General features: G+C 50.1%; 5 protein-coding genes and 3 pseudogenes across 5 annotated transcripts; 3 read left to right on the top strand and 5 right to left on the bottom strand.

The window, feature by feature from the left end:
- The first annotated feature begins 14,332 nt into the window (after window positions 1–14,332).
- LOC136453227 (pentatricopeptide repeat-containing protein At2g27800, mitochondrial-like) lies at window positions 14,333–15,915 on the top strand. The gene has a single exon (XM_066453812.1). It carries the CDS (start codon window positions 14,470–14,472, stop codon window positions 15,622–15,624), a length of 1,155 nt encoding a protein of 384 aa, XP_066309909.1. The 5' UTR covers window positions 14,333–14,469; the 3' UTR covers window positions 15,625–15,915.
- A 2,330-nt stretch (window positions 15,916–18,245) lies between these two features.
- Window positions 18,246–21,421, bottom strand: LOC136453226 (dihydroorotase, mitochondrial-like). The gene is made up of 7 exons (XM_066453811.1): window positions 21,066–21,421; window positions 20,802–20,983; window positions 20,259–20,395; window positions 19,911–20,076; window positions 19,722–19,838; window positions 19,227–19,387; window positions 18,246–19,001 (listed from the first exon to the last, which is right to left on the bottom strand). Exons 1-7 carry the CDS (start codon window positions 21,302–21,304, stop codon window positions 18,798–18,800), a joined length of 1,206 nt encoding a protein of 401 aa, XP_066309908.1. The 5' UTR covers window positions 21,305–21,421; the 3' UTR covers window positions 18,246–18,797.
- A 5,364-nt stretch (window positions 21,422–26,785) lies between these two features.
- On the top strand, window positions 26,786–30,255 carry LOC136453225 (serine/threonine/tyrosine-protein kinase HT1-like). Its single transcript, XM_066453809.1, has 3 exons — window positions 26,786–27,440; window positions 29,097–29,552; window positions 29,798–30,255. The coding sequence occupies exons 1-3, from the start codon at window positions 27,057–27,059 to the stop codon at window positions 30,251–30,253; spliced, it is 1,296 nt and encodes a 431-aa protein (XP_066309906.1). The 5' UTR covers window positions 26,786–27,056; the 3' UTR covers window positions 30,254–30,255.
- On the bottom strand, window positions 27,547–29,022 carry LOC136451200 (LEAF RUST 10 DISEASE-RESISTANCE LOCUS RECEPTOR-LIKE PROTEIN KINASE-like 1.5; annotated as a pseudogene).
- Window positions 30,256–30,367: 112 nt separating the features above from the next.
- Window positions 30,368–32,425, bottom strand: LOC136453224 (uncharacterized). The gene is made up of 3 exons (XM_066453808.1): window positions 32,175–32,425; window positions 31,812–32,040; window positions 30,368–31,192 (listed from the first exon to the last, which is right to left on the bottom strand). The coding sequence occupies exons 1-3, from the start codon at window positions 32,358–32,360 to the stop codon at window positions 30,729–30,731; spliced, it is 879 nt and encodes a 292-aa protein (XP_066309905.1). The 5' UTR covers window positions 32,361–32,425; the 3' UTR covers window positions 30,368–30,728.
- An 8,362-nt stretch (window positions 32,426–40,787) lies between these two features.
- LOC136453223 (mannan endo-1,4-beta-mannosidase 2-like) lies at window positions 40,788–43,602 on the top strand. The gene is made up of 5 exons (XM_066453807.1): window positions 40,788–41,446; window positions 41,554–41,751; window positions 42,074–42,196; window positions 42,308–42,525; window positions 42,624–43,602. The coding sequence occupies exons 1-5, from the start codon at window positions 41,024–41,026 to the stop codon at window positions 43,042–43,044; spliced, it is 1,383 nt and encodes a 460-aa protein (XP_066309904.1). The 5' UTR covers window positions 40,788–41,023; the 3' UTR covers window positions 43,045–43,602.
- Window positions 43,603–61,143: 17,541 nt separating this feature from the next.
- Window positions 61,144–62,163, bottom strand: LOC136453221 (uncharacterized; annotated as a pseudogene).
- Window positions 62,164–64,724: 2,561 nt separating this feature from the next.
- Window positions 64,725–65,338, bottom strand: LOC136455203 (dof zinc finger protein MNB1A-like; annotated as a pseudogene).
- Between the last annotated feature and the right edge of the window lie 4,092 nt (window positions 65,339–69,430).

Genomic DNA, 69,430 nt, shown 5'->3' with positions numbered 1-69,430 from the left:
AGCGATTCCAAAAGGTCTTATAGTTGTAACATGCAAATAGGCTATATCAATGTATCATACTTGGACATGGAATATATTTGCGTGATTGTAAAGCATCTGAGAATGGTAATAAGGCCCCGTTTAGATGCAAGCCAAAATCCAAAATTTTTCAAGATTCCCCGTCACATCAAATCTTGCGGTACATGCATGGAGCATTAAATATAGGTAAAAGGAATAACTAATTGCACAGTTTGCCCGTAATTGACGAGACGAATCTTTTAAGCCTAAATAGTCCATAATTGGACAATTTTTTCCAAATACAAACGAAAGTTGTCGGATACCATAAAAAGGGGTACCCTAAGCAGAAACCAAAAAACGGCTCAGATCCCAAACAAAAACTAGCAAGACAAACGGGGCCTCAGCCAGAATCTCCGATTCGCCCGAGGCCTCCTCGCCGAGGTCTGCAATTCTCCGACTCGCCCGAGGCCCCCTCGCCGCTGACCTCGGGCGACCGCCTACCAAAGGCCTCGGCCGAGCCCCTCTCTCGTCGCAGGCCTCGGCCGGGCCACCGATCCTCCGTCTCGCGCGAGGCGGGCACGGCTTCACTCCGCTGCCTCTTCCTCCTCCCGTTCCTCCGACAAAACGTCGTGTCGTATTAACTCAGCCAACTGCTGCCCCTGACATCAGCCGCATGCTCGGCACAGTACAGCAGAACGACTGACGGGACAGGAGGCAGGACTGGGCAGGGGTTACCCGCCACTGTGCTAACCACTATGCGCGTGGTTGCCGCCCATGCCTCACTGTGCTGCCAACTCCGGCTCCGAGGGCAACGCGGCATGGGGAGCCACGTCTGGGCTACTGTGGCCTCGGAATCAGTACCCAGGACCAATAACTCCCTTCCGAGCCTCGGCAGTTAGCCTCAGGGGCTCGGCAGCCTGAGGATCCATGCCCGTCGAAGCCCCACGATGGCTCGGCCTCGGCACTTGCAGAGCCACGGCCCCCCACGACGCCGTCACGCGATGACCAGCACGTCGCCCGCCATGCCCTGCGTTAAAACTGTACGGGAGTCCCACTATGCACAAAACCGAGCACGACCGGCGCGTCACTTCTGCACGACAAGGACGGGGGCACTCCATCGACCATGCCACGAACAGTGGCCGGCCACAGGGCTCGGACACGCCAACCCTGTTAATAAAGCACTAGGTAGTGATATGTGTACGGTCTGGTTTCTCCCTTAGAGTATAAAAGGGAGGGACTGGGACCATTTTTAGACAAACGGGCAGGAAGACGAACACACCGATAGAACCACGCACTTGCACGCTGCTAGAGAACAACGTCTCAAACAGCCCGCACCACCCTCGCCGAGACCTGGGGCTAACCCCCTCTCTCACCTAGCTTGTAACCCCCTACTACGAGCACTCCGGTGCAAGGAATACAAGATCGATCTCTCAGACTGGACGTAGGGCCTCGATTGCCCGAACCAGTATAAACCTTGTGTCTCTTTGCATCACCATCCGGGATTAGGGGCACGCAGCACAAATTCACTCGTTGGTTGAGGGACCCCCGGTTCCGAAACACCGACAGTTGGCGCGCCAGGTAGGGGAGTCTGCGTGTCAAGCTTCGTCATCCTAGCAAGTTCCGGATGGCAGACCACATACGACCATTGCGTCTCGGCACCATAGTTTGGTTCGGGAGCCTAGAGTTCATGTCCCTAGGGCATGAGTACGACATGGTGCTCCTCACTCCTCGAATCCCACCGTCCGACGACGAAGTCGGGCCCCGGCAGCCCAGGCGCAGGCGGCGCCCGGGCGGCCGCTCTCGCCACGCTCGCCAGGCACGGCGCGAGCAAGGCAACCCCGAAGCTACGCGAGCCCGGGGTGGCACGCCACTCCCCGCCGATATCCTACGACCAGCTGTTGGTACGGGGTCCCTGGCTGGGGACCTGTCTGACCTGAGCCTGGACAAAGGAAAATCGCCGGTGGCTTACGGCGATGCCCAGTCGTCTAACCCCGCTCCGCCACTCCCTGAAGAGCCGACCCCGGCGGGGCAGAATCTGGAGACGGCCCCGTCCCCATACCCCTTTGGGTTGAGAAATGCCGCCACCTCTTATGCCTACGCTTACGCTGCCGCTCATGAGCACCCCTCGGAACGCCGCCAGCGCTTCGCTCTCGACCTGAGCATCCACTCCGACTCCTCGGACGAGGAAGAGGCATGGCCCGGGGAGGATTTCTCCGAACTCCACAACCCCGAAGCCATGCGCCGTTTCATGACTGCAAGCGACTACTGCTTCGGCTACTCTGACTCCGACGAGGAAGGGACTTACGATCCATCTCGTGAGTGCTTCCACGTCGGGCTCGGGATGCCAGGGGCGGGCGGAGAGAGCGAGAGGACAGGCAACCATTCCCCGCCCCGGGCAGGGGCGGGCGACGCCACACCCCCGCGTCTCGAGGCCCCGGCAGCACAGAACGAGAATCCCGCCCGCGGGGGGCATCGACGCCCAGACCTGGAGCAGCTCCGCGAGCTTCAAGCCAAGGTCGAACAAGACCGACTCCTTCTGCAACAGCTTTGGGACACTCTCGAGCAGGAGCAGCAAGGGCGCGGTGAGGGCGGAGGGGCCCGAGGGAGGGCCCGCGACGTTCATCACCGCATCAACAACAACGAGGGTGGAGAGCCGCCCCCAATCTTTAACCGCGCTAGCCAGAACGTCGCAGCGGCTGCAATGCTGGTCCGAGCAATGCCCGAGCCCTCCACCACCGAGGGGCGACGGGTCCGCGGAGAGCTCCGCGACCTCCTCGAGACCGCAGCAGTGCAGCAGGCCGAAAGTTCCGCCTCCCGCCGGCGCGGGGGCACTTCGGAGCAACCCACGGCACGACCTCGCCAAGGCCAGGATGCCTCGGTCCGTCCCGAGCTCGCTCGCGCGCCGACGGTCAACAGGGCCCCCTCGGTGCGCGACCGACCTGGACACCAACGCGAGGTACAAGGCGACCACGAGGTAGTTGGCAGGCGACGGCGCCACGACGACGGAGCCGCCCGGGGATACCACCCACACCGAGGCGGTCGCTACGACAGTGAAGAGGACCGCAGTCCTTCTCCCGAGCCACCGGGCCCTCAGGTCTTTAGTAGGGCCATCCGCAACGCGCACTTCCCAGCCCGATTCAGGCAACCTGCCAACCTCACAAAGTATAGCGGCGAGACGAACCCCGAGCTATGGCTAGCCGATTATCGCCTGGCTTGTCAGCTAGGCGGTGCGGACGATGACCTGCTCATCATCCGCAACCTCCCTTTGTTCTTGTCAGACTCGGCGCGAGCCTGGCTCGAACACCTTCCCCCCGCACAAATCCACGACTGGCACGACTTAGTGAGGGTCTTCGTCGGGAATTTCCAGGGCACCTATGTGCGCCCCGGGAACTCCTGGGACCTCAAAGGTTGCCGCCAGAAGCCGGACGAGTCTCTCCGAGATTTCATCCGGCGCTTCTCCAAGAAATGCACCGAGTTGCCCCGCGTCGGTGACTCAGAGATCGTCCAAGCATTCCTCTCTGGCACCTCCTGCCGAGACCTGGTCCGAGAATTGGGCCGGAACGTACCAACCACAGCGGCCACACTTTTCGACATCGCCACCAACTTCGCCTCGGGCGAAGAGGCGGTTGGGGCCATCTTCCCCAACAACGACGCCAAGGGGAAGCAGAAGGACGAGGCCCCCCAGGCCTCGCCCACCCGCGTCCCCAAGAGAAAGAAGAAGGGTCGCCCAAGGAAGCAGGAGGTCCTCGAGGCCGTCCATGCCGCCGCAACAGATCGCAGGAATCCCCGAGGCCCCCGCGGCCCCGGGCTATTTGACGACATGCTGAAGAAGCCCTGCCCTTACCATCAAGGTCCGGTGAAGCATGCCCTCAAGGAGTGCACCATGCTCCGGCGTTACTACGCCAGGCTCGGGCTCCCCGACGACGACGCCAAGCAGAAGGACCCCGGCGGTCGGTACAAGGGCAAAGACGACGGGTTCCCCGAGGTACACAACGCTTTCATGATCTTTGGCGGACCCTCGGCGTGCCTCTCGGCGCGCCAGCGAAAGAGGGAACGCCGAGAGGTTTTCTCGGTCAAGGTGGCCACCCCCCGGTACCTCGACTGGTCTCGGGAGGCAATCACCTTCGATCGGGATGACCACCCCGATTATGTTCCAAACCCCGGGCAGTACCCGCTTGTCGTCGACCCGATCATTGGCAACACCCGGCTCACCAAAGTGCTCATGGACGGAGGCAGCGGCCTCAATATCCTCTACGTCAACACTCTGGAGCTCCTGGAGCTCGACCAGTCACGGCTTCGAGGCGGTTCCGCGCCCTTCCACGGCATCGTGCCAGGAAAACGCACACGACCCCTCGGGCGCATCGACTTACCCGTCTGCTTCGGCACTCCCTCCAACTACCGCAAGGAGGTCCTCACCTTCGAGGTGGTTGGATTCAAGGGGGCTTACCACGCCCTCGACCAACTGGAGGAAGCCCGAGACGTCGCGCTACTACACTCGGCCAGGTACCAGCAAGCCCTACGACGCTACCAAGCCCGGCGCGTCCGAAGCCGAGACCTGAAGGTGGGCGACCTGGTGCTGAGACTGAGGCAGAGCAACAAGGGCCGCCATAAGCTGACCCCACCCTGGGAGGGGCCGTACATCGTCGCTCAAGTGCTGAAGCCCGGGACCTACAAATTAGCCAACGAGAAGGGCGAAATCTTCACCAACGCTTGGAACATAGAACAGCTACGTCGTTTCTACCCTTAAAATTCCAAACGTTGTTTACATTGTTTCTCGAAATGCAATAAAGAAGCGTTCTTAGTTGTTATAATTTTTCGAGAAACCCCCCTTATAGACAAGCCGATTGTATAGAACCCAAGGACCGTACGATCGTCTCAAAGGTGAAAAGGCCGGCTGAGCCGTGAGAACGGCCTACGCCTCCGGGCTACGGCAACTCCCTCACCACCTTTTCACCCAAAGGACAGCGTAGGCTCCGAGGAAGTTCTGTACAGAGAGCTTGCCTATCAATAGGGGCTCGACGTCACAATAGCGCTATAAGGGAGACTCGGCTCTGCCTCTGCAAAGCCGGGCCTCCCTCGGGGGCTAGAAAAGGGGGAACCCCCTAAGTCCCGAACACCATTTGTTAATGGTCTTTCAAAAAATTTCTACGCCAAAACTCTCTCGCGCTCCGACGGGACCTTCACAAGAAACCCAAAGACCAAAAGTTTGTCTGAAGGCCAAAGGGCTGGTCGAGACGTGAGAACGGCCTACGCCTCTGGGCTACGGCAGCTCCCTCACCACCCTTCGCCGAAGGACGGCTTAGGTCCCGAGGGTTTTCTTTGCGGGTTCCCAAGATCGAGACAGAGGGCACAGGCTCGGAAGTAGAACAGAAAACGGTTAAGAAACGCACATACGCAAATACTTTAAAGGCCTCGACGGCCACAAAAACGTCACGATACGGCAACTAACTCAATCCGGTTACATAGCCCCTTTTGGCCCAGGTCAAAGCTCAAGGATCGGCGGCTGGCGCGGGAGGGACCACCTCTTCTTCGAACAGCTTGGCCAACGCAGTGCCAGGCGCCTCGGCTACCTCCAACAGCTTCATGGCCTCCGCATCCGCCTCCTCGTCATCTTCTGGCAACACGTAGCCGTCGCTGACAGCCTCGAGGTTGATGGCGTAGTGCGAGGAGACGACGGCCAGGGCGCGCTTGACACCCGTGTGCAACGCCCCTCGGAGTCTCTCGCGGACGTGGCCGCTCAACGCAATCAGGCGGCTCCCAAGGGAGCTAGCTGATTGGACCTCCTCGACGTCCAGAGCCTCGCAGGCGGTCCGGACAGCGCTGCGCAACGCCTCGTGCTCCCGGACCTCGACATCCAGCGCTGCTTGCGCCGCGACGGAGGCCTCAGCCGCCTGGGAGGCTTCTTTCTCCAGATCTACGTCGCAACAAGGGGTCAGGAGCCAAGCGCGAACCAGGACAAGAAGAGCAAATGGAGCGACGAACATGGTTCAGCGGAACTTACCCTCGGCCTTGCTCTTCCAGGCTGAGACATCGACCCGAGAGGCCTCGGCCGCCTTGGTAGCCTCTGCCAAGGCGACTTTCGTCGCCTGATGCTCGCTCTGCTCCGCACCCAGCTGCCCGGCTGTTTCCTTAGCAGAGGCCGTCGCTTCTTGGGCCCGAAGCCTGAAGGAGTCTCGCTCCTCCTCTAGTTCCTTGATCTTGGCCACCAGAGGGGCGGACTGCTCCTTAGCCGTGGCCAACTCGGCCTGAATGTCAGCACAACGAAGGCGGAGGTCCTCCACTTCCGCACTCCGCGCCGACAATAGTCCCTGGGCATCGGCAAGCAGGCCCTTTTGGCGCCGGAGCTGGTCCCAGATATCCCTCTCATTTCGCAGGAACACCGATTTCCCAAGGGATCGGGTCTCGAGCTCCTAAGGAGGCAAAACAAAAACACACGTCAAACACTGCGAGGGGGCTCGGAGAGAAAACAACGCGGCACGAGAGGGGAAAGTACTTACCCGCGTGACACCGGGCAAGTCCTGACCCATAATAGTCATCGCTGTCTGCAGCGACCGCACTGCCAGCTGGCGGTACTGCTCGAGGGTGCCCCAATGCCCCCCCTCTGCGGTATCTTCAAGGGCGAACACGGGCTCCCCCTCGGGGTCAGCCCGGTTCCGCCAGAAAACACGCGGGAAGTTCCACCCGCGAGGCTCGGGCCGTAGCCGGACAAGAGTCGAACTCCCCTCAGCGGGGTCTGGGACTGGTTGTTCCGCGGTACTGGCCGCCCCGACGTCCGCCGCCTCCTTCCCTCGGGAGGAATCATCAGACGAGATTGTCTGAACCAGGGGCGGCGCCAAAATTTGCCCCGTCTCCACCTCCATCGCCTCGGTCTCGACGGACCCGGGGGCACTGGCCTCCGCCACCTCTACCTCGCTGGCCTCGGCGTCCACCGCCCTGACGTCGGAGGTCTTGGGGGCTCCGGCCTCACCCTCGGTGGCCTCGGCAATAGCAGACGCCCCAGCCTCCTTTGCCCCAAGACCCACAACATCGCGAGGCATGGGCTCCTCCTCCTCCACTCGCTCCGCGGCCACCTCGGCCCCCTTTTCCTGGGCAGCCGCCTCCTCCGAAACGGCCTTGCCCGACGCCGCGCCGCGTCGCACGCCAGCCTGCGCCTCCGCTGACTGATGGGCGGAGGAGCTAACGTTCACCTTGAGCGCCTTACGGGGCGCCAAGGGAGGATCTTCCACCAGAAGCGTCTGGCTAGAAGAAAAGACACTCCTAAAGTCAGCATGCAACCAAGGGGCAAACAAGAAGTACTACGGACTCCACCAGAAAAGACGCTTACCGCGAACGGGGGTGCAACCGCTTCGACACCGCCTGCCTCCTCTGCAACGGCGGCGGTGGTGGCAGCAGCGCGGCCTCGGTGTCCACCAGCGCCAGCTGGCCTCCGTCCGACCCCGGCACCTCCTCGGCCCTTCGCGGAGATAATGGGGTCGCCCCCACCGTCACCCGCTCCACCTCCACCGTCGAACCCATCGGGCCGACGGCACGCTCCTCCGACGCCCGCGCCTCGGGTGTGTCGGCCTCGGCCCCAGGACAGGCCGCCACTGGCCCCGGGACGCCTCCTCCTCCTCCTAGGGGCGTCAGGCTCCTTGCCGGCGCCCCGGGAACCATCTCCCTGATGTCGGGGAGGTGGTCCAGGCAGGCCGTCCCCACCTCGCGCCCGCCGCCGTCGCTCGAAGAATCCGACACCGACGACGAGGGAGACGGCTCCAAAGGGAGACCGTCGAGCCTCTGGCGCCGGCGACGGGCGTCCAGCTTTTCGCGCGCAAGGATCTTCTTCGTGCGCTTCGCCTCCTGGGCATCTTTCTTCTTCTTCTCCTCCTCGGCACGCGCCCTGTTCACGGATCGCCGCCGGGCGTCCTCGGGAACGGGCGGCGGGGAGCCTCGCACGTCTCTTATCCCCTGTGAGAACGACGAAGTGAGACGACAGACCAAAAAGGCGGAAAACAAGGAGGCCGCGAAAGCCTCGACAACATCCAACTTACCAGCGAGACATACCCCCGCGACGGGCGCATCGGGAACGGCATCAAATCGTCGATCTTCGGCTTCCCGTCCACCGCTTCTCTCACCCGACGTAGGGTCTCGTCGTCGGTAAGAGCGAAGGCGGACATCTTGACACCGACGATCGAATCGCCCGGAGTCATCTCGAACAGCCGCCGCCGCCGGGCCATCAGCGGCAACACCCTCCGGCGGTGAAAAGCCGCCACGACCACGGCCGCCGAAAGGCCGTGGTCGCGCAGCTTCCCCAAGGCCCTCAAGAGCGGTTCCAACCTAGGCTGATCGACCTTGATGACACCGTACCCCCACTTCTCTGGTTGACTCTCTACAACCCGCCCGGTGTAAGGGGGAAGCCCTCCGCCGTCGTTGCGGAGGTAGAACCAGCCGTCATACCAATGACGGTTGGACGTTGACAGCTGGGCTGGGATGTAGAGGGACTGCCGGTCTTGGCGCACGTGAAGGGTGCAGCCGCCGGCCCTCTGCGCCTTCTGAGCCCCCCTCGTCCCCCCCGGCTTGGAGGTGAACGTCGCTCGGAACAAATGGAGCCACAACTCCCAGTGGGGAGCGATCCCCAGGTACCCCTCACAGACGGCGACGAAGATGGCCGCCTGCGCGATGGAGTTGGGGCTGAAATTGTGCAGCTCCACGCCATAGTAGTGCGGGAGTGCCCGCATGAAGCTATCCGCCGGCGACCCGAAGCCTCGCTCATGGAAGACGACGAAGCTCACCACGTAACCGTCGCGTGGCCTCGGCTCCGACTCGTCCCCCGGAGCAATCCACTCCGGCTCGTCGGGGTCGGTGATCGGGCGAAGAAGACCGGCCTCCACGAGCGACTACAGCTTCTCCTCGGTGACGTCGGACCGCTCCTGGGGATCCGCCGGGAGGATGACGGGACCACCAGCCATTGCGCGGCGGAGGACGCTGCTACGGCGGTAATCTCTCTCTCTCTCTCTCTCTCTCTCTCTCTCTCTCTCTCTCTCTCGATCTCTCGCCCTCGCCCTTCTCTTCCCCGGCGCTCTATGCTCTCAGCAACGGCACGGAGGCAGCAAAAGCGAACGCGGAAAAGGTAAGGAGGGAGAGGGCGAGGCTGTTTGCGTATTTATGCAGGGACGAGTCGAAACCGCCGGGCGACGAAATCGGGGAAGTTTCCCCCAGAAAATCCGGCGCGGTTATCCAGATCCGGTCTTACCGCCCACTCCCTCCTCATTAATTGCGCGCGCAGTTACGTCCCGTCGACTGACGCCACGTCGCGCCCAACCGCAGCAGCAGCAGGCGCCGTTTCACCTCCCCGAAAAAGCTGCCTCAAAAGGCGCGCCTGCCGTTGCTAACCGCAGGGAGAGAGGTAACCTCCACCCGATTCCTTTCAGGCAAAGGAACTGGGCACCAAGCCCGTTACGGTCCAGGGGTTCGAAGGCTGGGCCCCCAGGGGTTTCGACAGCCGCCCCAGGGCAAAAGAGTCAGGGACGACTACGGGCGAGCCTATACGAGGCCGAGGCCCAAGCAAGCGAAACGCTTGGGACGCCCTGTGTCGTGTCCGAGACCGGCGGGTAGGTCTCTGAATGGGATCCCACCGTAGGGAGGCACCGAGCCACCGAGGCCCAGCGAACGGCCTCGGCACCCACTAGAGAAACCCTCCGGTACTCTTGGAGCGCGTCTCCGGACCGCTAGCCGACCCCCAGCGAACGGGGTACGGGCCTCCACTCGGACTTACCCGATAACAGCTCACCGGAAATGCCGTCGCTCGCGCCCACCGAGGGTAGCGTGGCATCTTCCACCCCTCCTTCCGAGCGAAAAGGAAGCGCGAGGGTCGAACAAAAAGTCAGGAGAATCCCTGACGGCCCTCTTGCTCCGCGCAGAGGCTAAGGGACTCTTCCTGCAAAACATTGCCGAGGCCCAGCGACTTGGGCTCGCACACGAGGGGGCTCGGCAACACAAACCCTCCTTCCGAGCGAAAAGGAAGCGCGAGGGTCGTTCAAAAAGCCGGAAGAGCTCCTGACGGTCCTCTCGCTCCGTGCAGAGGATAGGGAGCTCCTTCCGCAAAAGACGCCGAGACCCCGCGACCTAGGATCGCACCCGAGGGGGCCTCGGCCGACAGACCCTCACGCGCGAGGGGCGAACCAAAAGCCAGGGGGACCTCTGACCGCTCTCTCGCTCCGTGCGAGAGACTCGGGGGCTCCTCCTGCAACTTTGCCGAGACCCAGCAGCTCAGGCTCGCACACGAATGGGCTCGGCAAACAGCCCCCGTCCGAACGAAAAGGACGTGAGGGAGACGGACAAAAAAGCCAGGAAGACCCCTGACCGCCCTCTCGCTCCGTGCGGAGGCTCGGGGGCTCTTCCTGCACCCGAGATAAAGACAAGCGACCCAAGCCCGTTACGGTCCAGGGGTTCGAAGGCTGGGCCCTTGGGGGTTTCGACAGCCGCCCCAGGGCAACAGAGTCAGGGGCAACTACGGGCGAGCCTTCACGAGGCCGAGGCCCAAGCAAGCGAAACGCTTGGGACGCCCTGTGTTGTGTCTGAGACCGGTAGGATGGTCTCCGAATGGGATCCCACCGTAGGGAGGCACCGAGCCACCGAGGCCCAGCGAACGGCCTCGGCACCCACTAGAGAAACCCTCCGGTACTCTTGGAGCGCGTCTCCGGACCGCTAGCCGACCCCCAGCGAACGGGGTACGGGCCTCCACTCGGACTTACCCGATAACAGCTCACCGGAAGAGCCATCGCTCGCGCCCACCGAGGGTAGCGTGGCACATTCCACCCCTCCTTCCGAGCGAAAAGGAAGCGCGAGGGTCGAATAAAAAGTCAGGAGAATCCCTGACGGCCCTCTTGCTCCGTGCAGAGGCTAAGGGACTCTTCCTGCAAAACGTTGCCGAGGCCCAGCGACTTGAGCTCGCACACGAGGGGTCTCGGCAAAACAAACCCTCCCTCCGAGCGAAAAGGAAGCGCGAGGGTCGTTCAAAAAGCCGGAAGAACTCCTGACGGTCCTCTCGCTCCGTGCGGAGACTAGGGAGCTCCTTTTGCAAAAGACGCCGAGACCCCGCGACCTAGGTTCGCACCCGAGGGGGCCTCGGCCGACAGACCCTCACGCGCGAGGGGCGAACCAAAAGCCAGGGGGACCTCTGACCGCTCTCTCGCTCCGTGCGAGAGACTCGGGGGCTCCTCCTGCGAACTTTGCCGAGACCCAGCGACTTTGGCTCGCACACGAGGGGGCTCGGCAATACAAACCCTCCTTCCGAGCGAAAAGGAAGCGCGAGGGTCGTACAAAAAGCCGGGTGAACCCCTGACGGCCCTCTCGCTCAGGCGGAGGCTAAGGGGCTCTTCCCGCAGCATCGTCGAGGCCCTGCGATCCGAACTCGCACCCACAAGCCCGGCGAACACAATGTAAACTCCTCACTCGAAAGAGAAAAAAGACCCTGAAGAAGTGAAATCACTCCTCCAGGGCCTCGGGGGCTACACCCGGCGGGTGCGCTCGCGCGCACCCACCAAAACCTCGAGTACGAAACACCATCCCGACAGGAACTATCAAGGGCCGATTCTCGTCAGAACCTCAGGGGGAGTGCCTCCACTCCCCCCAAGGCTCGGGGGCTACTGTCGGATACCATAAAAAGGGGTACCCTAAGCAGAAACCAAAAAACGGCTCAGATCCCAAACAAAAACTAGCAAGACAAACGGGGCCTCAGCCAGAATCTCCGATTCGCCCGAGGCCTCCTCGCCGAGGTCTGCAATTCTCCGACTCGCCCGAGGCCCCCTCGCCGCTGACCTCGGGCGACCGCCTACCAAAGGCCTCGGCCGAGCCCCTCTCTCGTCGCAGGCCTCGGCCGGGCCACCGATCCTCCGTCTCGCGCGAGGCGGGCACGGCTTCACTCCGCTGCCTCTTCCTCCTCCCGTTCCTCCGACAAAACGTCGTGTCGTATTAACTCAGCCAACTGCTGCCCCTGACATCAGCCGCATGCTCGGCACAGTACAGCAGAACGACTGACGGGACAGGAGGCAGGACTGGGCAGGGGTTACCCGCCACTGTGCTAACCACTATGCGCGTGGTTGCCGCCCATGCCTCACTGTGCTGCCAACTCCGGCTCCGAGGGCAACGCGGCATGGGGAGCCACGTCTGGGCTACTGTGGCCTCGGAATCAGTACCCAGGACCAATAACTCCCTTCCGAGCCTCGGCAGTTAGCCTCAGGGGCTCGGCAGCCTGAGGATCCATGCCCGTCGAAGCCCCACGATGGCTCGGCCTCGGCACTTGCAGAGCCACGGCCCCCCACGACGCCGTCACGCGATGACCAGCACGTCGCCCGCCATGCCCTGCGTCAAAACTGTACGGGAGTCCCACTATGCACAAAACCGAGCACGACCGGCGCGTCACTTCTGCACGACAAGGACGGGGGCACTCCATCGACCATGCCACGAACAGTGGCCGGCCACAGGGCTCGGACACGCCAACCCTGTTAATAAAGCACTAGGTAGTGATATGTGTACGGTCTGGTTTCTCCCTTAGAGTATAAAAGGGAGGGACTGGGACCATTTTTAGACAAACGGGCAGGAAGACGAACACACCGATAGAACCACGCACTTGCACGCTGCTAGAGAACAACGTCTCAAACAGCCCGCACCACCCTCGCCGAGACCTGGGGCTAACCCCCTCTCTCACCTAGCTTGTAACCCCCTACTATGAGCACTCCGGTGCAAGGAATACAAGATCGATCTCTCAGACTGGACGTAGGGCCTCGATTGCCCGAACCAGTATAAACCTTGTGTCTCTTTGCATCACCATCCGGGATTAGGGGCACGCAGCACAAATTCACTCGTTGGTTGAGGGACCCCCGGTTCCGAAACACCGACAAAAGTGCTACAGTAGCCGAAAGCCAAAAAATTTCACATCTAAACGGGGCCTAAATGTCAGCAAAGAAGCATTTCTCAAAAGCAAGTACAATAACTTAAGAAACAAGATATGAAGTGTAAATTAATATGCTATGGATGGACTGCTAGCTGCAGTTCACAGCATCCACAAGTGCCCTATTTGTTTGGGCTTATTTGGCTTATAAGTCATGGCTGAAAGTACTGTTGACAGGTTTGGTGTGAAAGAAAAATACTTTTCGTTGGCTGATAAGCCAAATACGACCAAATGAACAGGCTGAAGATGAGAACACAGAGCTACAATGGAGAAGATATTGTTTACCTTCAAAGGACCACTGACCAACTCCATCTGCTATATTCGTACACCAAACTAGCCATCACAAACAGCAACAGTCTTTTTCTATCGGCCATGCCATCACTAGAGAGGAGAGATTGGCTTCCACCTTTTGCACATGTACTGCCGCTCAAATAATTATTATTTTAATCAAATTTCTACAAAAAATAGACCTCTTTAGTTGCAGCCAACTAGCTGATCTCGGAACCAACACACAGCAGTAGCGCAGTGGAGTGCAGTGCAGCCAATCTCTCTCCCCTCATGTCACTGGAGAGTGGATTTTCTCAAGCTTTCAAAATGCAACATCACACAAATCGCAAGTCCGTTTGACGAGCTGTTTGAAGATTATTATTGGAAATAATGTGCCCAACAGAACGAGACCAAAAAGGCTACGTTTTAACAAAGTTTTCAAATGTGGGGCCCATGTGCCACTTATTTTTAGTATGAAAATATAGTCAATATGGGTCTTGTTTTATAGATTTAATTACAAGAAATATTCTAGTGTAAATAAACTACTGAAACAATACACTGTTTAGAAGCTATGGCCATTCAAAAATTCATAAATCAGACGGCACAAGGACGGGAGAAGCAGAGCGCGGCGGTGCTAGAGCCAGACGGCAGGCTGCAGGTGCGCCTCTCGCGTGTCTTTGGGCGCCGCGGTTACCGAGGACCAGCCATCACAAGCAGCAGCAATCTTTTTTTCTGTAGCATGCACCGATGCACTCTAGTGATTTGAGAGATGAGAAAAAGGCTGCAACAGCAGTCTTTTCTCTGTAGCCGATCACAGCGGCAGCACGGAGGCGGAGGCGACAAGCCACAGTGGCCGCCTGCGCAAAAGCAGCATGGGCCAGCTCGGCACCAGAGTTCGTGGCACCGAGGTCGGCGTCAAGATCTGTGGCGTCGATCTCGGCGCCATGTATTATGGCACTGAGGTACCGGCTACGTCGACTCTACCTAGGATTTCGGCCAGACACTTCGGCGCCAAGATCTGTGGCGCCGAGACATATTACCTCGGCGTTATGAGTCATGGCGCCGACCCTAGGGTCTAAAGATGAGTTTAAGTCTTCTCGAAGGCTAAACGTAAATTTTCTTTAAAAAAAAGGTTAAATTGTAAAAAATTAGGGGCCGCGTGCTGGTAACCGGCTTGTCACGGCCTTGGGCCTTTTGCGTAAAAAAAAAACGGTGCCTGACCTCCCTACCCGCTCCACGTCAGTCGTCACTCAAATTCGCCCGCCGCCGCGACCGCGATGACCACGCTCCTCCGCCGCCTCCTCCACGCGGCTCCGCCCCCCGCCCCCGCTTCCCTCTCCAGCCACCTCCCCTTCTCCACCAGATCTCGCCGCACCCCTCACCGCTTCCGCCGCGGCACCAACACGGCGCCGCCCTCCCCCGACGCCGTCTCAGCAGCTATCGCATCCCTCCCGTCCCGCCTCACCCCGACCGTGCTCGCCTCCTTCCTAGCCTCCACCTCCGACGCCCGCCTCCTCCTCCCGCTGCTCACCCACTCCCTCCACCTCCCCGCGTTCCGTCCCGACCCCGCCCCATTCCTCGTCGCCATCAAGCGCCTCGCCACCGCCGACCTCTACTCGGACTTCGACCGCACCTGCGCCCTATCCTTCTCTCTCCTTCCCTCGCTCTCTTCCCCTGGCCCCCTCCTCCGCAACGCGCTTTACTTCTACTGCCAGTTCGGCAGGCTCGGCAAGGCCTTCCACGTCTACACCCTCATGCGCGCCTCCGCCGACCCCGCAGCGCGCCCTTCCGCCGACACCTACCACGCGCTCTTCGCCGCGCTGCTGTCGCGCGGAGGCGGCGACACCCTGGTCCATTACATGTACATGGACAACGTGTCGGCGCTGTTCAGGCAGATGCTCGAGGAGGGGATCCCGCCGGACACGCGAACGCTCAACGTGCTCATCAGGGGCTACGCGCAGTCGCTGCATCTCAACGACGCGCTGCGCCTGTTCCACCAGATGCGGCCCCTGTACGGGTGCGAGCCGGATGCGTTCTCGTACAGCTACCTCGTGCACGGGCTGAGCGCGCAGGGCCGCACCAGGAACGCTCGGGAGCTGTTCGATGAAATGCGCGGGAACGGTTTCCTGCTGACGGAGCCAGCGTGCAATGCGTTCGTCGGTGCGTTGGCTATGGCTGGGGAGGCCGAGGACGCAGAGCGGGTGACGTGGGAGATGGCCAGGGCCGGGAGGGTGGTGGATGACATCACAAGGAGGGCATTGGTGGAGGAGTTGTCCAGGGCCGGGAAGCGGGAGGATGCTGACAGACTAGCGAGGGAGATGGAGCAGAAGGGCATTGTGAGTGCTCGCGAACTACGAGCACTGCTGAGTTCTTTCCGCAACGACGGTGATGACAATTTGGATGTGGATGATAGTGGGAGGAGCACCTGGTGACACTTTTTTTTTCTCAAGAGACCACCGGCTTTCAGCAGCCTTCTAACCTATCCACGTCAGTGATTTTAAATTTTTGGGCGTTGAATTGGAAATCAACGCGTGCTACTTACCCCATCTCTTGCCGGTGAGGTGGCGACAGCCTCATTTCTTCCGGTCGGGCTGGCACGGGGAGTCCTCAGCCTCGCGGTTCTTGTGCCAAGGCTCTACCTCATCGACATTGTACTTTTGACACATTGTGGCAACGGGGTGGGCCACAACAGGTGTACCATGTGCAGATCTGTGCAATCAAAAGCAAGATCCACGGGTAACTTGAAGCCACCTGAGTGAGCTCGTTCATTTAACACTAGCTGTCCAAATGACATTACCAAAGATCTATTGGCTGTTTTCAAATCCTTCTACTCTTCTAGCTTGGTACCACAAAATTTTCAAACTCATGTGCATTTTGTGCCTATGGTGCACTGGGAAACCGGTGAGGAAGGTGTGACTGCAGGAAGGTAAAATTTGTTCGCTTACTCTGATATGTAATTTGGTTCCACATGCTCCAATGATACCACAGATATGTACATTACTTTCTCTCAAGACATGTTAATGTTATGTGAAGTTACTTTCTTCTTCAGTGCCTCAAAAAAAATCTGGCTTATTTTCCATTAGTAATATACTAAGTGGAGAAGGGGAGCCTTGGCGCAGTGGTAAAGCTGCTGCCTTGTGACCATGAGGTCACGGGTTCAAGTCTTGGATACACCCTCTTGAAGAAATGCAGGGAAAGGCTGCGTACAAAAGACCCAAGTGGTCGGACCCTTCCCCTGACCCTGCGCAAGCAGGAGCTACGTGCACAGGGGCTGCCCCTTTTTTTTAATATACTAAGTGGGCTTAGAGTGGAATTCCTTATGTGAGAACCTTTTTTCCTGTAGAAATTTTATGGTAAGTAGAATCTTGGACCTTTCATATTAGGGAACATGAAAGATCGTCATTTAGCAATCCAACTGAATTTGCATAGTTAAATACTCCATTGGCATAAAAATGTTTCTAATTTAGACCACCAAGCAATTGTGCTGCATAATTAATTACTCGATTGGCATAAAAATGTTTCTAATTTAGACCACCAAGCAATTGCACTGCATGGTTACCAATTTGTGAGAATTGAGAGATTGCGGAGAATTGCTTTTGAGAAATGCATCTACATGTAACATGTTGTTGAATTCAAAGGCAAAAATATTCTGATGTCAGCAATTCTACTTAGGATCTAATTGGCTAAGGCAAATATTAGGAATGAGAAATAATTACTATGTCAGGATGCTAAATCCCAAATGTAGTTTTCCCGCTGCTCATACCTAATGCCATGAAGATTTGAGATTGCATAGCTGTAGCGATTTTTTTTTAATTTTTCTTTGTTTAAAGCATCTGCATTGTTTAATTCAAGGCGTATTTGTTTTATCTCCAACTTTTTTTTTCTCAAACAGACTTATCTCCACCTTCATCATGTTTGACATCAACAGGGAAACCTTAATGTTTCATAAGGCATTTTTTCACTGTTGATGTTAAAATCATTGCCATTGTTTTTTTCAGACTCCAATTTTTTTTTCATCTTCTCTGACCCAAATCCGAGAAGCTTATGTTGCTCCTGCCCTTGGTCAGTGGAACACTTTGCTAGGTATATGTCTCTCTTGCAGACAGAGGAAGGGCACGCAGCTGTCTATTCAGCATTTCACCTCACTGCTCTAATCCCATTCCTTGTTTCTGTTTCCTACGAAAATAGATGTTCCTGTAGGAAGTGAGCGGTGCCTACCAGCAGCACAACGGTGAGATCTAGAGTCCAACTCATGGATCTCATCAGTATTGTGTCCACTAGACTACCATCGTGCCAGCATGGCCATGCCTCCAAGGTGTTTGATCAATGCCTGTAAATTAGATTTGTATGAGATTAAAATCTGAGGATTCTCAGCGCATGATAACTGCACATGAATTTGTAGCTCTGGAATTACTTCAGACACCTGCATTCGTTATCTTATCTAGTGAGTTATTATCTAATAGGATATTAGCACTGACCTCCAATACTGTATTTGCATGTCATTGCAGGATATTTGGCCTATGATGGATTTGAAGGATACTTCTCTCTTTAGATTAAATAGATGAGATTGTGAGCTGATCTGTCACTTTATTCCAAAATTTAGTCAGGCATGAGTGATTTACGGAATATCGCTCTGATGAGATTGTTTTATGTTGATCTAAGTGATTATTTCTGGGGTCGGTGTATGGAAAGAAGAGCAGAAAATAATTGTAAACACTATCAAGAGTTTTGTGTTTGTCACAAAGAAATTTTGATATGGAAAATGAAAAGGAGAGAACCAAAATACCATAGCTCGAAATTTCATTCTGTACTTTTTTTGTCCTAAACTGAACATGGAAGTTCTTTGTGGTAAGGCCGCCTATCCAGAGTTATTTCAATCTCAAACAACCATTATGATTATGATAAAAAAACAACCATTATGATAATTTTTAACTAAACTAATTATGCCATATAAATACTATATACAGTAATCTGGATGGAAACGACAACCAAGGCTCTACACCCGCATGGATGCATGCAATTCACTAGTATGATTTATGAGAGGTTGCTGTTGCTGAAAGCAACTGAATAACTGGATGGCAGTTGCCCGAAAGACAGTCAGAATTCAGAAGTAATAATAACAGGAAAATATTGTGTTAAAGGGACTACAAGATTACACGACGATGTAACTGCAATGCTAATATTTATTCATTACATTATTATGGATACCCTGTTTCAAAGGCTAGGCATCCAGGCATACCCAACTCGCCTTGGGAAACAGTGGCACCTTGTTGCCTAGGTGCCGCCTAGGCGTCCAAGGCGCACCCAGCTCTTGCCTGGATGCCTTGTCGCCTTTGAAATCATGGATGCCATGGTGTCTAGATCAGTAGACTAGCCTTGATAACCATACAATGTGGCCTTTTAGCTACTTCCAGAATTGTACTGCAATCCAAAATGGATATAACAACTCGACAAGCAAATCTTTCGCTGCTGCTTTCAATTGCCTTCATGATTGTTGCTTATGGCTGAATAGTTTGCTATGCTGATTTAACAGAAACGGGAAAAAGAACTAGAAAAACTCCACCTATTGGTTCCCCCAAGTGCTGGGTCCAATAATGCATACTGTTTACTCTTTAGGCTGATCAAATGGAAGCCATTCAAGGGTGCTGCCACTAAACATAGGAACAATCTCCCCTGAACTGTGTTTATAAGTTGCAGGAACTTTCCAGGCATTCTTTCTCAAGACAATCTTTGAAGTGTTCCTTGGGAGGCCATAAAAATCGGGGCCATTGAAGCTTGTAAATGCTTCCAGCTTATCTAGGGCACCAGCCTGAAATAGTTGAAACATGTCCAGAAAAATAAACCAATAAAAAAAAAGAAATTTCAGCATATGCGCAGTTTATGATAGTTGCAACTTCAGTGTCATGTACATAATAGACACCAATCTACAGCAAGATGATTTTCTTGAATTCTAGTAATGGTGATGAAAAACGGTCAAGTGTTCTCTCAGAAGCAAAGATAATTGAAAAGCATGAGTGCTGGAGATAGAGATTACCTCTTCAAATACCTTCGCATAAAGAGACAAGGCAAGAGGAGCGCTATATATTCCTGCACATCCACAGGAACATTCTTTGTTCCGTTTATCATGGGGAGCGCTGTCAGTGCCAAGAAAGTACCGTCTACTCCCATTTGTTACAGCAGATACAATAGCTTGTCCTGGGTGATGGTCCACAAAAGTTATAGTCAGAGTGTGGTTCAAATACACAGAAAACTTTTTAACATGACAGTTAATTGAAATGATAGCCAATACCCAAATTTAATCAGGCAACAGGAAAATGTAAGACAATAATTTGTTATGAATCTATAGTTATATATTGACAAAGGGATATTTGGTCACATTTTTTAACAAAAAATCATTATCGTCATGTTTAAGAAGCGGTTTTCATAATTTCTGAAGAAATTCTAGTTATTTTGTGAACCAAAAGAAATATGATTGTGCATTTTTGTAACAAATGGTAGCATTTCTTATAGGAGGGCAATTGCAACATACTATGAGTCTCTCTTTTCAGTACTGGCAAGCAATAATTGTGTGGCTGCAAGCCACCCTGAAATAAAGCGTTCCTATTGAGGAGGAGATGCTGGGGAGTCACTGTTGCAGCAACATGACCTGGGAACGTGAAAGTGTTATACTCATAGAAAAGGGAAGAAGTATAATGCCATTCCAGCAGTAGTGCAGCACCTTCTTCACATGATTCTATGAAGTTCACTGCATCCATGGTTGTGATATGCTCCATGACAATTTTCAGCTGTGGAAGCTGTTGTACTAGTGGTGCCAATATTTTGTCAATGAAAACCTTCTCACGGTCAAAGGTGTCAACATGTGGATCTGTGACTTCTCCATGAACCTGAAGAAAAATCACAAACAGCCATAAAAGATGTTGCACAAGGCAGTGTGGCAAAACCAAATTATTAACTAGAAGCAAGAATTGCTCAACAGTTATGTCCAGTAGAGACTAGTCATGCGGATCAAAACTCCAATCAAAAGGCCAATAGTGTGTCAAGAACGCCATGCACCAAAGCTACTTACAAGCAATGGCATTTCCTGCCTGACCATCTCCTCGAGGACTGGCAAGCACTTCCCAAATATATCAGTGACGCCATCTTGGGAATTGGTAGTTGCTCCGGCAGGATACAACTTCACAGCAAAGATTATACCACTCTTTCCTAAAACCAAATAGCATGGAACATAAACATCACTGTCCATATAATCCATAAATGCACACAACAGTTGGTATTTTAAGAACATTGGACAAATTTTTCAACAGATTGTATGTGGCAACAAACTCATTGCACAAATGCACATCTGCATTGTGTCCAGCTCTCCACCACAAATAGACAGTGAAACTAACAATAGCGCTGACTACTGTTTCGATTTTTACTGGTTTGAATTTTTACTGGTTATAGGATGATTCCGGAGCAGATGGATGTACACAAAACACCACCACCACGGCACTCGGGGCTGATCTAGAGACTACATGCTGGCATACCACTAGTTAAAGCCGATGCTTCAGTTCAAAAGATTCACAAAAACTGGAGAACAGGTAGGTTACTGCATAGAGAGACTTCATACTTGCGAGCTTGATCTCCTCTGGGCTTGTGTTGTCTGTGAGGTACAGTGTCATGAGTGGCACGAAGCTACTCCCTGGCGGCAGCGCCCTCATTATCTCCTCCCTATACTCCACCGCCCGCACCGTTGTGGTCACGGGGGGCTTCAAGTTGGGCATGATGATGGCCCTCCCAAAATGCCTCGCGCTGCCACACAACCTCAGAAACATTACGTCGAACACCCGGCGTGCACAGCCAAAAACCGAGCAGCAGCTACGATAAGACGAACCTGTGTGGCACTACAGCCTCGAGGACACCGCCTTCACGAAGATGGAGATGCCAGTCATCGGGGCGAGTGATGATCAGTTGCTCCTGCAGCTGCGACTTGGTGGCCATGGCAATCGCCCTAAGGTTCGGACGTGGAGAAGCGTGGAAGTAGACGCGGCAAGGAGGGGATGGCCGGAGGTAGGAGGACTTTGTTGGGTGCGGGTGAGCGCCAACAGTGGTGGTGTTGACGGCGACCTGCATTGGCTACGCTCGCTTTATTCTATTGGCCCTCTCCGGTGGCGAGCGCGGCGTCCTAGTAGGGGCAGCAAGGGTGCCCGGGACTGCGGCCTGCGGGAGCGCGCTGCGCCCGTGCGTGGGGAAAGGAGATTCGGTTACTTTGCCCCAACGGCTCCTTAGTCTTGCTTTTTTTTTCAGCAGGGAGCGCAAGGAAAATGAAAAAAAGAAATAAAATAACGATCAAAAGTAAGTCAGTAAAACAGTAAAAAATAAAATATACCATGAACATCTTACATGTATCGTGGTAACGTGATTGTGTGAAGTTGATAATATATCATAAAACATCTATGCGAACAACCTAAAAAATTACTAAGGCCATGTTTAGCTCCCTCGTTTTCCCGAATTTGGCACTATGCAAAAAGAAGATTCATCGTCATATCAAACTTGCGGTACATGTATGGAGTACTAAATTTTGATGAAATCAAAAACTAATTGCACAGTTTGGTTGTACTTTAAGAGACGAACGTTTTGAGGCTAATTAGTCAACGATTGGACAATTATTACCAAATACAAACAAAACGTTACAGTGTCGCTACAGTGTCACTGAATTCCGGCGGCGCCAAATCGGTAGCCAACTAAACATGGCCTAAGGTCATCGTCGGCGCTTACCTTCACCTCGCTCCACCGAAAGGAACCCGCCCCGTCGCTCCGTACAAAGCTGCCCCGTCCGAACCCAAAAAAAAGGAAAAAGGAAGAAAAAAATCAAAAACAGAAAAAAAACGTGCGGACTTGAGCAAAAAAGGAAGCCGAAAAAAAAAAACAGAAACAGAAAAAAAAAAGGTCCGGACTCGAGGACCAATTCTGCCTCGTCGCTCCGTACAAGACTGCCCCGTCCAAACCAAAAAAAAAAGGAAAAAGGAAGCAAAAAAAAAAACAGAAAAAAAACGTGGAGGACCAATTCAACCGTAAAAATAAATAAATAAAGATAAAAATACAAACACGGCAGACTACTCATATAAAATATGTTCTTCAATTTAAAATCTAATCTTACACCTAAAAAATCCTAATATCATCGTCAGATGCCAATATAATTCGCTTTGCCCAGCTTAATCCGTGGATACGCCTTATATAAAGAATGGGGTAGCTTGTTTTTAGATGGCGTAGACCTGATTCATGTATTGTGGTTAAGATATTTCTCAAAGATTATTAATTCTGCAGTCCCTTGAATATGTAATTAGATTTGTAGATTTTTTATTATGTCGTCTACAAGCTACGTGAATAGGCAAAAAAAAACATGACCCCCCGTGCTACGCGCGGGCACAGGACCATGATTTTTTGTCTACATATATTGCGGCTAAGAGGCATTTTTCATGAGCACTCATTAACCTATGTTGTTGCAAAACCAGAGCCGCAAGCATTACTCCTTACTGGAAACAAGACAGCTTGCCATGCTCCCGCTTATCAGCCACACAGGAGGATTGGCCTGCAGGGAATGAAGCATTGATGATAGACCGTTCCTCGTGGCTGTGTCTAGCATCAAGACGTGAACCTTTTCAGAAAATTGGATATTTGGCACCGCTATTGTTTTAGCAAAATAGCCGCTCTGTACATGTGTCTCTCGTATTGCTGCCATTGCACCATTTTTTCCTTTTTTCTATTTTCTTTATTTGTTTCTATTTTCCTTTTTTGCGTACGGGGCTGGAGCTGGAAAGGTCAGTCTCTTCGTCTCTACACGACGGGCGATGCTTCATCTTCCCTACGTGATGATGGTGCCCGACGCGACGCCGCTGCCAAATGTGCTGCTGCCTCTCGGCGTGGCGCTGTAGGTCGACGTGCTTTACCTTTTGAGCCTGTACATGATTGCTTTGTTTTTGAATTCTCCGACACTTAGTCCGTACGTGATTGCTTTGTTTTGGGCCTGTACATGATTTGTTTGGGCTAATTGGCGAGGTGTCTGCCTGTGGCTAATTCTATTCCAATGCGGACACGTAGCCCGGCACACAACTATAGCATAGCGCGGTGTGTCCGACGTGGTGTCAAAGTCGGCTAATGGCAGCGGGAGTAAACAATTGATTAGCTCATGACGATGGTGTAGGAGATTACGGAAGAGAATCGTTCACCCGGCGCTTCCACCTCGCCTCCCTCGTGAAAGTCCGTCCGGTTTCACCTCGCTTCTCCGCGCGACCGCGCGATAGGTGGGGCCCGGCGCTCCTACGCCCGTCCTGGAGTCCCTTGCGACAAAACACAAAGAAACCTCGCTCCCGTGATTCGGCCGGCCGGCAGTTTCAGGGCACCACCGATCTTGCGCGGCCGTCATCGCCATCGCGCGGGCGCCTTCATCCTCGCTCGCGACCTCGCTCCACGCGCGGCCGGCCACCGTCGTCTGCATCCGCCGCTCCCCCATCGTCGCCCTCAACCCCAGCTCGCTGCGCCGCCGCCGGACGGCGCACGGGAGCCGGCGAGGAGGCCACGGCACGGCGGCACCAGTGAGGCCATGGCACGACGGGAGACCACGACGCGGGATGCCGGGCTACCGGCAACGGCCGGGCGGAAGTACGGTATGGCCCAGCCACGGTGCGGCCGTGCGGGGCAGCCGCCGGCGCCGGAATCAACTACGGCGGGACAGAGGCGCGGGCACGCGGCAGCGACGGCGACAGCGCAGTTGTTGGTGCAAGCTCCAGCGATCTTTCAAAGGTCAGTCTCCATATCCCCGAATCAATGATTTCAAATCCCTAAGCAACATCCTTCTCCATGTCCTGCTGCTCGATCTAAATTCCTTAGCCTCTCTGTCATACTATGGCCAAGATGAGAGATTTGGTTATTGATGATACTATTCTAGGATTCCCTAATTTTCATCGGGAATTCGTGTAATTCTTTGAACCCACATTTAGTATTCGGTATTCTGTGATGTTGAAGGTGGAGCCTAATGCAAACTAGATAATTGGACATCGCAGGAAGTATGAGAGGCTGAGCTATTCTTTTGCTTTCACTTTCTGAACTTCCATGTACCATGACTGGAACTGCCAATTGACATTGTTAAAATTAAACTGAGCGCCAATCTTTCTGTATACTCTTGTCATTCAGCAGATCAGTGGATACAAGAGCTGTCTTTCTCTTTCTTACTTCCTGCTCCTTTGTGTTGGACGGTGGACAATTAGATAATACTTTTTCAGTTCATCTTGCAGCTGGTTTGACTCCACGATTAATTAAAAAAACAGGGTTAGGTGCGCACCGCTTGTTTATCTGAATAAAATTCAACATGTTCAGAACCTGGACCTGGCATGCTGATAATTGTAATTGTTGACTCTTATAACTATATAGGATCAGTTCAGTCTTGTGTTTCAGAGTAACTTCAGTTTCAGGCCTTTGTCTACCAGTGTTCACCCTACAACAAAATTTCATGTGATCTTTGATTTGCTGGTTTGTTTGTTTGGTGACGGTGATTTGACATTACCTGTGAAGCAAACAGAATCATCGTCTCTATTCATTGTGTTCTGCTTCTCAGAATTAATATGATCGATTTTTGTTTAAATCTGTGCACCATGGCTACAGGTTTAATATATGAGCGACCCTCAATTTTTGTTTAATCTATTGATATATTCAGACATAGGACATCCGTGTGAGATCGTTAGAAACCACTTTTGTCTTCAATTTTGATGTTCAGATTTTGATATATCAACTCAGGCGGCGGATGGTGCATCAAGTCCTAGATTTTATGGAAACATGCAGACAACTAAAAAAACAACAAAAAATGCACCGGTGCTAAAAATTTACAGTTAAGAAGGTATACCTTTGATTAGTTCAGAGATACAGGCTAACTGTAACCGCAGCAGTAGCAAAAATAAGAAATCTAAACACGGACTAATTTATGGAGTGGTTCTCTCCTGTTTCTTGCACATTTCTTTCGTTCCAAACCTCCCAACACACCAAGATTTTGAGAGATCTCTATCTACTACTATTAAGAGCGAAAAGGTCTGCAATCTATACATGATTGAATTTTTTAGTTTTCACACATTTTCAGTAGATTATGGTTCAGATACAGATCATGAGATCTATACTGTATATCATCTAAAAAACGAGATTTGTACTATGTCTCCAAATATCAGGTGGCCTGGGTAGAGCATGTCGAGGTGGACGGCTGTGCACAACATCTACAAACTGTGTGTGAACTCAGGGGCTCGCCTTCGGTGCACACTGGTGGGTGGGAATGCTGGATCGCCATTGCGAGGACCTTGCCAGTTTCATGGCCAGCAACTTTCTGACTAGTGACATCGGTGGTAAGCTCTTTGTAGTCTGTAACATGCATAACAGTGTAAACCATATGCTCTCTATCCAATTGGATCCCAAAAAAAGTTTAGATCCCTATGAAAGAATCATTTGCTGCAGTGATGCCTAGCACGAAGGGTAGGAACAGCATGCTGAAGCTGGCTGAAAGGATGGCCAAAGGATACGAAATGACTGTGATCCAACTATTGGCATAGAAAGAAAATTCTAGAAAAAAAATCAATTGCTAAAGAAGTGAACTTTATTGTTTCAGTTATGCATCAAAACTTGGAATTATATTTTAATTATCTATCCTTCATGAAGACTTATTGATGTTCGAATCATTATGATTACAATATTTTTGTAGGCAATCGTGGTATTATGTTTTTCCGTTGCAACGCACGGGCATTTACCTAGTATATCATAAAGCATCTCTTGGGTAGTGTGAACAGTCACAAATACATCATAGAACATTGTATGGATACTATTTGAACACTCAAAATATACCTAGTACATACTATATGTGCTATGTGAACCATAAAAATACGAACATCAAATACTACAAAATTATAATAAGCAAATATACAATGAACATCTCATAAATACAATTTTAACTAAACTAAAAAAATAAAACAATAAATGAACATCTGAAAAATATTGTAGAACACCATATGTATACTATAAGAAAAAAAGAATATAAAAAAGAAAACAAATAATTTAAATAATTTATTACAGTAAAATAATGAAGAATAAAGATAAAAATAAAAAGGATAAGCGAAATGAAAAGAACAAAAAAATCCAAAGAAAAGAGAATGAAAACAAATAAAACACGAAACAAATAAGAACCATAATTCAAAAAAAAAGAAATAAAGGAAAGATTAATAAAAGACAAAGAAAAATAAATAATCATACGTAGCTCGATGGAGTTGGAAGGAAAATAAATATAAGAAAGAAAGAAAAAAAAGAAAAACATACGTAGAAGGGAAAAGAAATATAAGAAAGACAAAAGAAAAACTTACCTCGATACCGCGTCGAGTCGGAATCAAAAAAAAGTTGCCTGATATAAGGGGTGCTTGGTTCCTCTTAAATTTTAGTCGTTGTCTTATTGGATGTTTGGACACATACACGGAGTATTAAATATAGACTAATTACGAAACTAATTGCACAGTTTGCAACTAATTTGCGAGACGAATCTTTTAAGTCTAATTAGCCTATGATTTGACAATGTTGTGCTACAGTAAACATATGCTAATGACAGATTAATTAGGCTTAATAAATTCGTCTCGTGAAGTGCTGATGTATTCTATAATTTATTTTTTTATTAGTATCAGAACACCTCATTAGACATCATTATATGACACCTCTTAAATTTTAGTCACCGGCTATAAACACCCACTGAAAAAGGAAAGAAAAGAAAACATACGAGTACCTCGGTACCTGGACGCCGCTGTCGGAGTCGCAATCGTGCGCTCGCTCGTCGCTCCAGTTCTGGGCCGCGCTAGCTCTCCAGCGGATGGGCCGCGCTCGTGCAGGCGTACGACTTGGCGCCGACCGGCTGGAAGATTGGCGGACTCCGCCGGCGCCGGTGAGGGCACCGGGCAAGCTGAAGCATAGGAAGGAAGGCCATGCCAACGGGAGGGTGAAGGAGGTACTCGGGAAATGGTCCGTCGATCACTCCCAGCTGCTCATTGGGCACAGATTTGCGTCCGGGGCTCACAGCCGGTTGTTCCACGGAATCTACAACGAGCAGCCTGTTGCTGTAAAGTTCATCAGACAGCCTGATGACGAGGAAGATGCAGAGCTGGCTGCCCAGCTTGAGAAGCAGTTCAGCACGGAGGTCACCACTCTGTCACGCCTCAATCATCCTAGAGGCTTTTACATTTGTGCCATTAAAAAAGTTTGAAATTATACACAGGCCATTAAAAAAGTTGGCCGCATACATATGCCACCGTTCTAAACTTCTTTACTCTCCAAGCCATTCCATCCGCTTCTACTTAACGGTGTCAAACAGACAGGTAAAATGACCATTTTACCCTACGGTGGGGTCCGTTTGTCAGCCACGCGCTCGGACGAGGTGTAGGCGCGCCTCCCGCACCGCCGCGGCCAAGAAGGAGATGGCGGGGAGCTGCAGCAGCGGCATGAGCCCCGACAGTGACGTCGAGGGCCCTAGCGTGCAGGGAGGCGGCCTTGTCCCCAACGGCGGCGGCGAGAGCCAGGAGGCGGCGCGCGTGGAGCTGCCGCAACCGGTCCTCGCCGTGGATCTGACGCAGCGCGCGTGGAGGTGACGCGAGGAGGTCCGCCCCGGCCGCCGCTGGCGCGCGCGGGCGAGCTCGGCCCGACCGCCTGAGCTCGCCGACCTGGATCTTGGCCACCACCCAGTCCGCCAACGTCACGTCCCGCCGCTCCCTACCCACGTCCACGGGCCTCAGCCCCGTGACGAGCTCCAGCACCACGACGCCGAAGCTGTACACGTCGCTCTTCTCCGTGAGCTAGAACGAGCGGTGGTAGTCCGGGTCCAGGTAGCCCGGAGTCCCCTGTGGCGCGGTGCAGCACACGAGCTCGCGGGCGCCCCCCGTGGCGCAGGCGTCCGGCGGCGCTAGGAGGCGGAAGAGGCCGAAGTCGCCGAGGCGTGCCCGCATGTCGGCCTCCACGAAGATGTTGGACGAGGTGACGTCGCGGTGCATGACGGCGGGCTCGACGCCGAAGTGGAGGTACTCGAGCGCCGACGCGATCTGGGCGGCCATCGCGAGGCGGGTCCGCCAGGGGAGCGGCGGGGGCGGCGGCGCGGCGCCACCAGTGCCGCCGATGCGGCGGTGGAGGTAGTGCGAGAGCGTGCCGTTGAGGACTTGGTGATGGTGGCAGAGGTGGAGGGGAACGACGGTGACGGGGACGGCGGGACGTGGAGGCGCTTGACGGCGGCGGGGCGGCCGGGGGGCGGGAGGTATGCGAGGAACACCGTCCCGAAGCCGCCGTCGCCGAGCTTGCGCGCCGCGTCGAAGCCCGCGGTGGTGGCGCGCAGCTGCTCGTAGGTGAAGTACGGGCGATGGTGGTGGAGTCCGTGCCGGCGGAGGAACGCGGCGGCGCGGGACGCCGCCGAGGAGGAACCCCCCACCGCCGGCGGCTCCCGCGGAGCGAGAAGCGTCGTCAGCGAGATGCGCGAGAAGAGTTTGAGAGAGAGAGGATACGGATAAGAGGGGTATTATGGACGTTTTGACTGACCTGACCCACTTGTCAGGACTCCCAGACGGTGAAAAACGAACGGAATGCGGATGGAATGGCTTGAAGAGCAAAAAAGTTCAGAACGGTGGCATATGTGTACGGCCAACTTTTTTAATGGCCTGTGTGTAATTACAAACTTTTTTAATAGCACATATGTAAAAGCCTCATCATCCTAATGTCATCAAGGTAACTAACGACTTCACCCTCAATTGAGTGCAAGCATACTGAAATTCAGGATATGAAAGCCCATCCTTTATCATGACACGGAGTAGTTACTGAAATTCACCCTCAATTTTACGAGTCTCCTCACTCCATCCACATTTTTTCTATGTAGCTGGTTGGAGCATGCAGCAGTCCACCAGCATTCTGTGTCATCACTGAATTCCTTTCTGGTGGTTCTCTGGGAGCGTTTTTGCACAAGCTGGATCACAAAGCTCTTCCCCTGGACAAGATTATCTCAATTAGCTTGGACATCGCACGTGGCATGGCATACATTCACTCTCAGGGAGTTGTCCATCGTGATGTAAAGCCAGATAACATCATATTCGACGAAGAATTTTCTGCAAAGATTGTTGATTTTGGAGTAGCTTGTGAAGAAGAGCACTGTGACCCTCTGGCAAATGACACTGGGACATTCAGATGGATGGCTCCAGAGATGATGAAACATAAGGCATACGGTCGAAAAGTCGATGTCTACAGCTTTGGCCTTATCTTGTGGCAAATGTTTTCTGGAACGATACCATACGAAGAGTTGAATCCATTTCAAGCAGCTTTTGCTGTTTTTGACAAGGTAATAACCTGAAGCCCATTTCCTTCCCTCCCTGCATGGTAATATATATTCACTGACTTGATCAAAATTAAGAGATTGTTGCTAAAGAAACAATATGTTGAGACATTTTAAATAGCAACACTGTATAGTGAAGTTTCAAAAGTACTACATAGAAATTTTGTCTCATACACTTAAAAAACATTTTGCCTCATGACTCTTCATGCTTTTGGAAAATCCAAATGATGAGCAAACTTTCTAATTTTCAGAATGTGAGGCCGAAAATTCCTACTAGCTGCCCAGCACCAGTGCGACTTCTAATTGAGCAATGTTGGGCCTCGCATCCGGAGAAGAGGCCTGACTTCTGTCAAATAGTTCAGATACTGGAGAAGTTTAAGACTGTTCTTGACAGAGATGGAACGCTCGACAATATGCCAAGCTCGATCTGCCAGGAGACTCATGATCACAAGAACTGGCTTGCTCATTGGGTCCAAAAGCTCAAACATAGTCACATCATGAGTAGTGTTGTAACAAGTCACCATTCAGTATCTTCTCCCTTCCAAACCGTGCTAATCCGATCGGCAACAACATGTAATTTCAGTTATTTCCTGTCTAGTTTTTTTTTAAGAAAAGAAAGACTAGCACAACTAGCAATTGCTTTGCTTCACCTTCACCATGGTAGTGTTCTCTTTCAATACACAAAATGTGAATACATAAGTTGCTGAAAATGCTTCTTCAAGGGCTTGAAATGATTGACATCGTCACATCAAGAACTCATGTGACTTTGGGGCACACATTGATGTATGCACTAATGCACGTTCCTTTATCAGCCTGCAATTGTTTTTTGTTTAACTTACTTATTCATATTTACTACAGCAAGTGAGGCTCACTTGCATACATTCCCTTACAATACAATAGGGGCATTCTTCTGTTTCAAACAAAATTCATGAGCTTTGAGCTTGCAGCTTCCTTAAAGCAACGCGATCGGAGTACGTGTCACAAGCTTGCCTCATCTCGAGCTCCATTGATTACCAATTCGGCCTTCGACATCTGCTTTCTGAATCCTGACAAAAACCTAAAACCCGGCTGGGGTGCACTCTATAGAAACATTTTTTTCTTTCTTCCCGTACATTGACACTCTATATAGAAGTAGAAGTATAGATAGAACTACTAATGCAGCTCGGCAGTATATATACTCCCCTAGCGGGGTCTGCCAAACACGTCCGCGGTCCGGCCAAAGTCGAATGTGAGCATGGACGCCCTGAACTTGGTGATCTGCTTCTCTGGCGAGCCGACCGTCACCGACGGAACCACCACCACCGGCGTGGCCGCCGCCCCCGCCGCAGCAGCCGCGGCCACGGCCGCCGCCGTCCGTTCGGGCGTGCCGAGCCACTTGGCCTGCATGTACTTGTGCTTCCTCCAGGGCCCCATGTGCATGTTGTTCTCCTTCATGCACTGCTTGGCCGCGGCGCACATGACCTTGACGACGCCGCGCAGCCAGTCGGCCCGCCCCACGAACACCTCCGGCAGCGCGGTCACCAGCGCGCGGTACCCGGCGCTGGCGCGCGCCACCTCGAACTCGGCGCGGAAGCTGAGCTCCACCACCACGCGCACCGCCTTGCCGCTCCTCGTCTGCACCGCAACCTCCACGTAGCTGTGCTCGCCTGCACACGTTTCGGAAACACGTCAGCATGTAACGGACGAGCCAAACAAACTCGTGAAGCAGAACGAACGAACCAAATTGTGTTCGGCATCGAATATCAGGTTTCAGATATTTTTGGATGTTAGGCGCTAACGTGTTGTAATTCGCTGGGTCGGAGAGGGTTGATGTGGACGCAACAAGTGCTGGCCGCTAACACTGAACCGTGAGACAAAGCGACGCGTTCCTGATATTTGCCTTGCTGTTTTGTTAGTAGGAGTATCAATTAGGAAGCGCCTGTCATCGGAGGATGATGACCAGGTCCATGTGAACCATGTGAGTTTATACAGGATAGCCGGTAGGCGCTACTGGCAGCATGCTACTAGCTAGCTAGCTTCTATAATTCTCCTCGCCCAACCAAAAAAACATCCCTATATGTGATATGGGACAAGCTAGGAGCTAAACAACAACAAAATAAGTCAGCCATTTGCAGCATGTATGTACGCGAAAAAGCTTTGCTTTGCACATACAAGAATCTTCTCCTGACTAAAAGGTCCCGTAATTTGGACATTCCTGTCGATCTGTTGCGTTTGCAGTAGAATGAAGAGAGATCAATTACGACGCGACGCGACGTAAGCAGTTACCTGAAGGGATGTCCGGCGAGCGCGTCCACTTGGATTTGCAGAGCGCGCTGTTGTAGCCGGCGTCGCGCAGCCGGTCGGCGACGTGGCGGAGCATGCACAGGCGGCAGTCCCGGGCGGCGGGTCGCCCCGTGTAGGAGCAGGAGCAGGCCGCGGCGCGCATGCTCTTGACGGCCTCCTCCGTGTCCGCGCGGATCCTGCTCTCGGCAGGGCTCGTCTTGGCGAGAGCTTCCTGTATCATCCACATCCACGCATATTAATTTGCATCCCTCAATTCGTCTTCTAATAATTAACCAAGAAGAACATCCGCTCGATCTCGACCAACACGTACGCAATCAAAACAGAACGAATGGATGGAGGACTTACGTGCAGCTGGGAATGTTGGGTCTGCCAGAAGGCCTTGCTCTCGGCGGTGTCGCCGCCACCGCCGGAGCCCTCCTCCTCGTCGTCGTCGTTCTCCGGCCGTCGCTGGCCCCTCTCGAAATCTTCTAGGAAGCCCAGCACCATGTTCGACAAGCTCATCTCACCATCTGTCACCTCCTCCATCACCATGGTGTGTGTTTGTGCTGCGATTTGGTCTCCTTGCTTTTACCTTTTAGTGCGCAAGCAACGGTGCTCTCCCGGACGGTCGACCGTGGCTGGGGAAGAGGAGCTCGTATATATACCGGGAGCGTGGGGACGTGGCGACCGGGCAATGGTAGCTGGTCGCCAGGCGGGCCCCAGGGATATGCGGATGAGGCGATAGGGGACGCGCAAGTGGGGCCTGGATGTTGGCTGGGACACGGGAACAGCACGGATCCACGTCAGGCGATCCAGCAACTCCCTCTCGCGGCCTCGTTCCCCTAATCCCCTTTGCCTTTCCACGACGGGTCCCCGCCTCCGCGCTGTCCTCACTAAAAGGCTGTCCGGTAAAACGGCCGGTACGCTAGCGGTGGCGTACCGTGCGCCCGCTAGCGTACGGGACGGACCTGTCACCGCTACGGACAGTGGAGACGAGGGGCGCACGGTAAACACTGTAGTCCTGTAGCCCACTGTAGCGGAGAGAGAGAAAAGGGGAGGGAGGGGAATAAAATATGGAATAGTGAGTATAGAGTATGTGATATAGATAACACGGGTACGTGAGAAATGGATATAGAGTAGAGAATCTCGATGATTATGATATAATATTTCTTTTAAGAGATGAGAATAGAGGTGAACGAGTGTAGATAACCTAACTCGGGCGTCTTTCGCCGAAACACTGTTTCGATTAATTTATTATGAGAAAAAAATATTATTTCAATTTAAAAAAATAAAATAAAAATACACGTCGTAAGACAAACGAACAGGGCCTCGATGGGCCGCCGCGCTGCGGTCACCGGCGTGGTGGCGCTGCTTGGCGGTTTGGTTGCTGCCTTGCTATTAGAGTTGCTGCCACAGGACGGCAGGAACTCACGAGTCCCGGAAGTTTCCGTCCGTGGCTTGCGCTCACAAGTCACAAGCCTGGATAAAACTGGATATTGCTTCGAATCCTGGACCCGCCGGCATATCCGCCCGGCGCCTCGGTGGTTGCAGGAGCGTACGAAGTACTCCTACGAACATCCGCGTCGGTAAGAGCAAGGCGGCTAACTGCTGGTTGCAAGTTTTTTTTTCAGTCTTATGTAATAGTAAGATCTTAATTATTAATATGTGGTCCATGTGTCTCTCTCGTAAGTTTTTTTTTTGTTCTTATACCTAAGTTGGCTGTAAGTTTACAGCCCGCTTCTCTTCTCTCTCATCTCATCTCTCCTCTACCTCAGTATTTAGCCAGCTTAGAGCCTGTTATTATACTAGTTCTAATGCTGACATCGTAGCTGTCTCGGTAGCTGTTGTGAAAAACGCATCCCTTTCTCACGCCTGAAGAATCTGACCACATGCTGAACATCGACCGCTCATGTTCGCGTGATGCACAGTGCCACAAAAAAGATAATTATTTGGACCAGATCGTTGATCTGTGCCTATTGCCTACCGAGAGTGGAGAGGAGAGGAAGAGGAGGCCCATGGTTTCTCTCACCCGGCATGCTATGGACGAGATGGACGGCAGGATCGGAATTTGGTAGGCGCATGTACAGTACAATACAAGACAGGGTTTTGGTGATCGCATAATCCCATACTATAGTACTCCACTTGTGGAGAACGAACCATTCTAATTAGAAGCTAAACGGTGATTGACCAATGGCATGGCCAGTACATGCTACATGCCAGGTGTAGTCAGGACTAAGATAAGGTTCATGAACGACAAATAAAAGCTCCATGACAAAAATGAGCAAGTAATGATCCGGCAAGCCATTCCTGCTCCGCCACAAGGTCTTTTCTGAAGGTCCCAGAAACGATTCTTAAAAAAATCCCCATAAGGTTCTATATTCTCTGCATGAATCATGAGAGGGATCAGAACGTCTCGTTTCCAAAACAGCAACGCCCAATGGGAATTCGAGTGGTAGGGTCGGGCGGTCGGCGACTCGGCGGTGTGGCGTGGCTTCCGATAACATCGCCACAGCCCACATGGCCACATGTGACAATGAGGAGCTTGAGCTACACCCTTATCAGCTCCTTCGGATCAGCATCGATCGCCACCAAACGCACGGAGCTGATGAGATCGATAATAAAGCGATAACCACCGTGCTTAAACAATTCGAGCTGAGTAGGACGATGGGAATTGATGCGACGAGACCTGTCGGCTAACGACCCAGTGCTACGCGGCGGAAGGATGATTATGGCCACGTTTATAATCCTTCTTTTTTAACTTATTTTTTTAATCGAAATAGTGTTTTTCTCTTATAATTTTTTCAGGGAAGCGAAGCGAAGGGGGCCTATTACATATATGGGTCAATGTGTGTAGGATATGCAGTTTGATGTGAATACATTAATAAACCAACGGCTCTTGATTTACAAATCACCGTGAGTCCCTTTCCTTGGCAAGCCAAACTTCAGTGTGACTGGTGGAAGCCAGGGAAAAAAACTCGGTGCTGGTTTGATGAACAATTACGGCGAAAGGAACAGGTAATGTATTATAGGCCAGATCATCATCGTCAGGAATTAACAACACTTTCGACTAGATTAGGTTGGCAAAAAGTTGCATATATTGTAGGTGCATTTTTAACTTTTGCCCGAGGAAACTTTTCAATCGGTCAACAAGCCGGTTCGCTGGCTGGTTTCTAGGCTGATAAGTCTAGCCGGTGCTGGTTTGTTGTGAAAGAAAAATACTATACCATGACTGATAAGCCCTAGCTAAAATCAACAAGCGAACATGCTATCTCAGGATAACTCTCTGGCCATCCCTTAATAATGCTTATGGGACGAATTAAGATAGAGCTAAATTAAACGATTTTATTCCGGTGCATTCGCGTCGTCATTCCACTTTTCATCAGGATTATCATTACATGGTGAAACCGAGGTCACTGACCTTTGTCTACCACCACTGTCAAATAATCGCTGAAAGAGTGTTCAGTACTCCCTCGGTTCTTAAATTATCGTCGCTTTTAGTCTCTGTACCGTAAGTTTGATTGAATTTGTAGAAAATACGTACAATATTTGTATCTCTAAATAAATTTATTATAAAAATAGATTCATCGATCTATCTAATGATATTAATTTTGTATCATAAATATTAATACTTTATATATATTTAGTCAAAGTTGTTTATGAGAGTAAAAACGACAGTTATTTAGGGACGGAGAGAGTAATTAGTTAGCAGTTTGGAGCGTGCTCGCAGAGGTTATGAGTGCGTTCGGCCGGCTGAGGCTGGGCTGGCCAGCGCACTCACAGGTTCACTGTTCGCGTGAACAGTGTTTCACCCTCACAACAATCAGCCGGAACAGTATTTTGGCTTATTTTTCAGTCCTGCCAAACATGCTCTATATTTATAGGGCTGAGTGCACATACATGTATGAGTATCTACTTGTATTGTGAGCGGCAAAAGAAAAAAAGGGTATTTTTTGACCAACAGTACAGAGTGGCACGACATGTGCGAACTGAGCAATAGCTCAGTTAACCTGTCCACTAAGGTTTATCAAGTCTTGATTTGGTCTGGATGTTCATATTTTTCTGAATTTATTCTAAAATTTAATAACGCTATTGTTTCGGTGGAAAGCAATATGCCACTCAATAGTGAGGCGGTCCACTCAGTCTCTCAGAGTTGCTCATAAGATTATGGTATACATGCGTGCAATCATAGGAGTGGATGAGTGTGTGAGTATCTAAGTCTGTATTGGGTTTAAAAAAAGGGTGCCATGACATAGTTTAGGCAAAAATAAGAGACCACCGCTAATCACACTAGCCGTAGTCTGCCTTATTTTTTTTAGGGGCCTTTCAGCATCTTAGAATTCAGGCCTCTAGGAGCAAGATGAGTAAATGGGCTATGGAGGCTTTGCATCCTGCTTCATGAAACTCTGCGTTATGATGAAGCCCACAAGGTCCATACACGTTGCTGGTCAGCCACATGGCCCATACAAATTAAAGCTAAGCCTATGTACCGACTTTGTATCCAGGCCCACAGGTCACTGCATCTCTTTCAGGAAGCCCTTTTTTTAGTGCCGCTCTTTTAGGAAGCCTGCCCAAAGCCCGGACAGTCACATCGGCCCAACGGCCCACTAAAACGCTTACCAGGAAAAAGAAATGTCCCATCAGATTAAAACAAAATGTTTCAGAGATATTTACATTTCACAGAGAAGAAAAAAAAATGTTACAGTATGAGTTTCACCATGGGCGCAAGATGAGATCATCATTCCCCAAACGACCATGTGTAGTTTGAGAATGTGACACCGCGCGCCATAAATATATGCGGAGCGTTGGCAGTTGCCATGATCTCAATTCTCACATACTGTACCATCTTGTAAATCCAGTGTGCAATGCTCGTGCGGAAAAAAGCAAAAGGGGTTTGAGAAAATTGACGCAAAGCGTGATAGGCCTCTTAGCGGTTAGGCTCTGAAACCCATATCATTTAGTGTTTCCAGGCCAAGTGCCAGTTAGTTTTCACCAGCCAAGAAGATTTTGCATGAATCGGTGCCAAACGGCTCTCCAATGTATTTTTTTCCAGCTCTATATGTACCTTGGCGGCCTGGCAAACCGCGCTGCTTGCCTATTTGGCCGTCCTCGCCGAGTGCGGGCACCCCACCAATCGCACCGGCGCCGTGCGCTGCCCGGAGTCGACGTTCCACGGCCCTGTCCCACGAGACCAATCACGGCATGCCACTCTGCGCCGCGTGTTCCTCAAACGCGGCAGGCGTCCCGCTATCGTCGTTGCCTCCATGTGCGCGCCGCGTGACGAGCGGCGCCCCGGCCCGCCCCGTTCTGCTATCGGGCTAGGGTTAGCCGCTACTTGCTCTTTTCTTCCACGAAAAAGCGAGAGAAATTCACGTCAGAGCCGCGACTCGCGAACGCAAAGGCCGGTCGCACTCGCAGAGGCACGGTCGTCCCAGTGGCCATCGGTGGGGGCCAATCGGCCATCAATCCCGCTCAGCTCATGCACGGGCTGTCGGCGGACGCCGGAGTACACGTTCCGCGTGCCGCTCCTGTGATTCCGGGCAGCGGCAAGTCCGGCCGAAATATCAGATCCCGGTGGTGGTTGCTTTTTATTTCCTGCGCTTTTCTGATTCTCTGACGGTGGTGGCTCTGGCTGCCCATTCTGATCGGATTGGAAGACGAGGGCCGAACGCCGAAGTGAGAAATGGTTGTCGGTCATCTAATCGATGACCTAATTCAACCAAGTTGAGATCGCAAGTACAGCACGTGCTTTCGTCTCACTCAACCTGCAGTTGAGTTGATCTCAAGGAACGAACCCACAAACAGGAGGCAGATCGGGCTTCGATTCCCGGTCGCTTCGACAAGCTAGGTGAACAGAAGCTGAAAGCCCAAGCAAGCCTCTCTTCAGTCTTCACCAAGAGAATATGGGGGAGAAAAGTCAACAAGCCCCCGAGGTTAAACCTAAACCGTGAAACCGGGGTATGTATCAAGTATGTGACCGCGCATTAGTTTGGTAATTAAGCCGGGGTAACTGTTGCCTGCATTTAGTAACCTGGCACCCCTGGCGTGCGACTGTATTTTATACACTGATTGCTTCTCATCCAGTTAAAGAAATACAGTGCCTGCTTGCCTTCTTATTCTTAAATGAGTTTGTTATCCTTGTGCAGCGTGTACTGCGCTGGATGTCTAATTTACTGTTCGCTTCCACAGGCGTCGGCGACACCGAGAGATGGGCTCACCGCTCACTGTTGCACGTGATAAACTACAGCTATTCCTTGAGAAAACATGTACTGTACGTACTCTATGCTAACAGCGCAGTAAATGCATTGCCCCGAATAGTAAAATAGGAATCGCGAAATATTCGCAAACAAACGAGATAAAGAACATGTTCGCTGGAGCTACTTTCTAATTATAGAATAATATTTTTCTTTTACAATATTTACGTATAAGTTAAATTTTACATAAGCGAGCAGGGTAAGTAGGGTGGTCCTGATCACCGTTCTCTGAAAACAATAAACGTCAAGGAACCCTCAGGGTCATAGGATAAAGTAGGGTGGTCCCAGGCTTTTGGGTCCGTCTCTGGAGACAGGGATTTGGCACCTCCACCAAGTATTTTGACTTTTAGTTTTTAAGTTTAATGATCCTTGAATTAAGCAGAAGAATGCAATTACGGCAGTATGATTTGATTTCTCTGAGATCTCCCATTCAGCCTGTTCGTACGTTGGTTTCAGCCAGTCCAAACCAGCCAGCCAACAGTGTTTTTCTCTCAAAAAAACCCAGCACCAATCAGCCCAAACCAACACCAGCACCAACCAGCGAACGGGCTGGTTGTTTATGCCCATTCACTTTGTCATGGAGTTGGTCTGACGATGGCGGGACGAGCAGGAGAGATCTAGGGGCAAAGGGTCAAGGCCTCCTTCGCTCTCCCGAAAAACCATCACTAAAAGTATTGTGCGTTAATTTATTATAAGATAAAAATACTATTCTTTCGCTTGAACGGTAGGCTCATAACACACGCAAACAGGCCATGCATTTCTGGCGCCGTGTTAGTTAAGTGGCGACTAGTAGTACCTAAGCATGTTGGTTAAGCCAAGCGAACAGGAAGGGGCGGTGCGGCTGTCTGCCTGAGATCTCAAGGAATCATGTGAACTGTTGTGGCAACTTTCCTCTGCTCTTTCCTTTCCCTCGTATAGTCGTATGTAAAAAAAAAAACATAGATATAGTGCACTTATGCACAATTTTCTATTTTTCTTTTAAATACATGTATGAGCAAATTTCGTAAAACAACATACAAATTAGGATTTTTTTACATGCACATCCTTGGCGCCGCGATAGGGCATGTTTGGTTCCGAGCTTCTAAATTTAGTCAACTAAACTACCTCCTAAATTTTAGTCAGGCAGCGTTTGGTTTGGTGGACTAATTGTGACTAAACATGACATGTGCATGTTTAGGATGATCAAAACGCCCCTAAGCTCCTGCCCCTGGCATTTGGCCGGCGGGGAAGGGGAGGAAGGAGAACTGGCCGACGGAGAAGGGGAGGAAGAAGTGCCTGCCTGCCGGTGAGCTCCAGCGAGATCCGGTCAAGATGAGCTCGACGCGCGAGATCCGGTGAGCTCCGTCCCTAGCGCGCGTGGCCGGCCGGGTAAGCTCCGGCGCCGTCCTATCCCCAGCGCGTGCAGCCGGCATGGTGAGCACCGGCCACGGGCGGTGGCGGCGCCAAGGGCTCCGTCGTGTGTGCGTGCCTGGAGCCCCGGTCTTGAACGGGTGCGGCGAGCAGCTAGGCGGGTGGTGCGGCGGGCGGCTGGGCGGGCAGCAGCGAGCGCAGGATAGGGTTGGCGCTCGGGACAGGGCAATTATGAGGGGCACCACCTGTCCAGGTGGGCTTTTAGTCCCTTTTAGTAAGCTTCGGGTGACTAGTTGACTAAATGCCATTTAGTCAAATTTAGTCAAAGTGTTTGGTAAAAAAATTACTAAATGAGACTAAAGCTACTAAATTTAGGAGCTGCTAGGTGAACCAAACACCCCTTACTCATGCAAGCTGTACAAATTAGGATTTTCTTTTTCCACATATACATCCGCGTCACTCATGCAAGCTGACATATAAAATATATTACTGCACCACCGACACTGTTAGAGAAAGTACAATAATTGGTTTAGGCCCTGTTTAGATCCCACCTAAAATTCAAAATTTTTCAAGATTCCCCGTCACATCAAATCTTGCGGCACATGCATGGAGCATTAAATGTAGGTAAAAAGAATAACTAATTACACAGTTTGCTCGTAATTGGCGAGACGAATCTTTTAAGCCTAAATAGTCCATAATTGGACAATTTTTGTCAAATACAAACGAAAGTGCTACAGTAGCCAAAAGCTAAAAATTTTCACATCTAAACGGGCCTTATAGCCAAGCAAATGGTGATGTGAAGGAAAAAAAAAAGGAGAGAGAGGAGTTTAGCTCTAATACCAGCAACAAGCTGGACACGATGATGGACCATATATTAAGTGAATATGAGGAGGATTCGAAAACAGAAGGCGGGACAGGTAAAAGTAACAATAAAAGTTTGTTATAGACAAATAAAAGACTATTATTATATAGCTTCACTCTTCTGACTTGACTAATAGTTAAATACTTAGCTATATTATGTTTGCTCTTACGTAGTGTACATCCGGTGCGGAAAACCCTATATGAACAACAATAAATGGCAAATCACGCATTACATTGAAGACGGCAATTCGTATGGGTTCCTTATTAAAGAATTAAAGATGCATCCCACAACCACAACCACTCGAATACTCGAGTCTCTGGCCGTGACCGACGTTTTCGTAGGATAAAAAACACCATTGCCACTCCTGTCCCTGGACCTGGAAGTCCTAGATAGAAGGAAAAAAAAAATCCCGGTCTTCAGCTGCGCATGCACCGCTGCACGCCCCACGGAGTCACAGAGTAACAGTGAGTATTTTCTATCAACTGCCGCCGACGCCCAGCGCAGAGCCGAGGCGCCCTCCCCCCGTCCCGTTGTCCGCTGCCAGCTCCTCCTACTTCAGGAGTACTCCTTCATAGTCCGCTCCCTGCGCCTCCTCTTCTCCTCCTCCCACTCCACTGTCCTCAGCTCCTGCCGCTCCACTCCACCTTCTGGAACATCTGGGGAGTATCCCACTCCCACCCCACCCCCGCATGGTCGCCCCATAGCCCCCTCAAGCTCCCCCGAGAACCCACCCCACCGACGCACCGGCAGCAATGGCGGTGGGCAGCGGCCTGGCCCTGTACCACGTCCTCGGCGTGGCCACCTGCGTGGCGCTGCTCTACTTCACCTTCGGCGAGGTGGACCTCCGCCAAATCTCCCTCCCGTCCATGCCCGTCTCCGTCTCCAGGCCCTCCTCCTCCTCCCCCTCCTCCCGCGTGGCCGCCGTGGCGGCGCCCTTCGTGGAGCGGCGCGGCGCGCAGCTGTTCCTGGACGGCCGGCCGTTCTACGCCAACGGGTGGAACTCCTACTGGCTCATGGACCAGGCCGTGGAGCCGAGGTCCCGGGACCGCGTCTCCCGCATGTTCCGCACCGGCGCCGAGATGGGCCTCACCGTCTGCCGCTCCTGGGCGTTCAACGACGGCGCCTACAACGCCCTCCAGGTCTCCCCCGGCCACTTCGACAAGCGCGTCTTCAAGGTAAACAAAAATTGGGAAATCTCATTACTGCAGTGCAGCTGCCCCCCGTTAATTTTAGCCGGAAATGCCGCGCTTTTTCTGAGGTGCTAACTAATGGACCGCATCAGGCGCTGGACCGGGTGGTCGTGGAGGCCGGGCGGCACGGGGTGCGGCTCATCCTCAGCCTGGCGAACAACCTGGAGGCGTACGGTGGGAAGACGCAGTACGTGCGGTGGGCGTGGGAGGAGGGCGTCGGCACCTCCGCCTCCAACGATTCCTTCTTCTTCGACCCGGCCATCCGCGACTACTTCAAAGTCTACCTCAAGGTCAGCTCAGCCTCAGCTGGTTCTTTCCTAGTAATAATCCCATTAATCTCGCCAGCTCGGGGAATTATAGCCATCTCGCCGGGCTCTACGATTGTGGATTATAAATTGAAATAGTATTTTTTTCTCGTACTAAATTAATCAAATCAGCTAGTAGTAAAACACGCTGTTAGTTTACTGTGACAGGCACTGCGGTGTTTTCCCTCCTGTACTATATATATGTACTGTAGTGTCGGTCACCGGTTTCACCACGGGCGCAGCAGTGTCGGTCACCGGTTTCACCGGCCAAATTAACCCACCCTTGACGCTTTTTTTGGGGGTGCAGACGCTGCTGACGAGGAAGAACCACTTGACAGGGGTGGAGTACAGGGACGACCCCACCATCCTCGCGTGGGAGCTGATGAACGAGCCCCGCTGCACCACGGACCCATCCGGCGACACGCTGCAGGTGAGCCATGACCCGCGTCCGGCGTCAATAGAGTTTCCACTGATTGCGTCGGTGACCGTGGCCCATTTCTTCGTCATAATGCATTGGTGGAAATGAATTATACTCGTACAGCGCTGGATGGAGGAGATGGCGGCGTACGTCAAGTCCATTGACAAGAAGCATCTGCTCACCGTCGGCACCGAGGGGTTCTACGGGCCGACGAGCCCCCAGGAGAAGCTGAACGTCAATCCGGGCATTTGGAAGGACAACAACTACGGCTCGGACTTCATCCGCAACGCCAAGATCCCAGACATCGACTTCGCTTCCATCCACCTCTACCCTGACACCTGGTAACCATCCCAATCCGAAAAAAGACAGCATTTCTTTCACCTTATTGTCAGTCCCCGTGAGAGTGATGGATGGATCGTGTCCGCGCGCGTACGTGCAGGCTGCAGCAGCAGCACGCGACGGTAGACGAGAAGCTCAAGTTCGTGAAGCGGTGGGTCGCGTCCCACATCGAGGACGGGGACAGGGAGCTGGGCAAGCCGGTGCTCACCACCGAGTTCGGCCTCTCGCACCGCGCCAAGGGCTTCGACCACTCCCACCGCGACGTCTTCTACAAGGCCGTCTACGACATCGTCTACAGGTCGGCCGTCCGCGGCGGCGCCGGCGCCGGCGCCTTCGTGTGGCAGCTCGCCGTGGAGGACATGGAGGAGTTCCACGACGACTTCTCCGTCGTGCCCAGCGAGCACCCGTCGCTGCACAGGCTCATCAAGTCGCAGTCGTGCAGGCTGGCCAAGCTGAGGCGCAGGGTCGGTGGGGAGGAGGCCAAGCGGATGCTGTCGGTGTGTGCCGCCGGCTCGTCGTAGGAACGACGACGAGGTGGTGCGCAGGCAGACGCCATTTCCAATTCCACGTGTCGTCCTTTCAGCTTTGTTGCGCCCAGGGCGTTGTCCTCCGAATCAAGGTAGCGGTGAAGTGTGTGTTGTGTCAGAAATAGATCAGCGAAAAATGAACGGTTTGGCTGATACATAAGCCTGCTGATAAGTCGGCTAAAGCTTATTTATTGTGAGAAAAAAATAATATAGATTAGCTGATAAGGGCAGAAATGGAAAGCAACAACAAAAAAAAAAGTGTGTTGCCTGCCTCGTGAGGTCTGGTGATGCTGCTGGTTACATTCGTTTGCCGCCAGCACCGACGCCTGCGAATTGCAGATCGGCATAGATAGGCTACAGTTTTCCTTCCTGTGCAACTGTACGGTAGATGCCCTTGACCTTTGAGATGTAGAGTCATAGTGGCATCCAATGGTAATAGTCGTCCATATATGTATTTCTGGAATCTGATCGTTGGATTTATATATATATAGCTGTAAGCATAAGAGGACAAAAAGCATAGAAACGGAGAACTCCCGTTGTACCTTGTCTTCATTTCTAAGCTTGTGTTCAGGTAATCAGAGCGACAAATTGTATATGTACAGAACGATCTGAATTTTATGCTACTAGTACGAGTGTAAGACCATTTTGGAAAATAAGTACGCTTGAGTCGCATGTGCTTGCGGTGATCGCAAGATTTGCACACGCTGGTCCAATAGGCATCTCAAATGCGATGTCCAAACTTCACAAACCAGTAGGATTAAACAAACGCCTCTACAAAGGTGATGGTGCTATATAATCAATGGTAATGCTGGGTCAGAGCCGATCCGATAGGAATGCGTCGTACGCCGCTGTTGGTGGGTCGCTACGCCTACCGAACGGACCAACGAATTCAGCACCGTGTTGCTAAAAAAATTAGCGAATACTCTGCTCTCAATTTCTTCCCCGCAGCGCCTGCACCCATTCCGCCGCGCCCCCAGCACCGCGACCGCACCATCGCGGCGTGCTCCACCACGGCTCTCTCCACCGCGCCTGGCCGGCTGCCATCCTTTCTCTCCACCGCGCGCGAGTGTGGCCGCCCGCCTTCGTCGCTCTCCATCGTGCCTCCGCCCCGCCGCGGCCTTCTACAGCGTGCCCGCCTCTGCTGGCGAGGGTGCTGTTGTCGCACGCGCCCAACCTACGCCACTCTCTCCTCTCTCCTACCCATCGTGCGCATCCACATCTATTGGTCGGGCCGCTCCCTCCCACGCGCGTCGCCCAGGTGGTGCTCGCACGCTGCCGGCTCCCACCCCGAGGCCAGAATCGACCGGCCCCGGCCCCCTCCCCCTACATTGCAAATGTATTTGAAGTGTTTCAGATGTTTCAGAGATATGTTGCAAGTGTTTGATATGGATGTAGCAAAAGTAGACCAGAATGTTTCAGAGGCATGTTGCAAGTGTTTCAAAGGCATGTTGCAATCTTTTGTTCGAAGCATTTCATCTGTTTCAGACGTATGTTATGAGCGTTTCGGTCTGGATGTTGCATATGTTTCACACATATATGTCGTAAGAATATGTTCAAAATGTTTCAGCCGTTTGTTGCAATAAATGTTTTTATGTTGCAAGTTAAAAGTATTTTATCTAGATGCTGCATATGTTTCACACACGTTTCAAGTGTATGTTCTAAATGTTTTTTTTGCTTCAGACGTATATTGCATCTAAGTGTTTTATACTTCAAAGGTAGAGAGTTATGGGGCACGGCCCAGGCGCCGGGGGATGGGGGGCGTCAAACCGAGGCCTATAGGTGGGGCGTTGAAATGTCCTAATGGCTAGAGGGGGGTGAATAACCTATTAAAAATTTTCTACAACAACACTTAGCAAACTGGTTAGACAAATATGAGACGAAGCGAGTGTTGCGCTAGCCTACTAAAAAGCAAGTCACCTACCATAATTATAGTTTCAATAGTCTCTATCCACACAATGGCTATGTTACTATACTAAGTTAGTGTGCTCTCAAAGGCTAACTAAAGAGCCACACTAACCAAACTAACAAGCTCTCACGACTAGCTACACTGAAGAGCTTCAACTAGTTTACGGTAATATAAAAAGAGAGAGCAAGATGGTTATACCGCCGAGTCGAGGAATGAACCAATCAATCACAAGAATGAATACCAATGAAGACCAATCACCCCGGAATCAAATGATGACACAATGATTTTTACCGAGGTTCACTTGCTTGTCGACAAGCTAGGCCTCGTTGTGGCGATTCACTCACTTGAAGGTTCACGCGCTAATTGGCATCACACGCCAAACCCTCAATAGGGTGCCGCACAACCAACACAAGATGAGGATTACACAAGCCACGAGCAATTTACTAGAGTACCTTTTGTCTCTCCATCGGAAAAAGGTCAAGAACTCCTCACAATCACCACGATCGGAGCCGAAGACAATCACCAACCTCCGCTCGACGATCCTCGCTGCTCCAAGCCGTCTAGGTGGCGGCAACTACCAAGAGTAACAAGCGAATCCCACAGCGAAACACGAACATCAAGTGCCTCTGATGCAATTACTCAAGCAATGCACTTGGATTATCTTCCAATCTCACAGAGATGATGAATCAATGATGGAGATGAGTGGGAGGGTTTTGGCTAAGCTCATAAGGTTGTTATGTCAATGCAAATGGCCAAGAGTGTGAGCTTGAACCGGCCATAGAGCTTAAATAGAGAGCCCCCACGAATAGAGCCGTTGGCTCTCTGTTCCCGAAAAAATCAGGGTGACCGGACACGCCGGTCGGATTGACCGAACGCAGGACCCCAGCGTCTGATCCTCAGATTTTCGCCACGTGTCCTCAGCCTCAAATACTGAGCGCCCGATCTTAACGGCTAGTCAGCTTCGCGCCATGTGTTAAGTTGCGACCAGACGCACTGCTCAAAGTGACCAGACCCTCCAACACAAGAATCCGGTCGTTTCCAGTAAGGTTCTAGAACCGGTTTTTCTTGACCGGACGCATCCGATCATAGACGACCGGACGCGGACCAGAGTCGGGTCATTTCTAGCCTGTTCAGATGCTTTCGTCAGCGTACGTCATCACCTGACCGGACACACCCCCAGCGCGCCCAGTCCTATTTCTTCTCAGCCTTCGATCAAAGGACCGAGGGTGGCCTTCACTGCGCAACACTGACCGGATGTAGGGTCAGAGTCCGATCACTGCCCAAGACAGAATCCGATCAATACGACATAGCTCCTTTTGACCCCAAATTTCACCACCCTTGATCAAATGTGCCAACCACCATGTATCACCTTGTGCACATGTGTTAGCATATTTTCACAAATGTTTTTAAGGGTGTTAGTACTCCACTAGATCCTAAATGCATATGCAATGAGTTAGAGCATCTACTGGCACTTTGATAACCACATTTCGATATGAGTTTCATCCCTCTTAATAGTACGGCTATCGATCCTAAATGTGATCATACTCGCTAAGTGTCTCGATCACTTAAACCAAAAAGCTCCTATAAATTTTACCTTTGCCTTGAGTTTTTTGTTTTTCTCTTTCTTCTTTTCCAAGTCCAAGCACTTGATCATCACCATGGCATGACCATCATGCATGATCTTCATTTGCTTCACCACTTGGAGTAGTGCTACCTATCTTATAATCACTTTGATAAACTAGGTTAGCACTTAGGGTTTCATCAATTCACCAAAACCAAACTAGAGCTTTCAATCTACATCTTTTTGATAATTGATGACAACCCTTACACAAAGATATGAATTGAAATTTAATTGAATCCATGTTGCTTGCCCAAGCATATTTACCATGTGTAAACCCTGAATGGTAGCAATTGCTCCCTCTACATATGTGCTAAGAGTTTGGATTGTAGCTTACACATTGCTTAGATAGAAAATATAGGAGACAATGTCTGCCAAATGATGCTAAGGTATAAGAGATGGATCTTTGAAGTGTGATACCAATCGGAGTGCACCAATATACCATCCTTAACACCATAAGTAACTAGACATACACAAAAATTAGAATACCCTATGAGATCAACATTAGAAGCAAGGGTCTAGTTTTTGTAATATGATCATGAGTCTAGTTACTTATGCATGCTAGTTTTTCATTTCATCATTCAAACCTACAACTAGCATTCACCACACATGCATGGATATTGAAATTTAAAACTTGTGCCATGCAAGCAAATATATGAAATGTTCATTCAAATGCATCCACCAAGTTTATGAGCTTACTCCCCCTACTTGTGTGCTTAAAATTTTAATTGATCCATCTCTCCCCCTATGTCAAATTCTCCCCCATCACTTACATCTTTGTTTCTCTCCCTCTTGTTGGCTGTTCACTATTTTTGTACACTATTTCTCTCCCTTTGTCATTAATGACCACAAATATTCAAAATATAGATAGGTTGAGATTATCAATGTCAATCAATGAAGTGATAATCATTTTCTCAAATTTGGTTCAATCTAGAATACTTGCCAAAGATATTTAACTCGGTTTGATCCAAGGACAAGCTTCTTCACACCTCCAAATAAAGGTTATCTTGTACCATGTTGAGTTAAACACTTAGAACTCATTTTCTAGATCAAACACTAGATTTATAAGTCCACAAACATGTCATATGCTACCACTAGACCAAATTAAGCATAAAAGCAATAATGGTACCATACAAACATAAAAATAATTCGATTTTCTTGAATGAGCCTATTAAATGTGAAAGATGACTAGATGCACAAAACATGTCCTTAGCAAGGATATATGCCATGCCAATCAACTTTTATCTTAGATTGCTCGAAGTAGAGGCATGCCATATAAGTGAAGGGTGCATCAACACATTTGAGAAATCCAACATGTTTAACTCATTCCTTAGCTTGCAAAACCTTTTCTCATCCAATAGCTTGGTGAATATATCGGCAAGTTGATCTTCGGTGCCTATACTCTCAATGCAAATGTCCCCTTTTTGTTGGTGGTCTCTCATGAAATGGTGGCGGACATCAATGTGCTTTGTTCTTACATATTGAATCGAATTGTTGGTTAACTTGATTGCACTCATTGTCATAAAGCAATGACACTTTCTTGAACTTGATTCCAAAGTCATTCAAGGTGGCCTTCATCCAAAGTATTTGTGCACAACAACTACCGGCAGATATATATTCGACTTCGGTGGTTGATAATGCAACACTATTTTGCTTCTTTGATGACCATAAAACAAGTGATCTTCCCAATAATTGATATGTGCCCGACCAATATTTGATATGTGCCCGAGGTGCTCTTCCTTTCAACCTTTCATCCCGCATAATTCGAGTCGAAGAAACCAACTAGCTCAACCTTTACTCCTTTGGAATACCACAAACCAATATTTTGTGTATGCTTCAAGTACCTCAATATTCTCTTTGTAGCTTTCAAATGACTTTCTCTTGGTGAGGCTTGAAATCTTACACACATACATACACTAAACATGACATCCGACCTTGATGCGGTCACATAGAGTAGGCTTCCAATCATAGACCGATACAATTTTTGATCCACCATATTATCACTTGCATCACTATCTAAGTTGCTATTTGTCCCCATTGGTGTGCTAATGGCTTTGCTATCACTCATGCCAAACTTCTTGAGCATGTCTTTGATGTACTTGCATTGACTCATAAATGTACCATTCTTCAATTGCTTGATTTGAAGACCAAGTAACTTAGCTCTCCAATCATAGACATTTCAAACTCATTAGCCATCATCTTTCTAAATTCTTCGCAAAAATCTTGATTGGTTAATCCAAATATGATGTCATTAACATAAATTTGCAACACAAATAAGTCTTTGCCAATCTTCTTGGTGAAAAGAGTGTTGTCAACTCTGCCCATCATGAACCCTTTAGAGAGTAGAAAGTCCCTTAATCTCTCATACCATGCTCTAGGTGCTTGCTTTAAGCCATACAATACCTTCTTCAACTTGTACACATGGTCGGGCTTCTTGTCAACTTCAAAACCGAGAGGTTGCTCAACATATACTTCTTTATTGATGTAACCATTAAGAAATGCACTTTTGACATCCATTTGATAGAGCTTAATGTTGAGGGCACAAGCATAGACTAGTAAGATTCTAATTGCTTTCAATCTAGCAACCGAGGCATATGATTCTCCAAAGTCAAAACCTTCAACTTGTGCATATCCTTGTGCTATCAATCTTGCTTTGTTCCTTACTACTATCCCATCTTGATCTTGCTTATTTCTAAAAACCCATTTGGTTTCAATCACATTGTATCCTTTTGGTCTCTTTACTATTTCCCATACTTGATTTCTTGTGGAGTTATTCAATTCTTCATGCATAGCATTCACCCAATCAACATCCTTTAATGATTCATCTATTTTCTTTGGTTCAATAGACGACACAAATAAGAAATGCTCATAAAATAAAGCCAATCTTGATCTAGTTTGCACACCTCTTGAAATATCACCAATGATAGTATCCAATGGATGATCCATTGCAATATTGGTTGGTTGGAGTATTGAAACTTGATCGCTTGCACTTGCTTGATCATTTGGTCGAGATGATGTACTAACCACTTGATTTTGTTCATTGTCATGAGAGCCATTTGTACTAGCTTGATTTATATCGTCTTGCATATTTGTGTTAGAGAGCACTTGCACTTGTTCATCTTCATCTTCATTCACTTACCTAGGACTTAATTCACCAACATCCATGTTTTTCATGGCATTTGAAAGTTGAATGCCTCTAACATCTTCTAAGTTCTCATTCTCATTTTGAGAACCCTTGGTTTCATCAAATTCAACATCATAAACTTCCTCAAGAGTACCACTATCCAAATTTTAAACTCTATATGCTTTGCTAGTAGTTGAGTATCCTAAGTAGAAATCATTCATCACATTTCTTGACAAATTTGCCTAATCTAGTGCCTTTTCTTTAAGATATAACATTTATAACCAAAGACCCGAAAATATGCAATGTTGGGCTTTCTACCATTCAAGAGCTCATATGGTGTCTTGTCTTTCAATGGGTGACAATAAAGACGGTTGCTACAATAGCAAGCCGTGTTGATAGCTTTGGCCCAAAAAGATTGACTCACATTGTACTCACTAAGTATAGACCTTGCCATATCAATGAGTGTTCTATTCTTCCTCTCAATAAGACCATTTGATTGTGGAGTGTACTTGATCGAGAATTTTCAAATTCATCACACAACTCATCAATTCTAGTGTTCTCGAACTCACTACCTTTGTCACTTCTAACTCTCTTGATGGTTGTTTCAAACTCATTGTGAATGCCCTTGATAAATGATTTGAATGTTGCAAACACATCACTTTTATCCACTAGGAAGAATACCCAAGTGTATCTAATATAACCATCCACTCTCACAAAACCATATTTGTTTCCACCGATGCTAGTGTATTGTGTTGACCCAAACAAATCCATGTACAATAACTAAAATGCTTTACTAGTGCTTATCATGCTTTTCCTAGGATGAATGTTTCCAACTTGTTTGTCGACTTGACAAGAGCTACAAAGCTTATTCTTCTCAAACAAAACATCTTTCAACCCTCTAACCAAATCATGCTTAACCAATCTATTCAATTGTTTTATTCCAACATGACCAAGCCTTCTATGCCATAATCAACCCATGCTAAACTTAGTGAACAAATATATAGATAGTTAAGCTTCACTATCATTGAAATCAACCAAGTATAGATTTTCCTATCTAAAACCTTTGAAGATGAAGTTAGAACCATCTACACTTATGATCTCTACATCATCTACCCAAAATATGCATTTGAATCCAAGATCACACAATTGAGCCACGGATAGCAAATTAAAGTTCAATTTCTCAACAAGCAACAAATTAGAAATTCTCATGTCATTGGATATTACAATCTTATCAAGCCCTTTGACTTTGCCTTTGCCATTGTCACCAAATGTGATACTATCATAACCATCATTGCCATTGGTATTGATTGAATTGAACATTCTTGCATCACCGGTCATGTGTTGAGTGCACCCACTATCAAAAACCCAATGCCTTCCTCCGACTTTGTAATTGACCTACAAAAGAAGATCAATTCTTTTTACGTACCCAAACTTGCTTGGGTCCTTGAAGATTAGTGACCACGCTCTTTGTCACCCAAATGGCTTTCTTCTTTGAGCCCGTCCATGGTGTACCAATGAACTTAGCTTTCACACCATTTGTACCCTTTGTAAGCATATAGAAAGAATCAATCTTAACTGAGGATACATTAGCATTTTTGCTCTTGTTCTTGCACTCATGCTCTTTATGACCAACTTGCTTGCAACTAGTGCAAAACTGACCATTGTTCTTCACAAAATTAGTCTTATGAGGAGCAAAGGTCGCCTTATCTTTCTTGGGGGTATAGCCCAATCCCTCTTTGTAGAGAGAAGCCCTATGGCTACCCAAGCACATAAGCAAGCGGTCCTCACCACCATAGATTTTAGCTAAGGTGTGAGTGAGCTCATTGACCTCCTTCTTGAGGGTCTCATTCTCAACCATTAGTGAGGCATCACATGTGAAACCGTCACTACTGGATGAGGTGGAAGTAGAAGTGCTACAAGAAGAGTTAATGGGAGCAACAATGATATGCTTATAGAATGATTCATCAATTATATCATAAGTTAAGCCTACATCACATGCCTCAACATGTTTCTTCTCATTTTGTTCATTAAGCAAAAATGAATGAGCGTTTTCAAGCTTCTTGTAAACCTTGCCAAGCTTCTCATGGGTTTCCTCTAGCCTCTCATGAGATGCATTGAGCTTATCAAAGGCTTGCTTAAGGACTTTTAGTTCCTTACGTAAGTTTTTGTATTCCCTTCTCTTAATGTCTAAGTGTTCTTTAGCGTCATCTAGCATGTCAAGCAATTCATCCTTAGTTCATTATCATGACTATCACTCTTATTTTTATTTTCATTATCATGTTTCTCATCACTTTCATCATCACAAGTTTGTACCTTAGTGACCTTAGCCATGAAGCATGATGGAATATTAAAGAGAGAAGGCTTCTCATTGATAGCAATGCTTGCAAGTGTCTTCTTCTTGGTGGTCTTGTCATCTTCACTATCATCGTCATCACTTGAGGAAGCATCACTATCCCAAGTGACTACATATGAACCACCCTTCTTCTTGAAGGTCATCTTGTCCTTCTTCTCTTTCTTTTCCTTCTTGTCCTTCTTGTTCTTCTCGTTGTCATCACTATTGTCGCTATTGTATGGGCATTGAGCAACAAGATCATCTTTGCTTCCACAATTGAAGCACCTTCTTGATTCTTCCTTGTTCTTGGATGAAGACTTATTTCTTCTAGCACGGTAGCCATTCTTCATCATGAACTTGCCAAATCTATTGACAAAGAGAGCCATCTCCTCATCATCCGTCTCATCAAAGCTCAAGTCTTCATCTTCACTTGGGGATTCTTACTTTGCCTTGCCCTTGGATGATGTGGCCTTGAACGCCACACTCTTATTCTTGTCATCCTTCTTGTCATCTTTCTTCTCCCTCTTTTCTTCCTTCTCATCATCTCTATATGTATCATCAGTCATTATATCTCCCAATACTTAGTTTGGTGTCATGGTATCCAAACCACTCCTCACTAGAATAGTGACCAATGTGCCAAATCTTGAGGGTACGTATTTCAAGAACTTATGAAAAAAGTCCTTGTCCTTCACCTCTTCTTCAAGTGCTTTGAGATCATTGGCAAGCACTTGTAACATATGGAACATCTCCGGCACACTTTCATCCTCTTTCATCTTGAAACTAGCAAACTTCTCCTTGAGGATATATGTCTTGGCACCCTTCACGGCTTGAGTGCCCTCAAATGATTCCTCCAACTTCCATGCTTCATGAGCCATCTCAATATTCTTGATTTGCTCAAATATTCTCTCATCAATGGCATCATGAATGGCACTAAGAGTAATGTCATTGTATTGGAAAATCAATTCTTCGACGACGGTGGGATTCTCCGGATCTTCTATCTCAATCTTGGTCTCCACTACTTTTCAAACTTTCATATTGATTGACTTGATATATGTTGTCATCTTGGCCTTCCAATAGGGGTAGTTTGGGCCATCAAATTAAGATGGCTTCTTGGTATTATTGATTTAAGCCATTTGACACCAAAGGTTGTTAAGTCTCAAATCACGATGACCACGACTCCGATACCACTTGAAAGGTCCTAATGGCAAAAGGAGGGTGAATAGCCTATTAAAAATTTCTACAACACTTAGCAAACCGGTTAGACAAATCTGAGACGAAGCGAGTGTTGCGTTAGCCTACTAAACAGCAAGCCACCTATCACAATTCTAGTTTCTATAGTCTCTATCCACACAATGGCTATGTTACGATACTAAGTTAGTATGCTCTCAAAGGCTAACTAAAGAGCCACACTAATAAACTAACAAGTTCTCACGACTAGCTACAGTAAAGAGCTTGACAACTAGTTTACGGTAATGTAAAAAGAAAGCAAGATGGTAACCGCCGAATCGAGGAATGAACCAATAAATCACAAGAATGAATACCAATAAAGACCAATCACCTCGAAATCAAATGATGACACAATGATTTTTACCGAGGTTCACTTGCTTGCCGGCAAGCTAGTCCTCGTTGTGGTGATTCACTCACTTGGAGGTTCACGCGCTAATTGACATCACACGCCAAACCGTCAATAGGATGCCGCACAACGAACACAAAATGAGGATCACACAAGCCACGAGCAATTTACTACAGTACATTTTGGCTCTCTGCCGGGGAAAGGTCAAGAACCCCTCACAATCACCACGATCGGAGCCGAAGACAATCACCAACCTCCGCTCGACGATCCTCACTGCTCCAAGCCGTCTAGGTGGCAACAACCACCAAGAGTAATAAGCGAATCCCGCAGCGAAACACGAACACCTAGTGACTCTAGATACAATTACTCAAGCAATGCACTTGAATTCTCTCCCAATCTCACAAAGATGATGAATCAATGATAGAGATGAGTGGGAGGACTTTGGCTAAGCTCACAAGGTGGCTATGTCAATGCAAATGGCTAAGAGTGTGAGCTTGAGCTGGCCATGGGGATTAAATAGAGAGCCACCACGAATAGAGCCGTTGGCTCCTTGTTCCCTGAAAAATCGGGACGACCGGACTCGTCGGTCGGATTGACCGGATGCATGACCCCAGCGTCCGGTCCTTAGATTTTCGCCACGTGTCCACAGCCTAAAATGCTGAGCGCCCGATCTTAACGCCTAGTCAGCTTCGCGCCACGTGTTAAGTTACGACCGGACGTACTGCTCAAAGTGACCGGACGCTCCATCACAAGAGTCCGGTCGTTTCCAGTAAGGTTCCAGAATTGATTTTTCTTGACCGGACGTGTCCGATCGTAGGCGACCGGACGCGGACCAAAGTCTGGTCGTTTCTGGCCTGTTCAGATGCTTTCATCAGCGTACGTCATCACCTGACCGGACGCACCCCTAGCGCGTCCAGTCCTATTTCTTCTCTACGTCCGGTCAAAGGACCGAGGGTGGCCTTCACTGCGCACCACTGACCGGACGCAGGGTCAGAGTCCGATCACTGCCCAAGGCAGAGTTCGGTCAATACGAAATAGCTCCTTTTGACCCCAAACTTCACCACCCTTGATCAAATGTGCCAACCACCAAGTGTATCACCTTGTGCACATGTGTTAGCATATTTTCACAAATGTTTTCAAGGGTGTTAGTGTAACACCCCTGGTGTTACAAGCTTATTTAGCACCGTGATTTAGACCTAAGTAAAATTTCCAAAAACGGGTTTCTCGGATTTGCGATTTAAAACATACTTGATGCGATAAGTTAATCCGGTGACCTAGATTTTGTGGACTCGAATCAACACCCAAGTTAAATTACGCAGTGCGTAGAAATATTTAGGAATGACGAACGACGGAGCCAGCGAACGGTATGTTCCGTTAGATTAAGCATGAAAAGCAACTTTTATAAATAAAATAAAATCCATTAATAAATAGAACGATATATATATATATATATATATATATGCTCATGTGTTTATTTTGAAAAGCACGCTCAGTTGGAAAGCCTTGGTTTAGTTTGACTTGCGAGCAAACAGCTCCACAGCGATGATGGGACGTCTCCCTGCCCTGCTCCGTCGCCTGTTGTCAGTAGTGCGTTCCCCCTTGTTCGAAATCAATCAACTCTGGTTTATTAGCGTCGCGCCGCATCGTCGAGTTCCATCGTCGTGCCACTGCTCCCTCTCCATCATGTCCTTTCTCTGATGATCGCCTTAAATGATGTTGGCCGGGTCACTCATGTTTCCGCTGTCTCGATCTTGTCGTTGCCAACCGACGTGTCCTGCCTCGGTCTTGTCTGTCTCTGCGTTGCGTGTCCTTGCCTGCCTCTGCGTGTTTGTTTCTCTGCTTGGTACTGCTGCTGCTGTACTGGACGTGCAGATGACCACGCGAGTTTGCTTCCTCGTTGGCCCGCTCCCGTCCTTCAGTCATGGACGCACTTGCTGCTGCACATGCACGGATGGTGACTGCACGTTCATAGTCCAATCTTGGTGCAGTGCTTCTCCTTGCAGCGGCTACTCTGCTCTGGATAGTTCTGAGGTGGACACTTGAGCCAGCTGCCCGATGCACTCGCGGTAAAATCACGTTCCACCATCTTCTAGTTCCAGTTGTGTTTTCGCCAAAGGTTGAGCTGCTGCTGCCACGCACTGCTCTCTCCCAGCTCTCCTAGCTCCTCCTTTTGCGCTGCTGGCCGCACTACTCGCGCCGTCCTTCCGAGCACCCTCGGCGGTCGGCCACCGTTCGTGCAAGCCTCCGCGTTGCCTCCACAGCTCCACAGCGCCCGCGTCGCCTTGGCCTTTTTCCCCATGTGCGAAGCTCTCTTGTTCCGCACTGGAGCCGCTACCCAGCTCTGCTCTGTTGCCCCCAGCTCGCCCTCCCTCTAGACAAGTTGGGCAAGGCGCCGCTGCTCGCATTACAACCCGGCCGCCGGAAGCTCTCGCTCGCTCCTTCCGTGCCCGTGCGCCTGTGCCTCGCTGCTGCCCGCGTCGTAACCACAGCAGCCGCCGTGCCTCGCTGCCTTTTCCGCGGACCGCTCTGGACCGTGGCTCTCAACGCCGTACGCCACCTCTATTCTTGCATGATGACGACCACCGCCGTTGATCTCCCGTGTCCAGCCGTTGCAGCTCGTTTGGTTTGGCGGTGAGCACCTCCAGACCCTTCTCCACCTTCTCCACACCGCGCCTCTTCCTCTCCTTGCCTGTGTCGAGCCACTCCCAAGCTCCAGTGGTCGTCAATGGCGGCTCCCGTGGCCCTCAATGCCGCCTCCCCGTGCGCGGCTCCTGCTCTGCCTTGCCTCCTCTTCACCGCGCGCAGTCGCACCATGAGCGGCGAGACGCCATGCTCGCGCAATGCAAGCCGAGTGAGCTAGCGGCCGGCTGTGCGTGCTAGCTTGATGACGTCACCCCTGTGTCACACCTAATTTGTGGCTGTTTTCTTGTAGAAAAATAAACCCAAAAATACCTTAGGAATACATGCACGTCCTGTTGGGCTGCGGCCTTGCGTCGTTGGGCCGCTCGCGCCCCATCGTGGGCCGGCCTGGGTCTGCTGCCGCCTGGGCCGCCGCGTCTTACAGCGCTGCTGGGCCGGCCAGTGGCCACCGTCAGGTCGTGGGCCGATCGCCACGCCTGGGCCGCCGCGCGCCAGTTCGTCGGGCTGTCCGCGCGCTGGGCCGACCTGTGGCCGCTGCGCATGGGCCGGCTGACTGGACCGCTCGCGCCCGTCCCTGTGTTGGGCTGCGTCGCCGTTGCTGGGCCGCTGCCCCGCTCTCGGTCGCTTGGGCCGCTGGCCGCGCGCGCTCCTGTGGGCCGCGCATTCACCTGGGCTGCTGGGCCAGTTTAGTGCCGTCGGCCTCTTTTCTTTTTGAGGTAAATTCTAAATTAGCTTATAAAGTAAACTTGTAAAATTCGTAAAAAATCATAGAAAAATCATAAAAATACCAAACCAGTTTTGTTAGTCTACTAAAATCATGCTCTACCTGTTAGTATATTTTGTTCACATAGTTTGGTAATATTTTTGGGAGCTATATAATTAATCTAAGATACTTAATATTGTAAAATATAAACTTGTAGGAACTTCGTGATAAATTGGTAATAGTATTGGATCTGAAATCTTTACAGTAGGTTCCTAGCAATATTAGCTGCTCACCGTAATTTTTGTAGCTCTAGAATAATTAGTTGCTAGATAAATAATAATGTCCTATTGCGAATAAAGAAACACCGTTGGTTTATATAACTAAAATAGTTGTTGGAAAATAACGTCTTATGCGACAACATGGATATGTAGCCTAAGTACGGTCGTCGTTAGAACTAGCTCGTTAACTTGAGAGGCGTAAATCGTATTTTTACGAGTCACGATTGCAGTCGATTAATTTCGTCTTTTCATCGCATCGCATTGCATATCATATAGATACGGGGAGGGATCAACGGATCAAGTGAAGGATGAGTGGAAATCCGAAGATGATGTAATGGTATTCTCTCCAGGAGATGATGCAATGGGCTTTCTATTCAGTTGATGGTGGATGATATGAAGATGCAGATACTAACTTTATAATATATCTTACCCAAGCAAGCCCCGGTGCATAACCCCTACTTTTCTGCAGTCTAAATTATATTTGTACATTAAGTTTTAAAGAGTTGAACGAAACCCATTTGCATATATATCTTTATCCTATGAGTCTTACTAGTATGACAGGATCGTGTAGAATGCTATGCTACAGAACTCCGGTAGAAGTCGAGTGATTGCATGTCACTCGCGAGAGATAGAAAATATATTACTGTATTATTATCACTTGGAAAATATAAATGGTGGAAAGAAAAAATGGTGACCGGACAGGGATATGGTTTGGATATTGGTGGGTGTAAGAGGTTGTGTCACCGTGGACTCGGGGCATAGCTTGGTTACACTGTTTTCCCTGTCTGGTCGGTTAAGGACCGATCGTTGCATAAGGCTCTAGGCAGGTCACGAATTTATTATCCCGAGCACATACTTGTGTATGAACGCTTGGAAGACTTGTTGCTCTCTTGTCGCAGATCCGGCTCTTTCTGGACCGACTGTAAGGGTTTCTTTTTGTGGAGGAGGTCCTTGCACCGCACTGAGTTCGGGACTCAGGGGCGGGGGCTTGGAGTCCCAGTTTGGACGAGGATCTGGACACCCGGGACAGGAGAGTGATGGGTTGGTCCTGCTTGTGCCTGGGGTACAAGCGGAGCGTGTGTTTTCGAGGTACCCAGATGGAGGCATTGATTCGCGAATCGCCGAGCAATCCGGTACGGCTTGCCTACGGTTTAAAGTAGCATCGTAGTAAGAACTGAAAGATGAAAGATGGAAGACGGAAAAGAGAAATCTGATTGCTTACCACCTGCTTGAAAGTAGCACAGGTGCTTACATAGAATGGTTAGTTAATGAACCAATGCGGCTATAAATAAAAATCGAATTTAAGGACGCACGTCTAGTAATGCTTCCTGCAAATGCAATAAACCCACAAACCAGATAGCCTTGCATATCCTTGGAGTCTTTTCTTTCCTCCTGTCGGGTAAGTCTTGCTAAGTACAATTGAGTACTCAGGGTTTCATTCCCCCTATTGCAGATGATAGATGGATGCTAGAGCTAACCCATGTGTGTGGATACCTGCTGGTGGGCTCAGCGATGATTCCTTACGCTGCGGTCATAGTTGTTATTTATAAATCTCACCAAATGTTTTTGTAAATGAAAGTTTCGTAATATGTTGTCGTAGTTTAAATATCAATACTTCATCATGCCATGAATAGATAATTATTTTCGCTGTAATTCTGATTACATGTTTATATTCCGCTGTTACAATAAATTCTTCATAACTTTGGTAATATGATTACATTCCGCTGTTATACTAATAAATGTTATACTCTGATGTTGTACTACAAGTGACGTAAGAAATGGTTAAGAATGATGTAAGCTTTATTCTCTCATTTGTGATCCTAATGGCAAAAATGTGGATTCTCGGGTTCTCCCCTGAGGTGTGCCCGACGGAACCGAGTAATTTAGTGTTCTCCCTCGAGTGCTTAGTGTCTAATGGAAGACAAGCACTCCTGTGAGGCATTAGATTAGGCGGTTCCACCACAGTTAGTACTCCACTAGATCCTAAATGCATATACAATGAGTTAGAGCATCTAGTAGCACTTTGATAACCGCATTTCGATACGAGTTTCACCCCCTTAATAGTACGACTATTGATCCTAAATATGATCACACTCGCTAAGTGTCTCGATCACTTAAACCGAAAAGCTCCTATAAATTTCACTTTTACCTTGAGCTTTTTATTTTTCTTTCTTCTTTTCCAAATCTAAGCACTTGATCATCACCATGGCATGACCATCATGTCATGATCTTCATTTGCTTCACCACTTGGAGTAGTGCTACATATCTCATAATCACTTTGATAAACTAGATTAGCACTTAGGGTTTCATCAATTCACCAAAACCAAACTAGAGCTTTCAGGCGTGCTGGAGGCTAGCGGTCGAGGTGCACGACGCACCTGGGTCATGTGGACGGGGTGCGCTCATCTAGTCGTCCTCATCCCAGCTCGTGGGTCTTACCTGTACGGAGAGAGGAGGGTGTTCAGGGGTGTCGGGTATCGATATTAGGGGTGTCGGCCATCAACTTCCTTCTTCCGGGTATCCCTAATCCTGATACCCGATAGAATCTTTGTGGAAGAAGAAGCGGTGGGCATCAGTGTAAAACAAAATCAAGGTACACATGTTGGTAGGCAGTGAAGAAGGTGAGTTTGAGGTCGGTGACATTAGTGAACCAGTTGTAGAGGGTGTGGATGTGAATACAGTGCAAGTAGAAGAAGTTGAAGCTGATGAGGCCATTCCCGAAAGGAAACTCTATCTCTCATAAAAAGGAAATACCTCACTAGTAAGAAAAGAGAAGATATTTAACGTACAGTTCATGGGCTTGCTCACCCCCAAACCCTTTAGGCCGGGCGGCGTGAACTCTGATTCGATCCGGGTATTCAATCCCACCGCTGAGATGCTCAGGCCTTCATTCTTCTCTTATTTCAACTCCGACGAAGGCCTGTCCCTATCAACTAGAAAGGTAGTAAGCAAGTACTGAACAGAACAATAAAGGCCTTAGGTTTGAATGTTTGATTCGACTTCTAATGAGCTTTCTAGCTGAACTATCTATCAAGGCGGGAGAACATAGTATCTGCCATTTCTGTTGCTCCGCATAAGCGATCACCTCCATCTACCAACAGATGAGGACTCCAACGCCTACTGTACAATCATGTGGGAAGTGCATCCTGCACACCAGAAAGTCAGTGGCGTACGCCACACCCTACGCTACGCAAGACGTTTTTTCACAAGATACGAGAAGTATGACGGCTTGAATTGGCGGTACTAGTTCTACACATAACGGAAAAAGGGGACAAAGAAAATTCCATGCCCAAAATTGATTAAAAAAGGGACTATTAGTTGCTCTTCTCTGATTTCATATAAAAACAGAAGGGGAATCTGAGACACAAAAATGTGGAGCAGACACCTACTGCTGCTGGCTTACTTCTTACATTCAGGTGCAACATAGGACTGACCGTTACCCTCACACTGTTCCAATACAAGGTGCGCGTCCGAGAGATCGGCGGTGCAAGGGCACAAGGGCCAGAACCACGACAACTACCAGCGCTGGAGTAGAACAGCGACACAAGCAGAGACGATACATGGGAAAAAAATGGAAGGCAAATGATTTGCACGGCGCAGCGAAGATATTATCTCCTCCACCGATTGGACTCATAATATCTTTCTGACCCATACACAATTACACTGGCCCTGCTACAAACGCTGTGGCGCAGCAAGGCCACACCTTGCTTTCTAGTATTGGTAGACTTGTGGGTTTGGGGGCAAGTGAGCAAACCAGAAACATATGTATGTATCATCTGAATTCCAAATCGCAAAACACTAATATTACAGGTTACTCTACCGCTAATATCACAATGCATCAGTGGAAAGAGTGAATGATGGATAGTCATGGCTAGCTAGTTTTCTTGTGCCAATCAAACAAAGCATAGTAACTTCCACATGCTCAAAATACAATGACTTGCAACATTAACCGAAACGATAGTTATATGTAGTTGCTGAACAATGCAAAAAAACCAATCACACAATACTAGCGTATGAAATGGATTGATTGATTGGCAGAACAGAAGGGGCTACTTACTCACTCACCGTGACATAGGCAACTCAGAAGATGCCGCGGCTGCGGGCAAGCTCGAGGATATCCTCATGACCGGTGGTTGGAAGAGGAGCGGTGAGGATCATGAGCACGATCCTGACGAGAGGGTCGAGTTCGGGGCTGGGGCTGGGGCTCGGCGTCGGCGTCGGAGTCCTGATCTTGGCGCCGGCTCTCACCTTCCTCGTGCAGATCCTAGGCTTCCGCGGCTTCCGCTCCCGGCTATCCGAGGAAGAGGAGGAAGCGGAAGAAGGGGAGGAAGGCTGGGTCTGGGTGAAGGGCATGGAGCACATGGCGATGCCGTCCTCGCCCTCCCCCGCCTGGCCGCGCTGGCTTTGGCCCTGCCTCTGTGGGTCCTGCTGTGTGAGAGGCGGCGTGCTGAACACCTCTTCCTCCTCCTCCTCGCCGGCGCCGCCGCCGCCGCCGCCGCCGCCGAGGAAGTGGGCACGGGCGAGGATGTTCGCCTGCGAGGCGGAGATATGGCCGCAGTCCGCCTCCGCCTCCTCCACGCCGCCGCCGCCGCCGCCGAGGAAGTGGGCGCGGGCGAGGAGGTTCGCCTGCGAGGCGGAGATATGGCCGCGGTCCGCCTCCGCCTCCGCCTCCGCCTCCTTCCCGAACTCTAATGCGCTCGCACCGGCATCCGCGTCCCGAGCGGAGGCGGAGCCTGAGCTGGAGGTAAAGACGGCCATGCCGCCAAGGCACAAAGTTGGGAGATTGGAACTAGAGGGAGAGGCCATCCATGCGCCTTCCATGTCGACCGGCTGGAGGGAGACGCGGCGGTGGCTAGGGTTTGGATGGGAAGGACGGCTGGACAGGGCGGGGACGCGTGGTGGGATCGAGGAGTGAGGGGAGCCGGCAGATCCTACTGTCGGTGCAGAAGCACATATGAGATCAGGATGCCAGGGCGAGCAAATCCCCAGTTATATTATACACGTGATTATTCAGCCCTATCAAGCTGTGACGCTTTCATAAACTAGTGTGAATTATACTCTGACCAGTGCAAAGTCTGTAGTTTAGGCTGATTTGAAGAATAGATTTGGGCCACGTTTAGTTCTCCAAATTCTAGAATTTAACACTATACAAAAAGAAAATTTCCCATCACATCAAACTTACGGTACATGCATGGAGTACTAAATGTTGACGAAATCAAAAACTAATTGCACAGTTTAGTTGTACTTTGCGAGACGAACGTTTTGAGTCTAATTAGTCAACGATGGGACAATTATTAACAAATAAAAACAAAATGCTACACTGTACTACAGTGTCGCTACTGTACTACAGTGTCGCTACAGCGCCGAATCCGAGCCCGAACTAAACGCGGCGTTGGTTATATGGTTCAAGTGTACAAGGCGTTTGGTCCCTGAAATGGTAACGGAAATGCAAAGGGAATGGAATTGCGGGAGAAGGCAACATATCGTTATTTAATTACGCTGAGGTTGGAGCTGTATCGGTTTTATATAGTGCGGTATAAGCTAACGGCGGAACTCGATTCCCTGAGTGCGGAAATAAACATTGAATAATAGAATCTGTTACATGCAGTAATCAAATCACGTTACAGTTACACGAACCAAATGCTATGTGCCCGGTTCGCTTAGATCGTTTCTGTGGCTTATAAATCGAATGATGCTATTTTGTTATAAGAAAAAAAATACTATATCACGAATGATACGATCAAACGAACCTGATGATGGTAGTTGAGCCTGTTTACGTCTTGCGCAGCGAATGCTTCACATTTTGTGACTGAAGTTTGATACTGCCAGCAAGAGAATAACAGATCGGTCTAATTTTTCTGCTTCATATACAATCACAATTTGCACAGATTGCTAGCACTACAATCACAATTTACACAAATTGCTAGAAATTGTGCTTAGCTTTCTTGCACAAACAGCCATAGAAGGAACTGCAAGCTTTCTTGCACAAATAGATTTCACCACAGAGATGCAGCTTCCTGCACAACCACCTAGAGCTCGAGCATCAGGGGCTGCACTTGGAGGTGCGTGTCGGCAAAGAGATGCCGATCTCATCACCGAGCAGGGCCTAAGCCCCGAACATGGCACGGCGGCAGCCGCACGGCCAGTAGACGAGGCGAGGAACGCCCCCTGGCCCTGGGACGACGACGGCGTCCGGGCGCCGAGGCAGCAGGAAATGGAGGAAACCGGATACATGGGCTCGTAGGAGAGATTCAGCTCTGGGACGCGCAACGAGGAAGAGTGGAAGACAGCAGTCGTGGGGAAGAAACGAGTCGCCGAGGAAGACGGCAGCGGCGGCGGGGAAGACATCGTGCTCGAGCATCCCGTGTTGTGGGCTTTAGATGGGCCGTTAGACTGCCTCTCGTGTGGTAGCCTGGCTAATATGGTTCATCGGATGCCAGCCAACGGCGCGGATTCGTGGACTGCAGACTGAAGTCGACGACGCCGACTGCAGAGGATCTGAATGACTTACCTTCTCCAAGTCACGTAACTTGCCTCCTTGTTGTATCTACCATAGACTTCCCATCCAACGGCTGCCCAAACAAATGCCTAGAACTTAGCCTTTTTCTCAACCAAGGCAGACGTGAGCAAGAAAAAAAACAGTAGGCTTCAATTTATGTGCATCTCTGTATCATTTCGAGTTCAGTTAACAAGCGCCAAGCTGCTACAGTCTATATGCATCTCAAAATTCTTCTGACAGCAATAATTTTTCTAGCTTCTCATCACAAATCAGTGGCCAATCCACTACATGTTAGAAGATTTTCACCAGCAAAAGAGCACATGCATATCACTAAATCATTCAAATATATTAGGCTTCAATTGACAAGCAAGTTCTGAGTACTGGTTATCCAAATATTAGCCATCGGTTGAGAAACAAGCCACTGGAGAAATTCAGTTATGCCATTGTTTGGTGCTTACTAACAGTAGCAACAAGGGCATAGCTAATCAAGTGATCAAAAGCAGCCATCTACTACTTACAAGTGTATTGATTGGCATTGTGCCATACTACACAAAATACTATAGTTAGCCCGCAAAATACTATAGTCAACCCTGTCCAAAATACTATCTAACTAGTTGTAGAAGCTAGAACACATCGGGAAGCTCCACATTTGCCAAAGTTGGAGCTGTTATGAGCTGGGTAAAATTCCCAATAACAGTGTACTCTTGAAGCTCAAGTGCTTTGTTGTTGCCATTATGTTCCAGTTCTACTTCTTGAGGCTGTACACCACCTTTTTTCTTTGGAAAAAGTCCATTTTGGCTCTCCAACTATGGCTGCAGTTTGTTTCTAGCCCTCTAACTCGAAAACCAGACACGCGCAGTCCCTTAACTCTCAAAACCGTTGAAAATTGGCCCTCGTGCCCATTCGACCGTGGTTTCGGCCCAGTCAAACCCGCCACGACCGCGGTTTCGGCCCGGTCTCCATGTCTAACGAGCCAGGTCCATGGTGGCAGCATCACGGGCTCACGGCAGGTTGAGGAACAGCGCTGGGTCGGTGTCGACGAACACGCTGGTGCCCCAGTAGGACCCCAGGTCGCAGCCCGACGGCCACTCGAAGTGGCTCGGGTCCGGCAGCAGCTCCTTGCCGCCGCCAACGCTGCCAACATCTGCTAGCCCGAGCCCAGGCGCCGTAGACGCATCGTCCGTGAAACCGCTGACGACGGCCGCCGAAGGCGCGACCGGCGGCATCGTCTCCGTGGCGACAACCACTGCTGCGGGCTGCTCCATCGCGGTCGGCTTCTCCGAGGCGGCAACCGTCGCTACTGCGGCTTCCGTCGATGGTGCCGTGTTCGCGATGTCGGCCGTGGCAGTGGAGGCGTCCGTGCCGGGTGCGGCGGGTCCGGCGCCGGGGCGACGCGACGACGCTTGGAGTTCTTGGACCGCTTCGTGTTCTTGGGTGAGGTCGACGTCGCCGAGGACGAGGACGAGGAGCTTTTGCTCTTACGGTTGCCGCCCCCGACGGGGACGTTGCGGAGGGACCCTCCCTTGGTCCAGTAGCGGCTCAACCCGATGTACCTCAAGTCGTACACCCCGGAGGAGATCAACGCCATGGAGTGGGAGTCGCTGGAGTCGGCCATGGCGCTATGGTGCCCGCATTTCCACGTGGCTATCGCCTCCGTGCTCGCCGCGGAGCGTCAGCTCTACGCGCGCGTGCTCGAGCCCCTGCCACGACCGGTCTGGCCTGAGTGCTTCGCCAAGATCACCACCCGCAACATCGTGGCGTTCTTCCGCTTCGCGGACGGCGTGGCCGTCGCGGCGCGCCAGCCGCAGTCTGTTCAAGCAGCTCGACATGCTCGACGCGGTGGCCCGAGAGAGGGAAGGCCTAGACGAGCTCTTCTCCAGCGAGTCGCCACACTGGTCGCCATCCGCGAGCGCATGCGCTCGGTCGTTTCATCGTGGGGAGAGAAGGGAAGCAGACTCCTCTGTACTTTATCTTGGCTGCACTTTCTTCTTCACCGCCACTCCCGCCATGGCCCACTCGCCCCTGCCGTGGGATGGCCCCCGCCGTGGCCATGCCCTCGCCCGGTCCGGCCGTGGCCGTGGCTGCTGCCGTGAGCTTCACCTAGCCCGTCCATGGCTGCCGCCATGCGCCTCGCCCGATGGCGCCGCCTCGTTGCGTGTTGGGGCTAGACGAGCAAAAGAGGCCACGCCCGGAGAGGCCGCCATGGCTAGCCGAGGCGCGACCCGGCGAGGCAGCCATGGACTGTCGTGCCCCCACGTCGAGTCCCACGCGCCGTAGTTGCGACAGGACGGCCGCGCTCCCGAGCTCCGACGAGACGGCGTCGCTGCGTTGGCCACCACCGTGAGCGCGCCCCGGCCTCCTTCCTTGCACGCTGCCGCGAGCGAGCCCCGGCCTCCATCCTCGAGCGCTGCCGGTTCTTCCTCGTGCACCCTAGCCATGAGCGCGAGGTCTAGAGAGGCCGTACCCGCGAGCTCCAATGAGATGTCGTCGCTGCGCTGGCCGCCACCCCTCTCCAGGTCCGGCTACGCGTGCCTCGGGCGCCTACCCCCCACGCCCCACCCACCGGATCCACGCGCCCCTCTCCCGGCGGCTGCTCCCATAGTCAACATGGCAGCGTGCGCCCCCGCGCGAGTGTCGCACCGCCGCCTACGGGAGCCACCATGGACCTGGCTCGTCAGACATGGAGACCAGGCCGAAACCGCGGTCGTGGTGTGTTTGACTGGGCCGAAACCACGGTCGAATGGGCGCGAGGGCCAATTTTAAACGGGTTTGAGAGTTAAGAGACTGCGCGTGTCTGGTTTTCGAGTTAGAGGGCTAGAAACAAACTGCAGCCATAGTTGGAGGGCCAAAAATGGAAATTTTCCTTTTTCTTTTGCTGCTGCCAATGAAGCACATATAATTAGTTTAGGATTGCAGCAACATATAGAGATGTCAACTACTTAGTTTCTAGATTGCAGTACATATAGAAATGTTCAAATTGTAGATTCAACACACCTTTGCTTTCTTCTTTGTTGGCATAGAAGATTTAGTCGACTTGCGCCTCACCTTGTGTAACTTATCGATCCAAGTTCTCTTTCGCCTTGAGTTTTTGGACTGAATGCCCTTTTTTCTTCAATTGTATGCACTAAGCAAGCCATCTCTTTGTTGCACATTTGGCTCAACATTTTCTTGGTCAGTACATGATTTTTCATTCATGGCACTGGAAGAAACATTCAGTTCTTGTTTCAGCTCTAAAACACTTTGTCACATGGTCTGTTACTCCTTTCCTTCGATAGCCCTCATTGGAACAAACATATCTGCATGAAGTCACCTTACGATCATAGCTGCTCACATTTGTATACCTTTTCCTCACATCAAAGCCCATACGACCACCATATTCCACCCAGTATTACCAAGCCTCATCTGGATTTCTAAACCTAGAACCAACTTTTGGTATCTCCTGAATGAATTCTGCCATTCCTTTCCACAACACTCACAATTGCACAAAAGTTGTGTTCTGGAATCCAAACATTAACAAATTTTGTAACCCAAACAATACCATAACAGTATGTATGAAAATATTAACTGCATAAAAAACTATAGCAGATGATAATCCTATCACTAAATCGAACAATTTTACCTAAAATTGCTTCCCCGAATCTAAAATTCATAAGCATTGTTCGACTGAAATTTAAATTGTGAAGGTCATCGAAATATAAGAAGCTTACTGACAAAGCAAGGCTGACCACTAAACCCTCCACGATGGTGCCCAAGCTGCAGCACGAGTTCGACCATCTCCTCTCCTTGGCGGGGGCGGCACGACACCGGAGAGTACCTCCACCAGTGTCGAGCTGCTCGGGGCAGCACGGCGCGGGAGGGCAACGAGGCGTGTCGCGGGATGGCTGGGCCAGGGCAGCGCCTGAGGTCCAGCATGGTGTGGCGCAGTGCGCGAGAGCTGCTACGGTGGAGATGGGAGCAGCACGGCGCGGAAGAGCTATGGTAGCGGGAGAGCGGAGCAGCGCGGAAGGGCCCCAACGGCGGGAGAGCGAAGCGGCGCGGCTACGGGAAAACGCGTCCTTCCGCGTGCTTTGCCAGGGAGGCTCCCGTGTGCTGAAAAAGTAAGTCCTTGAAGGCTGGATCTAGATCACATGCGACCATTCTCAGTCCTTAAATTCATGTTGGACGGATACAAGGAGGTAAGTTACGTTGTGACTTAGAGAAGGTAAGTCAATGAATAAGGCTCCATAGTGAGGGAGCTGGAACTTGATCCGAATCCAGAAGGAAGGGTGTTTTAAAAACACATTTATACATTGATTAAACTATTTTGAAAATTTTCAAGTCTTTTTGACATTTTGTTTTTTATAGTTAAATATAAAATTTGAAGCTTCTAGAGCTATTTTCATGCACTCTAAATATTTTACTTCAGTTATCAAGTCCTAAAATCTCTCTATTTATTTTCTCAAAATTTAAATAATTTTTCTATATTTTTTCTTATAATAAAATTTAAATATAAAACGATGAAAACCCTAATTTGGTTTTGGACAACTGATGAAACCTTAGTGTACTAACTTTTGGCTCTAAGCGTCATATGAGATCACTCATGGTGACAGAGGTGGCCAAAAGATAGATCAAGTGCTCCAACTTGAAAAAGAAGAAAGAGAAAAACAAAAATAGGCTCAAGGCAAAGGTATAATTGATAGGGCCATTTTTTATTTGCCAATCAAGACACCGTAGAGGGTGTGATTGGGTTTAGGATAGATAGCCGTATGATTAAGAGGGGTGATCTCATGGTTAATACGGTTACCTAGTGCCACTAGGTGAATTGACTCCATGCACTTAGCATTAGGACCTAGTGTGTGCTAACAACCCTTGAAAAATATGTTTGTGAAATGCTAACTCACGTACACAAGTGATGAACTTGGTGGAGTTAACACATTTGCACAAGGGTTGAAGTGTTGGAAGAATTGGTGGTGCTCTGGCTGCATCGGGCACTGATTGTGAATGCACCGGATGCTGTGTGTCCGAGTCCGGTGGCTTACCCTAACTCTGCCTAGCACAACAGAGAGCATCGGACACTACTGTGTGAGGCATCGGACGCTGGGGTTTAGCGTCCGATGTGTTTTGGGCGCTCTCTATTTGACTCTGTCTCAAAATAATTCTTTAGATGTTGGCATCGGACGCTAGCGTAGGATAACCGGACGCGATTGTTGCATTGTTCATCAAGGTGACCACGTTGACGCAGGAACATCAGACGCTAGCTAGCATCCGATGAGGGTTGATCGAACGCGTTCGATGCCCTTAGGAGCTCTCTGCATGCTCTCTATGTTGCACCAGACGCTGGGCAGCGGCGAGTCCGATGAGCATCAGACGCTGAGGTACAGAGGTAGCCGTTGGGCGCCAACGTCTCCTTTCAAACAGCTAGTGACACGTGTCCCATGGGCGATACACCGAATGCTGTGGATTAGCGTCCGATGCCCCCTGTGGAGCGTTCGATGTGAACACAAAAAGTTTGGGTGAGTTGGCAATGACTCTTTGAGCCTTGGGGGCTCTACAAAAATGTGTTGGCTGGCTCTTGCTCTCTCTCTCTCTTGGCTCTCTAACTGATTGATACACCTTGTGAGCATACTCCAACACCTTCCACTCATCTAGCCTTTGATTTGTTCATCCAAGTTAAGATTGGGAGAGATATTAGTGCATTTGCTTAGAGTATGAGCATCTAATGGCACTA

Source organism: Miscanthus floridulus, chromosome 5 (assembly GCF_019320115.1).
Source record: "Miscanthus floridulus cultivar M001 chromosome 5, ASM1932011v1, whole genome shotgun sequence".
Classification (NCBI taxonomy): domain Eukaryota; kingdom Viridiplantae; phylum Streptophyta; class Magnoliopsida; order Poales; family Poaceae; genus Miscanthus; species Miscanthus floridulus.
The sequence above is the reverse complement of the archived record's forward strand: the minus strand, read 5'-3'. Positions and strand labels throughout refer to the sequence as shown.

What these genes read in the sequence shown, in the direction of transcription:
- LOC136453223 (XM_066453807.1), top strand. Translation starts at nt 41,024, where the DNA reads ATGGCGGTGGGCAGCGGCCTGGCCCTGTACCACGTCCTCGGCGTGGCC. An exon ending in TCGACAAGCGCGTCTTCAAG is followed by an intron (nt 41,447 to 41,553) that starts GTAAACAAAAAT and finishes GGACCGCATCAG; the next exon opens with GCGCTGGACCGGGTGGTCGT. An exon ending in ACTTCAAAGTCTACCTCAAG is followed by an intron (nt 41,752 to 42,073) that starts GTCAGCTCAGCC and finishes TTGGGGGTGCAG; the next exon opens with ACGCTGCTGACGAGGAAGAA.
- LOC136453224 (XM_066453808.1), bottom strand. Translation starts at nt 32,360, where the DNA reads ATGGTGATGGAGGAGGTGACAGATGGTGAGATGAGCTTGTCGAACATG. An exon ending in CCCAACATTCCCAGCTGCAC is followed by an intron (nt 32,041 to 32,174) that starts GTAAGTCCTCCA and finishes TGGATGATACAG; the next exon opens with GAAGCTCTCGCCAAGACGAG. An exon ending in CTCGCCGGACATCCCTTCAG is followed by an intron (nt 31,193 to 31,811) that starts GTAACTGCTTAC and finishes AAACGTGTGCAG; the next exon opens with GCGAGCACAGCTACGTGGAG.
- LOC136453226 (XM_066453811.1), bottom strand. Translation starts at nt 21,304, where the DNA reads ATGCAGGTCGCCGTCAACACCACCACTGTTGGCGCTCACCCGCACCCA. An exon ending in GGCAGGAAATGCCATTGCTT is followed by an intron (nt 20,077 to 20,258) that starts GTAAGTAGCTTT and finishes ATTTTTCTTCAG; the next exon opens with GTTCATGGAGAAGTCACAGA. An exon ending in ATGCGAAGGTATTTGAAGAG is followed by an intron (nt 19,002 to 19,226) that starts GTAATCTCTATC and finishes CAACTATTTCAG; the next exon opens with GCTGGTGCCCTAGATAAGCT.
- LOC136453227 (XM_066453812.1), top strand. Translation starts at nt 14,470, where the DNA reads ATGACCACGCTCCTCCGCCGCCTCCTCCACGCGGCTCCGCCCCCCGCC.
- LOC136453225 (XM_066453809.1), top strand. Translation starts at nt 27,057, where the DNA reads ATGGGCCGCGCTCGTGCAGGCGTACGACTTGGCGCCGACCGGCTGGAA. An exon ending in ACATTTGTGCCATTAAAAAA is followed by an intron (nt 27,441 to 29,096) that starts GTTTGAAATTAT and finishes TTTTCTATGTAG; the next exon opens with CTGGTTGGAGCATGCAGCAG. An exon ending in CTTTTGCTGTTTTTGACAAG is followed by an intron (nt 29,553 to 29,797) that starts GTAATAACCTGA and finishes TCTAATTTTCAG; the next exon opens with AATGTGAGGCCGAAAATTCC.